Source organism: Siniperca chuatsi, linkage group LG7 (assembly GCF_020085105.1).
Source record: "Siniperca chuatsi isolate FFG_IHB_CAS linkage group LG7, ASM2008510v1, whole genome shotgun sequence".
In the NCBI taxonomy this organism is placed as follows: Eukaryota; Metazoa; Chordata; class Actinopteri; order Centrarchiformes; family Sinipercidae; genus Siniperca; species Siniperca chuatsi.
Genome location: NC_058048.1, coordinates 10,613,188 through 10,674,413, shown reverse-complemented (window position 1 = coordinate 10,674,413; position 61,226 = coordinate 10,613,188). Strand labels below are relative to the sequence as shown.

The window sequence follows — 61,226 nt, the reverse complement described above, 5'->3', positions numbered from 1 at the left end:
GGACAGACATTTAGAAGGACCAAGTACATTACAAAAGTACATTAGCAATGTGGTGTCCTGAAAAATAACAACAAACAGCAACAAAGCATTCAAGCTAAAGGTAACCACTGTTTTCCACACGACAGTTAGAATGAACTCTGCAATGTCAAAATATTCAGAGCAACTAAAAATGAAATCAGTTTAAGAAATCATCTCAGCCTCGGGAAAATCACTTTCATCGTTTAAATCACTTTTTGAAACATACTTTATATATAAAATATTTCTATCAGTTTTCAGAGGGGATTCGTTTGATCTGTTTTCCTCTTTCAACTGCATCCTTTCACCTGCACATCTGGGTTTTTTTAACCATCATTAGCCCATTTTCTCGTCATAATCTTTATCTTGCTGATCTTCTTGGTTTAAGCTTTGGTTTTTGTTGTAAATAATTGTAACCTCGTTTGCTAACGGACCCCCGAGGCAGCACCATTTGCTGATGAAGACTGTGAGGTATGGTTAAAATCTCCAGAAAATCTAGTGAGTGGGCCATTGAGTTGACATTATTTTGTTCCTAAGCTCAAGAATGAACCTCCATGCTCGAATGCTATAAAACAGGTATTATATGAACCTGGCAAACATTAATGTTGGTTCAGTACAGTTTTCTTTTTATTGGAAGTGCAAAAAGAACATCTGTAGAATCAGACTGAATTAAAATTACTTCAATATTTAAACTATAAAAGAAGCAAACAGTTTGGGGGCCTCCTTTTGGCCACAGGGCCCTAACAGCTGCTGTGTTTCCTTATGCCTTGAGCCTGGCAGCGCAAAAACTTTTAAAGTTTTCCAGCCCCTGCAACAAGATCTCCTCAAACTTTTGGTAGATGTCAGGATTTGCCTGGAGCAGGAGAGCAATAGGTATCATTACATTAGTCATAGAAAAGTCATAAAAGTTCACTGCATTTCAAATCCAGTGCTCAAATTGATTCTCCTGGTGGCTGAGTCCTCCTTCAGACCCAGCAGGCTTCACCTGAGAGCTGTAAATCAGCGAGGCCTTGTTACCCACACACAGATCTAATGCAGGTGCTGGCCCTTAGGCATGCTAGGGTTAATAGTGAGAGTAGTAACGTGGTGTGTAATGTAAGGTATGATACATAAAACGTAAAGATATTAGGACAACGGAATACTGTAGCAAGAAGGAAAGATTTTTATAAAAAGGGAATATAAGATGCTTTTGGACACAAAAATGACTTTCAGGGAGTATATTCTAATTATATGGCCTACAGCTAAGCAAAGGGGGATTTCAACACTGATTCAGAAATCGATGCCATTCAGCTCTCCAAAAATTGTAAAATACACAGACAAGCTTTCTATTGACTCACACAATCAAAATCCCATACACTTGACCACTAAATCTGTGAGCACCAAAGAGCAGAGGTTAGGTGCCAACTGTTAGAGAGAAGTAAGGCGAGACTAGCTGTTAAGCTATTAAGACAATTAACAAAGTGGTCAGGAGGGGCTGCGCGGCAGAGGGGAACAGCCTGAAATGGAGAGAGATGAGGGTGTGAAGTGACAGTCAGCACATCTGGTCTCATCAATAATGCAGTGGGCCTTTAAACGGCAGTTTGTCGCATATTGAGCGCTGCTGACTGAAATCAAGCCTGACACCTAAGACGCTGTCAGGGGAGAGTGAAAAGGGTGACAGCGGTTGGAGGAGGAGGCTGGTAAGGATACCCAAGAAAAAACAACTTTTCGCCGAGGCTGTCTCTGATGCATCTGAAGTAGCGTGCAATAGATGAGTGAGACTATATAGGTTAGAAGAATTGTAAACACACTACTGGTATAATATAATGCCCAAATATTCAGCAATGATTTAAAAAAATGTTTTAATGAATAAAGTAGAATTATCAATATTAATGTTAGAGATTTAACTCAATCAAACTAGCCTTAAATCATGTTTTCAAAAGGGAGAAGCTCAAAGCAAAAAATACCTTCACAACACCTGAATCTAGTCATCGCTTTTATTACTAAAATGAAAAATACAGAAGACTTCTGTTGACAATGCAAAACCAGGTATTCTTGTGCCTGAATGGCTCTCCAAAGAGTACAGACATTTTGTCACTATGTATCTTACCCAATAGTGACTGCAACAACAAAACAAATACACTTCCATTAATGGCAGTCCACTGCCACTGCCCTCAAATCATTCAACAAAAGAAAACAAAGATAAGAAACAGGCCCTGTGACTGGTTCAGCTGGGCGCCTATAAAGAGTTCATTTTCCTGTGATCAGAGGATTTCTCAGCACGATGATAACAGAGTCCCCCCTCAGGAACATTTTAGAAATGTAGCGGTCCTTATTCACGGGCTTAGACTTCTTCTTTCCCTTCCCGCTCTTGGGAACTTCTGTCCACATCTCCTTCACATTCTCCAAGACCATGTTGCAGTGCCTGAAATGACACAGAGGACGTAAAACACTGAAATGCAGTATTACTGATTTTGGAAGGAAAACAAATCCCTGAGAAGAAAATTGGCTTCATGCAAAAACACTCTTACAAACAGATTAATTCTTAAGTGGCACGTATGAGTAATTTAAGATCAATTGTGGCATTCACCAGTTTTCTAGCAATTTGAATTTTCTCTTAGGTACGAACAATAGTCATGAGTGGAGCAGACTTGTCGTACGAGCCGTGCCTTTCTCCACAGGGGAAAAACATTTGTTTGACTTTAGAATCATAATACCTTAATCTGAATGAATTCAAAGTTTAAATATGACACTGAAATAAAAATATAGAACTCAGACAACCTGAAAGCAAAAATCAATATGCTGTACACCATATTATCATCATCATCATGGCTTGCCAATTTACTGAGCGGTTATTTTTTAATATTCTGGGATTTTTATTGGCATATTCTGGCACTGCAGCTGATACAGTTCAGTAATTGTTGGGGCAATTCTCTCTTCAGACAGTTGTCTCAGGGTCTTTGTGCAGGTCTCTGTCCACTATCATCCTCTGTTCCAGTGTAACATTACCTACTGTTGGCTATAATATTATCTCATCTAATATTTCTGTGACTGTCACACCCCCATGGCCACCTCTCATTAGTCATGGACCGCTTTCCTTTAGAAAGATGTTTTAGGCCTCATTTCATGTCAGACCATTGCTACTGTCACAGTACAGCGCTGCTCTGGTGACCAATGTTGGCAGCTGTATTATTAATATTTTAATATTACTGTTTTGGGTCCTCTAACACCACAACTGACTATTACATTTTTCATGTTTTTGTCAGGCTGAAATGAGCAATTTATGACACGTAGGTCCAGTTAAGAGGTGAATCTGACACTCATTCGAGCAAACCTCCCAGAAAGCAGTAAGAGAGGTTTAGGATAAGAATACAAAACTGTTCTTGCACGAGACCCAATGATGTGTATCTTGGACTAAATTACACGTATGCAGCAATTGATTAGAAATGTGTTATTTTATCAGGCCCAACATCAAACTTATCCTGTGATACTGCACCTGAATTGATGCAAAGATGATACATTTGTTAACAAGGACATTATGATTCTTTTTCTTTACTTTAACCATAGCATGTTTTCATTGTGAGAATAATGCTGCTGTAGGAAGAATAGGCATCAAACATGCTGTGAAAAAAATACGTTTTATACTCTTCTAAAAATCTGATTTTAAGTAGCCTGCACTGTCTTTAAGACAGGAGAGTGAGCCCAGGAATGAGAACAGGTGTTTTTAGACTTTATCATTTATTACTATTATGGTTTATCATAGAGGGTTAAGCCCACTGGTGGAAAGTAAGCACACTGAAGTATTGTAACAACATCAAAATGACCATGAAAGTTTCATCAAGTATTCATCTCATTATACTCTCAAACCCGCTAAGTAATAAGTCAGTGACTGAGCTCAGTACCTGTCAAAAGCCTTGACTCTTCCGAGCAGCTTCTTGTTGTTGCGACAGTTAATGAGGACCTGAGTGTTGTTCTTGACTGACTGCGTGAGCACAGACAGAGGGCCAGTGTTGAACTCCTCTTCCTCTCGTTTCTGGAGCTCCTCTGGGGTCATCTCCGACTTGGGCTTTGTTAACAGACTCCTGAAAAACAACACAAAACACCACCAATCAAAATGATGATAATAAATAACTTAATATGTATGATCAGAATGGCATGCTGGCATTAGTATGGTAGGAATATTGTAAATGTTGCTGATATTCTGCCAAATAGGCTTAATGTTATAATAATGGTAGACTTAATACACTATAGCTTCAGCCTTCACCTTAAGGTCAGTAGAAAGTCTTCTGTTATGTTACTGGGTTGTACTGATTTTTGTTGTATATTTTTAATGTTTTTTACTGTGCCATTTTGTGGGAATTCATTGCCTAACTTCTTTTCTTTTTGCCTATTTTGTTGCATAACAGAACTAAAATAAAAAGGTTAAATTCAAATTTATATAACAAAGAATGTGTTGCCACAATATGCCAACTATCTAACAAATGTATAGACTTGGACCAAGAAAAATGGTTCACTATATTTGTAAAACTCAGTAATAAATTAATTTAATCACAATGTATATCAGAAAAAAACTGTTCAGTGTAACGTTGCAGTTCTGTTCAGCACACATCAGATCATTGGCAAACGCATGTCCGAAAACACACACACACACACACACACACACACACACACCAAGGAAACTTGTCCACTAACAGAGTTAAATGTGAATTGTTTGTTTCACCAAAAATTTTCAGGAGTTGGATGATGTTGATTATTGTGGTTAACAGACTGACAGTTTCTTCGAATACGGATATGGCTCTATCATTAAAAGCAAGACGATTAACTTCATCTTTTGGCAAAGACTGAAAGCTGTATTATCCCACCCGAATATGTATTAAAAGCCTTAATAACGTAACTCAGCACAAGCAACAAAACGCATGCTCAAAAACTGTTGTGCTTGGTGTTAGCATTTGGCTAACTAGCTTACGTCAACGCTATTGTGTGACTTCTGACTCGTAACTTTTCAATTTTGCACCAAAGCAGTTAAAAAAAAAAAGTATGAATCTGGATTTTTTATTTTTATATTGTAACAGTAACGTACTTGTAACATGACTGGGCCTGAAAATATATTGCAACGAAAAGACATACAAAGGGTTTCTCAACTGCAGCTAACCGGCCTTGGTTCCTATCGCTGGCATTGCAGACTCCCCTAAAAGGCTAACCAGGTTAGCATTATAACAGTTAGCTAGTGGCTGCTGCGATGCAGAGTTCAGGCTCTGGGACCGAAAATGACCGATCTCCCAAAGACTGATTGATCATCGTAGATACTTACATTGTTGCTGATTTATAAAAACGGTTCTCTCAGATCGTATTTCTGTCGTCTCCACCGGGTACCTTCGTATCTGGAACGATTCTGCCAGACTCGCGTGGATCGAGCTACTTCCGGGTCAACTAATTACGCGCTTCAACATTTTGTAATAACTACCGGGTTACCATGGTTACTACACTGTCGTGAAACTTTACATCAAACCAGCACCTCCTTATTTTTTTTCTTCACCAGTTTGTTATCACATTGTCGATGCGTTTGATTTACAGTTTGTATTGTAGACTGTTACTAAAGGCTGGCAGTGGTGGAAAGTAACTAAGTAGCCCTCATGTACTGAAGTACAGTGGTGGAAGACGCACTCAGATCTTTTACTTAAGCAAAAGTAGCAATATCACAAAATATAGGCTACTTATATTAATTACTTAATATACAAGGCTACCAAAAGTAAAAGTATGAATGGAGAACGGCACATTTCAGAGGAATAGCCTATTTATTATATTATTGGATTATGATTGTTGAAATGTAAGCATCACCAATGTTGCAGCTGGGGCTAATTTGAACTACTTTATATATTGCTGGGTAGCTTAATCTATAACAGTATTTCATAATTTAGTAAATTTATATTTTGTATTAATAATCGGAATCTGCAAAGTAACAAGAAGCTGTCAAATATATGTAGTCGAGCAAAAAAATACAATATTTCCCACTGAAATAAGGTGGAGTGGAAGTATAAAGTAGCATAAAATGGATATACAAAAACTGTACTTAAGTGTAGTAATTCAGTAAATGTATTTATCCACCACTGCTAAATTAGTATTTTTATGGTACAATTTTGAGGAACTTGTGCTTGTACTCATGTGATGCTATGTTATACTTCTACTCCACTACATTTCAAAGGCATATATTGTAGATATTTTCACTCCACTATAATTATTTGGCAAATATAGTTACAGTTTTTTTGCAGATAAAGATGCAAGCAATTTAAAGTGGGCACATACAATTCAATATATATAGCCATATTCCACCACTACAGGCTGGTGATAAGAGACCAAAGAGGAAGAGAAGAAGTTGATTTCCTCATTAAAAAAAAAAAACCTAGGCCCTGTCTGTTATAGAAATTGTCAAAGGAAAAGAGATGGCAGAGGGAGCAGACAAAGTGATACCGCAGACCCAAACAGATAAGTCTTTGTTTTGCTCTTTAACACAACAAGAACGAGGGGAAAGTGTGTGTGTGAGAGAGAGACGGGGATGTAGGCTACATTATCTACAGCAATGAGACATTGAGAGATTGGCTTTCTGGCAAGAGACAGACAGACGCCTGGGGGTGTACAACCCACCCACCTTATTTCAAAGGGTGGCAGATCTACCTGTGGAAGCCACTTGCTGCGGATAATAGCAGCCTGTGTGCTGTTGAGAGAGGCGAGTGTGTGGGATTGATTTCCAGAGCTGCACTATATCTTTATGAAGCACACCTAGCTCAGCCAAAAGACTTGCATCTTAAACTGTGGAGCAGTGGGCCTGTAAAATGAGCTCAGTGTGGCATTAGCCTACATGTGATGGGACTGCTGTGATCTGAAAACACTTTTGCAGTTGCCCAATTAAGAGAGCAGAGATTAACCTACAACCATTAAAGATAGGCAAGAAGAAAATACTTGCATTGCTCTGAAACAATAGAATAATGTGTAAGCTTACATTTTAAATGTGCTTTAGTCATATGATTATGACCCAAAGCATTGCTTTATTTAGGGACTGTATGGAAATTATTGGGTTGTGGAGGGGGACTGAATGTTATTTTTTTAAATATAAAAATAGAAATGCCCTCCACAGCTGGAAAGGAACATGTTGGAAACATGTGATGCTGAACTTAATATATTTCAGGTGCACTTTGACACACGGCAGGTGAAGGTGGCAGCTGCTGCAGTCATGCGCTCTGTGGAGAGGTAACGATCAATCACTAATAGCCTACCTTTGAGGATCCACGTCTATTCTGATTTGTAAAACTGTCATGTTGGTCCGATAATCTGATTTTGATGGGTAAAATAAATCTATACAGAGAAAGGACTGGTGTCCCCTGTACGTGGCATACAGGAAAGGCATCTTTTTTTGGAATATGTGACCTTTTTTATTTTTATTGTTTTTTTGTTTTGTTTTTTTACTATTAATCTTACAAGGAATGAAATAAAACATAAATCTATGATTAGCCTATAAAAATTAAAACCCCTCCCCTGCTTGCCTAAACATTTTACACTACCCTCCTTTCATCAACATCAAAACATACCCCCCCCTATAATTTTCGTACAGTCCCTTAAATAATTTAACTATTAACTCTTTCACTTTATATTGATTTTGGTGGCAAAAGTCTATCAGAAACCAGAAAACCAAATTATTATTTGTTACTTACACAACTTTCAGCACATGATGAGCATGGATGGTGAAACCAGGGGTGATTTACAGCTCCGTGGTTATTAGTAGAGCTATCAAAGGAAGGTGCTTTATCACACTAACAGCAAACAGTATCTTCTTACTCCTGCCTCAGGGTATAAAACTCTACTTCGCACCATGAACCTGATGATTCACAGCTCTGTAGCCATGCTCTCTATGCCGCGACCACAATTACTCATGCCAGTAATGAAAATATTATTATCTTCGTTTCTATCTAGACCGTGAGTTTGCCTGGTCCAGGCCCAGTCTGCTTTAACCACAGGCGACTGGGAACGTGACTGGGCTTGGGAAGGTGACGGGCTGGGGTCTTTTGGTACAAACAGTCTTTTGTCTAACGGAGGCAGCCGCCCAGAAAGCTGCTCTATTTTTTATTTTATTTTTTTTTTTATGAATTTCTATATCTCAGGGGGAGCGACAGGGAGAGGTGAGGGAAAGTTTAACAGGCAGTGATGTCAGCGCCGAGTGAAACACAAGACAGATCAATAAGATCAGCGGGGCTGGAAATGTCATGTCTACCTGTTGAAGTTACATCACAGTCAGCGCACTGTTTCAACATGATGTCTCCTCAAGAAAGCTTCAGGTGCACATTTGAACTGTGGATCTTATTGGGGATACAATCACAGCATGTCCATAAAGAGGCCCCTTCTCTGTGATTTCTCAAATTTCACTTTAAACAATTAAATCAGTCTATTCCTTGTTGTGTGGGCTCAAACCTCCCGAGTGAAACATGTAATAACACAGCCAAATAACAACAATCAACAACAGTTTTAATGAGGTGAAAAGAAAACACAATTAAAATGCATTATTGATCGTTTAATTACATGTAGGCTAATTAAAATAATAATGGAATATTTTTTAGTAGCAACACTGACGAAATCGAGCACAATAAATGCAGCGAACGAGCAGTTTAACTGTCACCTAACATTGTATTATTATTATTTTTTTTTTTACTTACATAGCACATTTTTCTATATTTTAAAACGACTTCACCTCCTTGGACTAAAAATAATTTCATTACGTTTTTTAAAAATTCTGTTAGCTGGATGTTCTCCTATACTCGCTCATATCAGAGCTAATCCACTTCAAACATTTGAAAAGAGTTATAAGGTTTTGGTCAACATGCCGGTAAACGAATAACTTCAGAGATAGTGATATTTTAATTTTAATTTTATTTCATTTTTAAATTGACATTTTTCAGTATTATGCAGATAATTCCAGGTGATGGCATCAGGCCTAAAACAGTGACATGCGCGCAAACGTCACTTCAGTTTCTATACTGACAAGCGCACACACATATGTGGAAAATAATTCATGAGAGAAGTTAACTAAGTGGAGAACATTGTTTCTAAAACAGTTTCGGTTAACAGATGCAGACCAAACGGCTAAAATTACATTTTATAAATGATAATTTGAACCTGTCTCTGTGTTTTAAAATAACTAATGCACAAATACATGTTTTTGCACATTTTTGGACATGGCGAGTGTTAGTTAGAAGAAGCCTTTGCTTAAATTTAAATGTGAGACCCTGCATGTTGTTAATGCGTCAGCTTAATTTGACACAAAGTGCACAACACGCGTTCTGATGAAATAATACAAGTCTAGTGCAAAACATTTCCCATTTCAATTTAGATATCCTTCACAGTAACACAAAGAAATGATTAGGGAAATATCGCGGGATATTTTTAACAGGCTTTTCATAAACTCAAGAAATTCCAGTTTGCAGGTTCTCGTTTAAGTAGGATGTACTGGCCTTTTACTCGCCACCTTTGTTAATCTTAATTCTACAGCAATATTTAAAATCTTAGATATTGGGTACTATGACTGTTACTCTATTTTTCTATATTCCAAGACGAAGGAGGGCTTGAACTGACTTGAGGACAGTAATTTGGAAAGTCAGTACAGCATCCCCCGAGGTCAGAGTGAGCGTTCTTGGATAAAAACTGTCCCGGAGACGTCTTGGACGTGGCGCACCCCTCTTGGCACGGACTAAACGTTGCGGCACATGGTATTTGGTGAGAGTAAAAGTAGCTGGCTTGTCCGGAGATCATGTTAAAAGAGCACGGATCCGACAGCGGCAGGGTGCATGCGGGGATGGATGTGGAGAAAGCGGTGCAGGCAGTGCCAATCTGATGGCGACGGGATTGCGCGCAACTGACTCCAATGTAAGACATCTCCTGGTGCGTCTGCACGAACTGTTCGGCGTCTGCAGGACTTGTTGCACTCAACCGGGACCGCTGTGAAACAAGCGATGTGGCGTGGTTGGGGAAGCGGGGGTGAGCACTCAGATAAGTCCCTGCGCCAAGGTGGGTGCGCACTGGCGTTTGGAGAGGCAGAAACGGCGGCACCGGCCAGTAAAATGGACCCGCTGCGGCCAAGGTCACGCTGGTTGCAGTGCTGGAGGACATCAGACGACCTCCTCCGCTTTTTAGTGCAAGCTTGGTCCTGGAGCCAGCTGTGGCCCTGCGCCGGAGTTTCCCCGATGTGCCACCTATGAACACGTCCTCACTGCAGGGATCCAGCATCCAGTAGTTGCCTTTACCCGGGTCATCATAGTGGCGCGGCACTTTAACGAAACACTTATTCAGACTCAAGTTGTGCCTGATTGAATTTTGCCATCCTTGTCTGTTCTGACGGTAGTATGGAAAGTTGCTCATGATAAACTCATATATGCCGTTGAGTGTGAGCCGTCGTTCCGGGCTCTGGCGGATCGCCATCATGATGAGCGCATTATAACTGAAAGGAGGTTTCTCAGGTTTAACGTTTTCTTCTGCTCCCCCGCATTTCTTTGAATCTCCCTTATTTCCTTCTCGTTTTCCGTTTGCATTCACCGGTTTGGTTTGTACTTTAGTGCACTGTTTTGGGTTTTCGCAGTTCTTTTCATTGTCAAAGTTTTCCTCTTGACTGGATTTCTCTGGATGTGCGGAGCGCAGCTTCTGGGACGGAGAAGGAGACTCCTGGTCACCCATCACTCCCTCTCGTCTCAACAACAGGCTGCTGATGCTGAATGAGGACTTGTGGAAAAATCCATCCATCTTAAAGGTTAAAGTTACAACTAAAATCCTCAAAGCTGTCCGGTGATCGGAGCAGAGCGCGTCACTGAACCCACAGAGCAAAGATGCACTGATTCAAAGTGGTGCGGAGCAAAAGACGCACTGGCCAAAGAGCGTGACAACAAACGCGCATGATCACAGCAGCTCAGGACTCGCCACCTACAAAAAGTAGTGCATTACTTTGTTACTGGATCTAAAAGTGAAACATTTGGGGGCGTAATTTGTGCATGCTCTAATACTCAGAGAGGACTGGATCCCCATTCTATAAAATCGAACCAGTAAGAAGAACACAATGACTCATTAAAATGCTTTATTGGGCCATTAGGCAAAAAAAATCCAAAGTAAACTCTTATAATCATTCGGATTAACGGGATATGTGTTATCAAACACACGTTTGCACCCAAACCGTGCCAAGAGACGTTTGAATCCGGGATAATATGAGTGTGCTGTCAATCTGTGTGACTGATCGGTGAACTCTTGGGTTCAATTATAACACTTCCGTGACTCATGAAACTCAATCCTCTCACACGCGCCTTGCCCTCTGGGTTGGCCTCGTCTCTCTTTTTCTCTCTGCGCACCTTTGTTCGCGCCATCATTTGGCAAAATTCCGATCAAAAGAAAGAAGTAGGCTAGGTGTAGCCTGAATGATCTTGTCGGTAAAAGGCCTACACAAGCACAGAGGAAAACGCAATGGACAGATGCGTTATGAAACATTTTAACAAATAGGGTAAGATGATTCCACTTATTTCTAAACCTGTAATTGCAAGATTTAAAACAGGTCTCAATATCGTGAAAAGAAAAAAAAACTCTACAAAGAATGGGAATGCACCTAATATCAGATCTTATTTGGAAATGAAAATGTATTAGGCCTACTGACCAGACAGAAAACAGACCTGGGCCCAACATTCCCTCATACTGCATATTACATTTGTTTTTTGAAATATCTCCATTTAAGCACAGCTGCTGCTGATATCATGCTCACATTACTAAATAAATTTGAGTTTAATCACAGCTGACAAAAGCTAACCAGTGTATTTCTCCTGCTAAGGTTGTAAGATTACTGACACAGCAGCCAAACAGCCTTTCCTGACTCTAAATATGTGACTTGAAATAAATACTGCTATTAACTGTGTTTCACTATTATTTAATCGGGCTATTCTACACCACAGAAGAATGTTGGCAAAGGGGATTCATAATTAAGGTGAGTATGTGTCTGTGTGGGAGAGGCACGTTTCCCACCCACCCCCCGTCACTTATGAAGGCAGTGATTCATCCCATCAGATGTGAATGTGAATGAGCCATGTTAAGACAGCAAGCTAGATAATGTTTTATTGTCTTCCTGAATGCACAGTAAAACAGTGTGTTTCCAAATCCCAAAGACAAAAAGGACAGGAAAGTCAGTGCAGTGATATGTGTTCTGATACTCAAATTGACAGAGAGAATAGTTCAAAACCGGCTTTGATTATTTTGACCATCAATGATTTGCTACCAGTACAGGCTTAGCCTTTCTGGTAAATAAAAAAAGGCATAAACAGGGTCTAGGGGCATGATAAACACAAGTTCCCTTTTATAGGAAAAAAATACAGTATAGATTGGCTGCATTTCTGACCACTCACAGAGGAGAGTAGTCCATTTAATCTAAGCTACAGAACAAATAAAATATAAAAAAAGATCACCCCACTACTGCAACCTGACCACTCATTTTTGTTTGGTAATATTATAACAAATGATTGGCCACTACAGTAGTGACGTGTACATAGGACACAGGACTCCACATACCTTCACTACTATCAAGCCAATAACTAATTAAAGACAATATTTAAGACAACGGTTGATTTAAATAAGAGAACATGTATGGGTGCACAGTTTTATTTGATACTTGTGAATGTGTCTGCAGTATATTATTAAGTTCTCCAGGCCTGTACCACCACAGGCTGAGGCTAACTTCTTGTTCATTTCCAGTCATTGTTATCATTCAAATCAACTGTTATGCTGGGTGTTTTACAGTTCATATGCCAGACTTCAGACATGACGACCGGAACTACACATATAATCTGTTACCATTATACCTTCTCTTAGTCAATTTGATAGGGGCCTCCCTCCATAATCCCTGCGCTGCACAAGTGAGCACTTGTTGGGAATGTTTCGTGCCCTGCAGAAAGCATGCATTGTTGTCTCAACACTTGTAATCCCCTTGGATCTTTTTCTCTGTTAAATATTTGATTTCATATCATGTTTTTTTTTCCACAATGATTGTGCAGTGGCACCCTGAAGATGTTAACATTAAAACACAGCTCTTGTTAAGACAATTTATAGGCCCATATATAGTATTTTTTTTTAATCATTATTTTAATTAATTCTGTTTGGTGTGGACTCCTGCTACTCTGGCAAACCCTGTCCTCTGTGGGAGGGCAAGCAAAAAGAGAATTCCTTCCATAGGTAAAAAATGTATGAAATAGTCATAATACTGCAGATAACTGGTATTTATTTCCAAACAACAGACCTGTTGCACAACATTATAATAGGTTACATTCATGTGAATGTTTATCTTACACCACTACTAACAATAATGAGCATTCATTGGTACAATGTATTGCCCACCATATTAATATTGCACTCAGTTAATTAAAAAGTAGCACGACAAATTGAAATGTAATCAAATCAAAAAGTAAGAGCTACCTGAACATATGAACTGAAGTGACTTTCAGTTTCTAAACTGAGCATTTTGCACTTCTGGACAGCTAGAGCCTATTGGTCTCATCCCATGTGCTGTTTCCCTCTGCTGAAAGAGAAACATCTGAGAGGCGGTGAGCCCTGCAGGACCTGTTACAACACATACCTTCCCTTAGTTAAGAAAAGACACCCATGATAAAAAAAAACATCAACAAAACAATGTGAAAATAAAAGAGCAATTGAAAGTAGGGGAAGAATTTTCTGTCAAAACAAATCATAATCTGCAGTGAGCCTTATGTGCCCCTCAGTTGTGGTAGTGCAGCATAAAGTTTTCCTCCTGGACATTCTGTGCTTCCCAGATCTCTGTGCCCTAACAGGACAAACTCTCGCTGTAAAAAGCCTTGAGAAACTCCAGACCGCAGCAGCTGTTTGACTGAGGATATTGCCTCTGTGCTTGGTGTGTCATCTGAAATCAAAAGAATTAGCATTATTATTATATGCAGTAAGCATATTAAGCACATAAAATGGTATCTGGACTTCATAACACCACCCTGAAGGCTTAAGGAAACTCTTTCCTAGACATATTATGCGCTCTTATCGCTGTCACAATGCAAACAGTAAATAAGTGAACTTACTGTTGAAATTGCCCATGAAGGCAATCCCCAGTGAGTCATGATTGTTGCCTTTGACATGTGCTCCTACCACACCCCAGCCACGGCCCTCATACACTGTACCATCTCCCCCGACGAGAAAACTGAAACATACAGGAAGCATGGCTTAGGATCTTATAACATTGAAAACTAGCAGAAGAAGAGAAAATACATAGCTGATTTTACTCTAATATGTCCACGTTGTACATACAATACAAGTATATAAACGTCACTCAAATGTTACATTTGCCTGGACTGTTTGAGCAGCGAAGGCAACAGAGCTACTCACTCACTTATATCCAATGTCATCAAAGCCTTTTTCGTTCATATGCCCTCTCTGAATGCTGACAAGGCGGTCCGTACATTCTTTCAGGCCATTGCAGCTTGGGAGGGCAGTGTGGTGTATGACAACTCTCTTGGCAGAGCCTTTCAAAGTCTCCTTTTGTCGAGGGGCAGCTGCTCCCCACTGTGACCTTGAAACAATGTTCACTGAAAAGCAGTTTGACGACAATCAAAAGCATATTCAAAACAAAAAAGCTGGCTTATGTAATTGAAAATGTAATTAGCAACAATAATTGCAACAAGATTTCAGAGCGTAATATCTGTAGCGTAAGGCTGTTTGTTGTCATACCTTTTTGGGCCATACCTTGATACACAGGTGCCTCTGGTTTTGATGACTGTACGGCAGCAGACTGTGCAGCTGCATTATCAAGGAGCCTGTTTCAGGAGGTGTGGTCATGGGAAGTTCACCTTCTTCGTTCCTTGCTCTTCCATGTGTATACATGTCTTTTTAATGAGCACACAAGTTAATTTCCCTCTGGTCATGCTGGCTGAGTAATAGTCTACAGTTGCCCAACAGGTTGTTTGGAATATACATGTTTCAAAAAGAAGGAAGTTGAATCGCTACTGTCAATATTCCACAGTGACAGAAAAATTGTGGCTGTGTACTGTGACTGCTTCAAAATGTTAAGTCATGTGAGTTTTAAGAGGAAATCAGTAGTATCTGTTTTGCAATAACAAGTAGCGTGTATGCTTTCACCTTAGGAGGAAACAAAAAGTGGTATAACTCTGATGTGAATAAGTAGTCTGAAAACTGAAGAGGCCAAGTGTCCATGCTGCCAAAAGTATGGGTGTGTCTGCTAATGTGAGTAATTACAGCATTTGTTACACGTTTACTTGTTTCATTAAATACGCAAGAGACATTTGAAACAACTGATTCTTTTAATCTAACAAAAACACATTTGAAAATGACAACTGTTAAAAAAAACTATTAATACATTAAATTCACAAGATGGTGTCTGACAAACTGAAAGTCGTCATACAAAAAGGTCAACAAACATCAGCAGTGCTGCTGTTGGACAACAAACTGAGCAGGAAGAATAAAAAATAAAAAAACTCTATTTGAGCTGCTGCTAGGATACTTTTTTGTGCACAGCAATACATGCAAATGTTAGGCCTCTTCATTATCACCAGCTTTACTCTGTCCATCTGTGCCCACAGTGAGGGGCTGTGCAGACGTAGTACAGTCTCATAGCATCCTGTCAGGAGAAACACAACATATGCTTAAAATAGAAGACCTTCCGTTTCATTAACGGGTGAAACATGGCATGGCTGACCACAAAAAGCTAGTAAACTTATTCGTAGACAAACAATATTAAGACTAAAGGTCATGCATAATGTGTTTCATTAACAAAGATCATTACCTCAGCCTTCATACTGTGAGACTGGAAGAACACTGCCTCCTTGTGACCACATCTAGGAAGAGACATAGCACAATGTTAGAAACTACTATTACGAACACAGCCGCTCGGTGTCACAACGTCTCATTTCACAATCAGTTAAAGTCCAAAAGGATGGAAGCTGGTGCTCTTGCAGAAAACCCCCAACAACCAACGGTTGAAATCTTAAAATGTACACAAAAATCACTTAATAAGCCAACCAAATTTGTAGTGGCAACAAATTGACCAGTCTTTTTGAGTTGAATCCCTCTTTGTAATGTGAAGGGGTTGTTGTTTAATGTACAAAAAATGTTGATCCCACTGAGATTTAACACCCAGTCTGCAGCTCTATGCAGCTTTAACCCATATGTGGTTTGTATGCTTGTATGGCGAGTCACTCCAGCCCCCCGTGCCTATATAAAACTTTGGATAGTCAGAAACTAGCTGTTCCCAGTTTAAGATGGCAAAGTGGTGAAGTAAATGTATGAGTAAATCATTCAGTAAGGTAAAGGTATAGTATTATTCTTAGAACTTAGCAGGTAAAAAAGGGCTAAATTCCCAGTAAATATTCAGCATATATTTGTCAGGTTGTGAGAATGAGGACGCCAATGAGAAACCAAGTTTGCTCTGTTTCTGGTGTGGGTGTAGTAGGCTTGTTGCTGTGAATTAGGAATTTAGGAGTCAACTTTCGGCCCTCATGTGGTCAAAAATCACTTAATGTAGATTGTAAGTCTGTCAAAGCTGTTTTTCTGTGCTGAATGTCAAAAATTCAACTACAGTGAATGTTGCACCAAACAAACAACACAAGAATTATTATCCTTTAAACAGTAGAAGAACAATTAGGGGTCTCCAGAGGGAACGAGTGAGGTCGACTTATTATGGTAAAACATACTTGGGACAGGGGTGGTCCTCCGTCCTTGGTAGAGTTGGATCCTGAGATACATCAGCGATGATTTGTGTCAACTCACTGGAGAAAAAAAGAAGCAGGATGCTGGATGACTTAGCAACAATCAGCCCTTACATGACTGACATTACATACGTAAAGTGTGCTATGTAATGTTTTAATATTGTGGGCATTGCAAACTATGCCCTATTACAAATGCTTTGCCTAATGTGCAGTCACTCAATATGTGTTTACACCATCATAAAAAACACAAGTTAATTTCTGCAGTCTGAATGTGCAAAATTAAAATCAAGGGATTATCTTTTACTGACTTTTGGAAGATTACATTAAATGTCAGGACTGCTGTACTCGAGTGAATCAGTGTGTGCCTGGAAGTGTCTGGACAATGCATTTAACTTGATTTGTCAGTGATCATTTTTGTGGCTATTAAAAGTCAAACAACTTAAAGAGTAACTTAACACCAGAAGGAAAATTTTCATTGTCAAATGTGCATTGTTGCACCTGTAACCACAGCCAACAGTGATGACACAGGGTCCTGTGTACAACTATACATCACTACAGCAAGGTGAGAAGTTAAAACAGCAAAAATTTGATTTTTAGGGGGTTTTAAGTAACTCTTTCAAGCAGAGATAAAACTGCAGTGAAAACAGTAGAGTGATATATTAGTCAGTTTCAAGCTAATCAAGATCTTGGTGATTTATGTGGCAAGGTGGTTTATTTTACTTACTCAACCTCGTGGGTGATCTTGTTGACATAGATGCAGCTGTTGTCTGCCTCTTGTTGGTAATCACAGTTCCTGCACTGTGCACAGGACATTCAGCAAATGTGTGCTTTATTGTGTTTTTCAATTTTATAAGAGAAAAAGACTTCAAGGATGAAGAGTAACTGTTCGCCTTGTTAACCGCCCCACCTCCGTTAAAGAGCAGCTTACAGGAGGTTCCCTGAGCTTTTCTATGGGACCTTCCGGGACCGCTTACCACGCAGTTGTTGAGACAGTCCCGATCGGGACTAGAGGTCACCGTGACAAAACGGGGCTGATTGAAGACATTTCAAAACTATGACAGTAGCCTTTGGTGGACTCATAACTATTATACAGTCGTTATAACTATATACTCTATATGCATTACCTTAAGTGGAACGATTGCACTACCAGTAAGTTTCAACCGGGCACTTACCGCATAAAGCAGGATACGGTTCTCCTTGTCTTCCTTAGGGTATAACATGTTGTTACTGAAAAACAAAGTTACCACGTTTAGTGGTTCCCCAGGTTTTCAATTATTTTACAAATCAAGACTTAGCGTTAGCTACTCATTAAGACAACGTTAGGCTAACGTACATGTAGCTTTCACACTTAAACGTTAGCTAGCTAGCTAGGTTAAATTATCTAACCACTCTATTCGGCCACAAACTCACCATTCTTGACAAAACCGTATCCCAACAAATCCTGGTTCGTATGTTCCAGTGTCTAAATCCATTGGGGAAACTATAGGTTGAAGCTAAACCTGACAAATAATAAAGGTGATGCTCCGACACTTCTCCTACCGCCGCTATCGTGTCCACTCATTTGAAAACAGACCATCTGCGCATGCGCATGCCGACAAATATGTGATGATTTCTGAGACAGCGCCCCCAGGTGTGGGAAGACAGAAAAAAACCGTGGGCATACTTATTTGTATTTGCATTAAAGCCATACAGTGTTATATTATTATTGGTATGTAGCAAATGAAAACCAAAGTTAATTTCAGTAAACAGCCAAGAACTTTATTGACATTTCATTGACAAGTCAATAAAACAAACGAACCCCAACAAAGACAGTGTCATTATCTTCAGTTGCAAAGATATCGTTTTTGCCAGGCCCCCAGTTATTCACCCAGACCTCGTCTTTTTTAGACAGTTTGATCACACTGCTGATGCTGGCCACTTGGCTGCATTTATCAGGCAGATTGGTGTGGTACAAAGACACTACTTTCTCTCCATTTTTGAATATAGCACACTGTCCACGCCCATACACAGATACATGCACAGTAAAGTGACAGAAGCCATCCACGGGGCAGGTGAAGATGCCTGTGCCAGGACTGTAGCCTCCTCCCTCGTTGACCAGCACAGTGGCAAACTTCAGCACTCCACTTTCTTTTGGGTAGCTGTCATTGACATTCAGCTTGGCTGTGAAGGCTACAACACCTAGAGTGGGTGACATCATGATAATTAAAGCAAGGACTTTACAATGTTGTAAAATGAAACCTTTTCTGTGTCTGTCACAACAAGCAACAAAACCCTAGAAATTTGCTTTCGTGATTGCACTGAATCAAGGCAAAATGTTGTTTACAGACAAAACGAATTAATTTAGGGACTGTATGAAAATGAATGGGGTGGGCAGGAAACTTGTTTTAAAACGCAGGTCCCTCTCCAGTATCATTAAAATATATTTTATGGACCCCTTGACTCAGAGAAAAACATTTCACACCCAAACACGCAAACAACCTCCAATATCTCAAAATAATATAGGGAGTTGATTAATAGGCTACAATTTACTTGCTTACTTGCTATTAATAAGTAATAGTGCACAAATAATTTAAACGTTAACATGTAATTTGACACATTATACTTTATTGTAGTTCTTATGTCTGTGAAGATGCAGAATAAAGAGAAGGCAAATGATGTGCTCTCTTGAGAGATGACATTCAATTATTAAAGACCCTCCCCCACTCTCCCCAAAAATTAGACTTCAGAAAAAAGGAAAAATACATAACCCTCCCCCTTTACTTAAGCCCCCCTCCTTAATAATTTTCATACAGTCACTTGACATACATTCCAGTATAACGCACACCAAAAGTACAGTCAAATAAAAATTTGCATTGAATTGGTGGTCACAACTGTGTTGAAAATATATCTCACCCTGTTGTATAATACTGCTGCATTAGTGTCACAGCACCCAGCAGGGGGTGGAACCGCCTTTCTAGGGACCTGCTGACTATTTTCATCATAGACAGTTTGTCGCCAAGTTAAAAAGTGGGTATGTGAAATGTTGGCAGACAATGGTGTTATGGAGGGACATAATGATGTTTAAAATGCTGTTTGTTTTTTTTACCTGATGGAGAAATGCTGTTTCCGCAGTGTGGAACACAATCCATGACTGAAACTTGTGATGATGTTGAAGTGTGTGTCTGTTAAAAACAATGAAGATAAAAGTGCAATATCTTAATGGTTTCAACATAATATCAGTAATTTAACTGTCTGCAAGCCACGATTTTGTAGACTTGTAAGATAAAAGTGAATGGTAGCTATACACAAGATTACATGGTGACATGTGACAGATGCAATTTACTACATTAATCACAGAGTATTAAAAATCCCCAAAAATATTGAGAAAGTAAAATTTCCTTCTCTCCCTCTGAATTTCACTGCATTTCTCTAATCAATGTAACACAAGTCTATAAGAAATATTTGCAAGTCCTTACAAATGTTTTTTTTTCAGGCATGAATACAAAATCTAACTTTGGAGCAAAGAGCTTTTTACCTCTTGCTGTCTTGCAGGCGAATGCAGCAAACGTAATGAAGAAGTTGCTGAAGTTGTTCATCTGGCTTCCTGATGCAACATGTTTGCACTTGGTTTTGTTAGAAAATGAGAAAACAAACTAAGTGACTCATTTAACTTGAACATAACTAAACAAAGAAGCAAATGTTAGCACAATGTCTCTGGTTTTATAGGGTGTTGCAAAGAGAGACAAGTTCAGTGTACCAGTTTATTAATCCATGCATGCTATTTTATTTAATTTCAGACAAGCAGTACTTGAAATTAGAAATAAGAAGATCATAAGGTATTATGACAATTATTAAGATACTGTATGAGGAAGAGCACAGCCATGAACATATCATCAACAATCATTTTTAATTATCCTCAGTTACAAAGCTGTCACGTTGACCCTGACCCCATAAATTAGTCCAGACCTCATCTTTCTTAGACAGTTTGACCACAGTGCTAATACTGGCCACGTGGCTACTGTTAACTGAGTTTATCTGGCAGATTGGTGTGATACAGCGAGACTACCTTCTCTCCATTCTTGAATATAGCACACTGTCCACGTCCATACACTGTCACATGCACCATGAAGTGGCAGGCGAAGACGCCTTTGTCTTCACTGGTTTCAGTGGTATTTTCTGAGTTCTATGTTACAGTTTATGATAACAAAAGACATAGATATGCTGTTTTGACCATTATTTATATACATATTTAAACTGGATTTTGAGCAATTTTTTGATTATGAATATTAATCATAATTAATTTTGACATTTTGAACTTTGATTTTGACAGCATTTCTCTTTTATAGATTGCATTAATCATTATCATCATCAGTAGCTATTTTTGATATGTTTTTATTTTTTATCACAGTTCTTTAAATTGAAATTAATCTTCTGTAACACTGCTACAACAAGTGGCCGGTTAAAAGAGTGAACCAGAGTAAACCAGAGTAAGCCAGAAGGGAGATTAAGGGCAGAATTGAGAAATAAACACAGCCATGCCCCCACAAACTTGTAATCACTTATAGTGTCTCTGCCTCTGGCTGTTACATGTAGATTCCATTTTAGAAATGTTTCAAAATGTTCTTGGTGAGTAAACCGGTTTTTAAAAACAGGTAAACAAGTTGTATGATCACTGATTTGTAGCATTGCACTCTGCAGTATTGTGGTGGAGGATATATTTAAAAATAATAGTTAAACCAACTCTTGAAGTTCCAATTTACTGAAATTAGAGCTGATCGGTGCTCAAGCTTGGTGAAAAATGCCTCAAGTGATGTTTGACAGGTTATGTATTGTGTATATATTGTAATTCTATTTTTTTTTTGCCAAGCAAACATACATGATGAGAAAACAATTCAGATATATGGTGACAAGTTTGCATGAAAGTTATATTAATCTTAACATTTCATCTGTCTGAAGCAAAGGAGGCTCCCATAATTTGTAGAGAACAGCACTTGTGCTTTTTTGGACAGCTTTAAGGTTGTACATAGTTGTGTTCAGGTGCAATATGCCACTGAACTCCATATATATATAATTATTTGTTTTATTGATTTATTTGATTTGATTCCATACAACTTGGTACCATAATGGTCATGTGTCTATATATTCTGTCCATCACACAATGAACTCTCTCTATTCAAATGGGCAGAAGATCAGCAATTTTTGCAAATGGCCACATATTTGCATAAACACTTGAGTTCTGAAGGAGAAGAACTGTCTAGATAAAAGAGAACAGGCTGAGTACAGACAGATGTTTTGAACTGTAAAAACGAAGAAATATTTTGAAGGTGCTCTCAGAATTTCTTTCACCCATTCTGCAGAAGCAGGACGTTCTTTACGTTGCACTGGTTATTTCACTACTTTGTTCCATATATAGCCTACTGACTTAGCCTACAGAGGGGATTACACACTGCTGTTAGCAGTGCCCTGTCTGTTTAGCAATAGTTGGAGCCTGTTGTATATATATATATATCTAACCCCTCCCCTCCCCTCCCCACTCCTGAGCCCTTGATCCCTGGGCTAATTCCATGAATCGTCCAAATCTAAATCCACTGATGGAGCAACGGCATACACTGGGAACAGGAAGAGAAAGAGGGATGGTGGACAAACAGACAGGACGGGGAAGATAGAAAGGAGCTCATATTAAAACGTACAAAACTTCTCTTTGTTCATTTTATGAACAGTTGTGCTCCTCCTGAGTCAATTTAGCTTCCATCATCAGTGGGGCCATGTGCCATCTGTGTGCCCTTTATATGTTTCTTTACAGATGCACCAGCGACCCAGTGTGCCAACTCATCACAGGGGACTGTCAAGCCTGGCTGACGTCACCCATCGAGCCTCTGTAATCGAAAGAGACGCTAATCCTGCTCCTCTCCAAAGCCTGGCAGTGGGGTGGGGTGGGACAGGGACGCAAATTGAGAGAGACACGAGGAAGGAAGTTGGATACGGGAGACAAAGGAGCGCATGTAGGCTTTGGGCTAGCAGACGGACTCAGCACGGACCTGGACAAGTGAGACAGGTGCCTTCCAAACTGACAAAGGCAACCAGGCACGCATCCACCTCCTGATCCTCTGCTAAACTCCTGGGACACCTGAGGGTTTGGGACCCCCACTTCCAGACTTCGCCCTGGAGGCCAAAAGCCTCGATGAGGGCTCTGCGGAGGGGGAATGCTGTGGGAGCTGCACACCTCCTCCTGCACCCCCTCTCGAGTCACCTGTACTCACTGTGGAGGAGCCGGGCCTCACCACTGTGAAACTGTGTCAAGATGGAGACGACATCTGCCTGACTACAAGTGAGGGGTAAGAGGCTGCTGAAGTTTTTGTGTGTGTGTGTATTTCAGGCCCACATATTATTCACACTGGCAAGAACTATGGGGTTTTCCTAGGCTGAATTCCCCTTTGTGTCCTCAACATGCCCCTAAACTGACTACGCCGAACGTTCACTCTTTATGTAGGTGGAGAGTAAAAAGTGTGAATTTTCTCTGGTGTGTGGAACTCACCAGTTAAGATTCGTTCAGTCAACGCCCACGAGACTCACCATCAAAGTAGAAAATATAGTTGACAAAACAATCTCCTCACATGGTCCATTTAATAGCTGCTTTGGAGATTTTATTTATATTATTACATTCTAGATATTACAGATATTATATATCTCTCTATTTACGCTATAGATTAAGAGGGAAAAGAATAAACCAAGTGTAATTTACATAGGGTTTTCTATCTATAATACTAACAAGATAATGAATGATTACTGGAATGTCCTACAAAAGGTTTAGACTTAAATCTTCATTTGAGCATTCAAGGTAAAGAGACTGCATCCATGACAGGAGGTAACAGGTTAAAATTATTTTGTTTTATGTTCTATTTGCACCACGATCAAGTGTAAGTGTGTGTGTGAGCCTGTGTTAAAGGGTGTGTGTGGGTGGCCATTATTTTGTATAGGGATGTGTGTAAGGCTTGGCGGAAGAGAGAGATCTGCTCAGTTACTGTGTTTGAGTGTTTGGAGGTTTGAACATTCTGATGGTTTTGAGAGGTCACCACAGGTCAGCAACTTTAGGACTGTTTGCTGTGTGGTTGTGGTGTAATGAACAGAGGATATTAGCCCAATAATAGTTATGTCAGTCTACTTGGTTCAAGGGTTCTTTAATCCTGGGCACATGTGAATCATGTAACAGCAGTAGTAGTACAGTCCCGCTGTAATTTCCTTAGCATTACATTATTCTTTGCATAAGAACAGCATGTTGCTAGAAACCTTTAAGTTTGCGGCCAGTTTGTGGCCTATTTATCTAACCACTTGTGTCTCAATGAACAAGAAAGTGACTACAGAAATACAAAAAGCCCAGAAGCTTCCAGTATTGAAATGGGACAGCAAATGGTTTCTCTGATGGAAACAGGAAAGTAAATGCTAACATCTGTTAGTTTGCTATCTTCAAATCTCTCACACCTGCCAAAGTTTCCTCTTTCTAATGACACAATTCTTGTTGTTGAAGTGTGAAATTGGTTTTACATGTAGAGGCATCTAAATCTAAATCTAAATAAATATCTTTCCTTCAATAATTATTTGCATTACATTCCTTATTTTACTCATAATGTATCTTTTATTGTAAGTATGATTTTCTTTCCCGAATAGTGTTACACTGTATGTTTGAACTTACAGTACGCTGCACAAACAAAGATTGGGGATTGTTGACTGAGCTGAAACATGCAGGTGTTTAGAGGGCATGTATATGAGAGGGATTACATGGAGGTTAAGCTTCTTCATCATAATAGCTGCTGAAAGTTTCCATCCCAGGTGGCACACAAACTGCTTAGCGTGACACAGTTGTCAGTAGCATAATATCAGAAATTGAATTGTAGGACTGCGCGCATTCACAAGTGGGTCAAAAATGATAGCATCCTCCCAAAGCTGATCCTGTTTAGACGAGAACAGGACGTCCTCGTTTTGACGGTTGTGCAAACTGGCTTAGTGTTTCTTCATTTGTCATATTACACAATGATGTTGCATGCATGTTGATAGGAACACTAAGCCTGAAATATGTCACATTAAGGCAGTCAAAAAGAAAAATTTGCTAAAATCAATTCAGATCAGTTCTATTCAGAGCAATTTAATTTGAGACAAAGCAAGAGAGAGAGCGATGATGGGGTGGGAGAGGGAGGGAGAGAGAGAGAGAGAGAGAAACACACTGATGCAATTTTAGAAATTCACAGTTGTTGAAACTATAAATTCTTACTGTGTCATACATTTAAAGGAACCAAAAACCCTTGTTGGTGTCAGTATAAGCTATTATGTATTTTAAACCATTTTTAGACACTTTTAGACTAGCTGGTGATCTGAACAGTTCATAGTTAGTGTGGGCCTGACCCGTGACCTTCGACGTACTGTACACTTACTGTACTGCGTGACCTAAAGCTTAGTGAATGCTTCTCAATCTGGCTACCTCAGAGCAGACATTTACATTGGCCTCTGTTGCGGCAGACACAAGTGTGTACTAACATATGACCAAAATAAAGAATGAACTATAAAAGGGTTCAAGTACTGTATATCTTAGAACAAGACTAAAAGTCTACAGCCACGCTAGCAGCTTTGTGAGGCTGCATTGTGGCACAGTAGTGCTTTGAGGTAAATGCTAATGTCAGCATGCTAGCATGCTCGTAATAAACAATGCTAACATTCTGATGTTTAGCAAGTGTAAAGTTCACCATCTTAGGTGATAACATGCTAACATCTGCTAATTAGAACTAAAGACTATGTCATTAGTTTTGCAGGTAGACAGATAGACAATATAATGGACCAGATACTTTTCCAAACCTCCATTTGTTATGAATTTTGTGTAATTGTCTTAAGAGCGAAATAATAAGACCTCCCTTCATGATATTGAGCAGCTGTGAGATTTGCTCAGTTGCTTAAATTCTTTAACAGCAAAAGCAAAATTGGATCTTATCTAGACTCAGAAATACTTTATTGATCCACAAGGGGAAACTCTTTCGTTACAGCTGCTCACTATCACGTCGATGCACACTTGAGAATAGAAGTACTACTAGAATAGAAATAATAATAAATAAGTCCGCAATGAGACAATTATTTCTAGTAAGTCTAAGTTCTAGTCAAAATATAATACAGTATAATACAGCTAAGATAAATTAAGTACAAAGTGGATATAAAGTATAAAAGCTAAAATAAGTGCTTAAATAAATGTAAAGTACAAAAAATAAGGGTAAAGTACAATCCTCTTGTTCTCTATGAAAATATCTCAGTTCATTTCCAAGAAGAATTCACAAGCACTTTCAAAATAGTTTGATTTACCTCATCAGTTGACGTAGCATGTGACGGGTGCTGCTGTTAGCAAATACCAAAAAGTACCCGACACAAGGTCTAGAAATAGAAGGACTGGAGATTAGATTTGTGTTTCAGCAAGTTTAATGTAAGAGTAAGCAAGATTGTGTCATCACATGAGGCCTCTGAATGACAGCACACCATGATTGGTACTTATGGAGAGAGGAAAGACACTGAGACACAGTGAGAAAAAGAGAACGGGAGCAGGAGACAGGGATAAAAAGAGGATTCGGACAGATCCTCAGTCCTTCTTAATCTTCCGTCGGCTTTTCTGGAGACTGTAAACAGATTGCCGTTGGATGTGGACACAGGCTCATGCATGTGAATATGGATACTGTGGACTGTGCACCCAACATACAGTCTGATAAAGGTCCCAGGATCAGGGCTTGGCTAAAAGGAAACAGAGGTGACTTTGGTGTTTTTCACACCAAATAGTGAAAATAGTGGCAAGTTGACAGAGGCAAAACATCGCATTTGTCCTGTCAGGCTTCCTGTCAGAGAATAAATTATGAGCGTCAGAGGACACAATCCATTTTGGCAACAAACCCTATTTGAGTTCTGCACTAATCTGGAGTATGAGTGTGTTACAGTGTGTGTGTTAGGAGAATCACACACAAATTCACATAATTCACATATTCAGACCAGCTTTGGCCAATCTGATGTAGGACAGAAAATCTCTGACCTATCAAAAGCCTGATACGTGGCAATGATGTTATTTCATGGAAAACCGGATGAAGTGATTTCATCCAGAGCTACTGAATGTCCAGCTGTGGATCTCAGAGCTTTGGCAGGCTTGTAGGCAAGTCACATACACATGTAAGCAGTCAGTAAGCTACATTTCCTTTGATCGTTTTCCATCTAGTTAGCTGTCAATCAGTGCAGATTTGTGGCAAACATCATTACATAAGATATATGTACAAATATTGTTTGGAGTAGATGTTAGTGGTTTTGTTGGAGAGGTAAGTGTTTGACAAGCAAATAATCATGTAGATAGGCATATGATCTGAGAGTGATAGAGTCACTGGAATGAGATATTTCACCCAAAACTATGGAGGACCTACTACATATTAACCAAAGACCCTCCTCTGCAGATAAACTATTTGCATAATGCTTTAAAGCCAATCTACTTGTCAAGTTTCTAAATGGTTTCTAAAGAAATTTCTTTGGAGTTTCTACTGTTGCAGTGAAATGTATTTCAAGGACTCTGAATAGGATTTTTATACGTTTCTGCAGAGATTGTACAGGGATACCCAAGGAGTTTCTGGGGGGATTTGAATTGACTTTAATGGGATTTTAAGGAGGGTTCTAAAGTCTTCTAAAGTCTGCAATTCTAAAGTAAAAGGGTTATGAAAACTTGGCTTTTCTGAGATTCTAAGAGAAATTCAAGGTCTAATGTAATGCCCAAACTTGCTCTATGAGAATTCTTGGGATTTTAGTGTTAAAAGGATTTTTAATTCTTAAGGGGTATTTACACATAGAAAGGAGGATTAAAATACTAAAAAGACATGTCTTACAGGGTTCAGATTTGCATAGGGGAGGGAAGGTTTCCATGCTGAGTATGGCACTTGCTCAATTATAGTGTATGTTTGTTTCTAATTTCTGTTCTAGTCTCATTATGACTTTATTTCCGCTGCAGAGAGATGGAGGAGATGAGTGGTCAAGATCCAAAATGTGAAGACATGGAAAGGAAGGACCAAAGACTGCCATTCCAGGTATGATCCGTCATCATCAAATATTGCAACCCAATCCGGTTGAATTTATCACACTAAGACAATATAATAGTTTCAGATAAGTTGTCATTTTCATGTTACATTTATTATTTTAAAAACAGATTTGTCACAAAATGCTAGACAGCAGTGACACAAATGCTGATTAAAAACAAGGATTAAAAACCACGAGACACAATAAATACACAAAAACCAAGGTCCAGACATTGTGTAGGTGTGTGTGCATGAGAGAGAAAGAGAAATCTGTAGGATTAGTCAGTATGAGAGTGGTCAAAACTGGACAATATACCAAAACTATTACTACTACAAATGCAGATTTACAGAATCTACTAGCACTGAAGTATTTTGCTGTAAATTGAACTTACTTTCAGTATGACTTTTCTGCTCAGTTCTCAGTCAGCTCTCCCCCCTTTTCCTCCAGATCTTTCCTGACCCTGTTGAGGTTGTCCTGGGCCCAAAGACCACCTTGAACAGCCTGGACCACGACCATGAGAAGGAGCGTCTACCCTCCATCGTTGTGGAACCCACGGAGGTAAGCGAGGTGGAGAGCGGAGAGCTGCGCTGGCCTCCAGAGAACATGGACATGGAGGAAGACGAGGAGGACCTGTTCTTGGAGCAGTGCATCCCCCCAGCCAACATCGCAGACTGGGGAGAAGAGGAAGAGGAAGAGGAAGAGGAGACGTCAGTTATACTGAACCAGCAGCCAGGCTTGACACTCATTGGTGAGTTGGACATGTTATCATACTCTCTGCTTTACACTCCCTCGTATGATTAAAATACTCTTTTTAAACACCCTAATGCTCAGATTGGATGCCTTTAGTTTGGTAGAACATGTTCATTTTCAAAGGCACATGTGTTTAGAAGAAATCATGACTACAGAAGACCCCAAATTAGCCGCTGTAACATAACAGTAATCAGCACTTATTTTTGGTTTTCCGGCCTGAAAATATATTGTCAGTGGAAAAAATAACCAGCGTCAGCTACATTGTATTATCACACAGTCAGCCTTTCTATGCCTCCTCACTTCTTAAATTTTTGGTGGACGCTGGGTGGGAAAATGTGTGTGAGTGAACTACTACCCAGTCTGGATGCAGCTGAGCTGAGAAACTCAAATTCGCTTTCCTTCCACAAACCAAAGAACTAGTGCAGTATTACAGTAGATTATCACAAGGTCAGCATTTCCATGGCACCTTGTTTCTCTAATTTTCGGTTGGAAAGTGTGTGTGTGATTATTTTATTTTATAATACTGTATTACTGTAAGTATCCACTGGGAAACACCCTATAGCAACAACCACCCAAAACACCTTAATCGCTTAGAAAACACTAGCGTTATTAACCAAAGTCTTTTAGTAACCACATATGAAATACTCCTGCTCCCACTTTAAAAATCTACGCAACAGCCTGGAAAATTGTTAGCAACACGCTAGTAATGTTTGCATAGTCAACAAGCACATCTAGATTTTCTTCAAACTGTTTTGATGTATTATATTCTTGGGTTGCTTGGGAAAGTTATGTTTAAAGCTAATGAACGAGAAAACTGGTAGCCACACCTCAAAGGAAGAATTATACAGAAGAAATACACTCATATTACGTTTACAAAAAAAGAGAAAAAAAAAGATTTCAAATTTTCAATGCTGAGAGCTCAAAAACCAGATTGGAGTGACTGTGGAGGGGAGTGGAACACTATTGTGCAATGTACATTAAGTGCCAACTGTTTGATGTTTGAAAAACATAACATAAAGACGGTGTACTTCTTTCTGCAGACCTTCAGTCGGATGCATTTAGAGACGACACCCCCACGCTTCCACTGAGCAGCGCTCCGGCCCTCAACTGACTCTGATGACTGAACATCCTGACACTAAGTATGGCAACAACTATGACAAAACATAGCAACCGGGAGTTTGACTGTAACATATGATGCAAAGTGTGAACTGAAGTCCATTGTTGAGGAAGAGGAGAAAACACAAGTATCAAAATATGTTTTAGGTGTCAAACACTGATAAACAGCTACGTGCCAACTGTGACATTTATATCAGCGCGTACAAGAAGAGCCATATACAGACATGTGTGCACACATGGGAACATGAACAAGGACACAAATACACAAACACACATTCTCAGACACGCACAAGTCAGCTTGCTGACATTGGCGCCAGATTTGAGCAACATGGTGTCTTTTTTAATTGTTAGGGACAATTTTGCTGACATTGTGACTTTTCATTTCCCTTGTTATTTCCAAATTTTTAAGGGCTGAGTAATGTCATAGGGCTAAAAGAGAACATCCTGCCATGGCAACAAATTTTCTTTAGTTCGTGCTTTGTTCATTTTCTATTCTTCATCTCTGTCTCTGATACAGGTAACTGTATCTCTCTGAATCGACTTGCTGAACTGATGAAAACTGATTACACCACCCACATCTAGTTTTTTAATTATCTAAATTTCTCAATGAGGCAGCCATATCACACATTAGATGTCTTATCTTGCATTATGTGAGTGACTAATGCTGACTAATGTTGTGATCTTAAAAAATCTGCATTTTCCACAAGGTTACAGAAATCACTGGTTAGAGGCTATTTTCTTTTTTGGACAGGCTTGGACATTCAGTTTGTATGTCATGCATGTTGAACCAAAAAAAGGGGGGCAGCTCTAGTTGCTAACAGTTGTAGGCGCCATTGAAAATGGTAGGTGTGTAATAAAACTCTAATTTGTGTGTAGGCTGATTTGTGAATATGAAAAAGTTGTTGCATTGTGAAATGATTATTATGAATTATACAATAAAGTATTTTGTCCCACTAATACAGAAAATTATTTTTGGGTGCTTCTTGAATCTAAACTCAAAATTATCTTGTGCAAAATGTGCAAATTGTATTGATAACCATCTACAAACTCTGACAGACTGAATTATCCTTAAGTAATGTTAACACATTTAAATTTACAGTACTTGCTAGGAAGCTTTAAGTTGACCAAAAAAGGGGCCAAACTGCCAATGTTTTATGTGGAAGTGAAAGTAAGACCTGGTTCTTACAACATCATGTTCAAGATGAGACGAGATCAACATTATTCATTTCATGCAAGGAAGTGTCACAGCAGCAGAAGCACAATAAGATATGCACTGTATAGAGAAATACCTAGAATACTATGTAGATACAAATGAAGCATGAAAAAAAATAAAAATAGGTACTTCATACAAAGTGTATGTTGAGACCAAAAATAGTCACAAAGTGAGGAGAGAAATAAGTTCAATACGAAAATTACACTTGAGGAAATGGCATTGGGTGATGATTAAAGCGTCTTGTGCCTGCGGATAATGTCACATTTATTGAGTCATACATATTGTGGAGTATCATAGTTTACAAGACTAAGTATTATCAAAAATGGGACAGCAAGTGGTACTTACCAAGTTCTCACACCCACTTTTCATGAAGATAAAACAATATAACTTTACATGTCAAAGTAAACAAGCAGAAACTGAGAAGAGAATTCTCTCTCTCATATCACCATTTCTCATATTTCTAACGGTGCTATTGACATGAAATGTTCACCAGATGTTGGTAACAACTCAGGAAATCCACACAGGTAAAGAAATCAGCCCCACACCATGATGTTTCCACCTCCAAACTTCACTGTTGGTGTGGTGTTTTGGGGGTGATGTGCAGTGCCATTTCTGTGTATTATGGCATCCAAAGAGTTCAATTTTGGTCTCATCTGACCAGACTATATTCTCCCAGTATGTCACAGGCTTGTCCAAATGTTGTGCAGCAAACTTTAAACGAGCTTCATCATGCTTTTTCTTCAGTAATGGCGTGGTGAGCGTGCATACAGGCCGTGTCGGTCGAGTACATTACTTATCGTTTTCTTTGCAACAATTGTACCTGCTAATTCCAGGTCCTTCTGAAAGTGGTCCTTGGCTCTTGAACAACTCTTCTGATAATTCTTTTCACTCCTCTGTCAGAAAACTTGCGAGGAGCACCTGGTCGTGGCCGGTTTATGGTGAAATCATGTTCACTTCGGATTATGGCCCCAACAGTGCTCACGGGAACATTCAGAAGTTTTGAAATCCTTCTGTAACCAATGCCATCAGTATGTTGTGCAACAATAAGGTTGCAAAGGTCTTGAGCGCACTCTTTGCTTTTACCCATAATGAAATGTTTCTTCTGTGACACCTTGGTAATGAGACACCTTTTTATAGGCCATCAGTTGGGACTGAACCAGCAGATATTAATTTGCACTGACAAGGGGCAGGATTGCTTTCTAATTACTGATTGTCTTGGCTTTCCATGCCTTTTTGCACCTCCCTTTCCTCATGTGTTCAATACTTTTTCCCTGTGTCATTTAACATTATAACACATGACTTTATGGACATCTATGGTTTGATTTCTTTGCATGTGTGGATTTCATGAGTTGTTACCAACATCTGGTGAAAATTTCATGTCAATAAGACCGTTAGAAATATATTTACTGAGAAAAATGGAGACGTGTTCAATACTTATTTTAACTGCTGTATATATATAATATATATTTAGAGGAGGGTCTCTAGTCAATAAAGCACATTAAATAAAAATAAACAAAAAACATAAAATGCACCTTTGTATTGGTAAATAAATCTGATATCATAAAAATGTCATGGCAACTGCATTATTTACTGTATTAGCCCTTTTAAGTTTCTGTGAAATTTCAAAAATATGAATCAGCAATACAGTAATATATATAATAACCATTCAGAATTTCAGATGAATCTAAGATCAGATTGGCAAAACAGTGCAGACCTGTAAAAATGTACTTTGACTTTATCTGGTGAATACTTAAAGTAGATTATTAAATGTTTTGTTTAAATTAAACTTGCTTTTTCCAAGGAAGACGCCAAGTCTTAATTCATGTTTAGTCTAGATAGGAATATTGTGCATGTGTGTATGTATGCTTATAGTGTGTGGCATGGGGGGTATAAAACACACTTAAAAGCAGAACAGCTCCATACTTCCTGCTAGCAGTCTGGGTGCAACATCAACAGGCCACTGAAACCGTAAGTTGAAATATCAGCAAAATCACATTTTAAGTGTTAAATGTTACTGTTTTTTTTACTTGATCTGACACATTTATAAGATAATTCAGCTTTAATCAGGGTAAATTTGATGTGTTATGACATAATAATTGTATAAGTTCATATTTGTTTTGTTTTTCTCACATCAAATGAATCTGTAATGCTGTTTATAATCTATTTATAATGTTAATTTACACATGATAAAAAGGTTATAATGCTCTATGTTTGACAACTTTTCCGTCTACAGCTTTAACCAACCATGGATTACGACTATGAATATAATTTCACTGGGGAATATAATTACACACTGCCTACGATTCCTAACAATATGACCCCTGAGATTCAACCGATCCAGATAGTGGCTCTGGTCTTCTACGGGCTTGTGGTCCTGCTGGGTGTGCCTGGAAACGCGCTGGTGGTGTGGGTGACGGGCTTCTGTATGTCCCGCTCTGTCACTTCCCTCTGGTTCCTCAACCTCGCTCTGGCTGATCTTCTGTGCTGCCTCTCCCTCCCTCTGCTCATGGTCCCTCTAGCCCATGATGACCACTGGCACTTTGGCCCGCTGGCCTGCACACTGGTCAGAAGCGTGTTTCACCTGGTGATGTACTGCAGCATCCTGCAGCTGGTTTTGATCAGTGTGGATCGCTGGATGCTGGTCAGCAGACCCGTGTGGTGTCAGAACAACAGGCGACCTAAGTGGGCTGCCTGCGGGTGTGTTGCTGTCTGGTGCCTGGCCCTGATAGGCAGCATCCCCCAGTTCGTCTACACCCAGGAGATCAAAGCAGGTGAAGACAAGAGAGAGTGCGTGACAGTGTACACTTCCCTCAGTGCCTGGCTCGTCGCCTCTTACCGCTTCCTGGTGGGATTCTTCCTCCCTTCCCTGGTGATTATAGTCTGTCACTGGGTGGTGTACAGGAGGGCAGAGAGAGGACTGTCACGTGGTCGGACCCGCTCCAAGCGAACACTGAGGGTCATCATTGCGGTGGTGCTGAGCTTCTTCCTGTGCTTTCTCCCACTACACATTATGGACTTCCTCACATTGCTTACCCCTCGAAATTCCCCTCACAGCCCAGCAGTTTACCTGGCGCACGTTTTGACGCTCTGCCTGGCATATTTCAACAGTTGCCTCAACCCACTGCTCTATGTGTGTCTGGGCCGGGGCTTCAAAGACAGCATGAACCGCTCCCTGCGCAACATGCTCCACTTCATCAGCGAGGATCCCACCAGCAGAGTGAGCATCACTAACAACGACACAAAGAGCACGAGCAATGGAAAGGAGATGACTAAAATCTGAGGCTGTATTGACTTTGATATACTTGCAGTTGTATGTGTGTTGTAATATGCTGTTCTTCTAAAAGTGTATGAGTGTCCATACCTATTGTAGAGTTTAACAGGAGTGAACTCTGCCTACTCACTGCACTGAACTTGGACATCCTAACCACTGGGTTTCATAAACTATCAGTGTTTAGAATGAATTGTTTGACACATACTGGCGAACATGAACTTTTTGGGCATGGGCATGTTATCAGGCTGAGTCAGGATTGCAACTCATCAGCAACTATTGGCCAATTTGCAATATTTCCTGTGGACATTCGCGTCTCATGCAACAAAACGCTTAACACTTCTGTGTTTTTGTTCCTACACAAGGATAATTTCAGACTGCGCTTCTATGTATTTCTGTTATTAATAGGAATGTAGAAATGGTCTTGTAATTCAAGTGTTTTGCTATTAGATACTGAGATTAAATGAATATTATTTTATATTATCGCCAATTAATAATTCGTTCTGGTAACACACATACACACAGATTTGATTACCTCACGTAACAGTGACTTTACCACAGTGATAACAGAGAGACACAGTCACGTCCTCTTGTGTAAAAGTACTACGCATACACCACAAGAGGGAGCTACACTCTAACTCTCTGATGCTCCATGGCCAAAGTGCATATAGATGGTGTACACCTACTCTGAGACCCATTGTTTTAGTGTGACAGACCCTAAAGACAATAGATAAGATTGGAGAAGAGATTGAACAGGTAATATGAGCTTTAGTGATGTTTGTAGGTTTGACAAATACATGCAATTCAGACAAATGTACCACTTAGCATGTCTACTGAAGTCCATGAAATGTAAATTCATAAAACCACTTGCCTAATGCACATTTATGTTAATTTATGGTGTTTTTGACTGATCTTGTTGTACCAGGGTCACAAAATGTAAGAATAAACAAAAAATGTGTTAAAGTACCAAACGTAAGAACAAAATTGCCTTTATTTACAAACTACATTCATTCCAAACAAGGCCTCATGATGGTATCTACAAAAACTTACATATTCACAAGAAGTCTGTGTCCCTGTGTTTCAATGAATCTATGTACTTACACATTCTGTATGTGCATGCATGCATGTACCCTTACTATGGCCTCTACTAAACCCATTCCTGACTCACAGACATCTGTTTATGCTCATTGGTCCCTAAAGCAGCTGGCAGAAGAAGAGAAGTAATGGACATTTCATTTCAGTTTACAAAGAGGCAGAGCTGAGTATAATAAATGATAAAGATAAGGGGATATTCCCTGCTCAGAGACTCACAATCAGCCCATAAATTTAGAGACTGTAGAAGAACCAAATGGAAACATAGATTTCTACTATTACACATTTGTTCAAGCCCACACAAAAGAGAAATTTTTCTATACGATTCTGGCTAAGTGCATTACAGATCCTTGCTCTAAGGCTTCAAGTCTTACCACAAACTGGAATTTTAGAAATGCTTTATTATATGGGTCTGTAATTTCCGAATAATATCCTAATCATTTCTAAGAAGTTTCCTGGAAAGAACTGTGTAATTTGGTACTGATTTGTGGGGGGAAAAAAAGTGTTCAAATGGTACACTCCAGTTAATTAATTGGTAGCGTAACCTTGCAAGGCTTTTAGTCAGTGCAGAGCAGGTCAGGTAACCATGCAAAATGTGAAATTTTGAGCATAAAGTTTCCAATAATAATGATGAATATTCAATGAATATTTACTTGGCTTTAAATGGAGCTGTTCCCTCTGATTAGTATCAAATTACATAGTTCTTTCCAGTAAACCTCCTGGGAAATGACCCATCAAATAGTACACATTTACCCAAAGTTCTTAGAAGAGTCAGCGCCATAAAACACTTTTATCTCATTTCTAGAGCTTTGGTGTTCAGCAATACTTGAAGCTTTTAACAATGTACCTATTAGTCGTGTAGACTTACACTCTACAGTGTAGCAATTAATTAACCATAAATCTATGATTAATTAACTTTAAAGCCAACAGACATCAAGAAAAACTGGCAGCATATTCAGTCACTTAGCTTCAATGCGGTCCATGTCGACACAGTGTAACTTTGCATCACATCAATTATCATCAATTAGAGCAGGATAATGGCTATTAGTCTACCATCTGATGGTTGGCAGCTACAAGATAAATTCAACCAGATACTACAGACAGATGATCTCTAGCAGATCATGCCCATTAGTGTAAATGTCTCTCACTACGAACATACTGTAATTAGAGGTAGGTAGAGTATAAAGACTGGATTGGTTAGTCAACATGATAACATGATGATTAGTGATCAAAAGTAGCAGCCACAATGTTGCTCTGACACTGGCTTTTCAACACAAGTAAACACACTGTTCAAAACAGCTTTGACCATTTCCTCATACAGTAGTCATGACTTTGAGGGACCCTGAGCGGAATCTGAGGATCTTCTTTTTGAGAGCATGGGAGGCTTTGATCTTGACGAAGGCTTTTGGTTGAGAGGGGGCGTTGGCAGTGGCCTGTGGTGAAGGCGAGGATGAGGAGGAGGTAGAAGCAAGGCGTGGTGGCAGCTGCTGGGGCCACACCAGCCCCCCACTCTCATCTGAGTCACTGGACAGTGAGCTGGAGGCCGGGGAATACACCTCACTCATGCTGGACTCGGACTCTGCGGGGGCGGCGCCAGTGTAGCCCTCCTCTCCCTGACAGAGAGGTGCTCTCTCCTGAAAGTCTGGGTGCCAGCGCTGGGTGTGCTGCTGCTGGTGGTAGTTCTGGGGTTGGGAATGGGGACAAGAATGACCATGGCGAGCTTTTCGAGGTGGTCGTCTATGTGCCTGCCCTGCTAGGGTCTCCCCTTCATCCTGGCTGAGCTCCAGGTTGGAGCACCAACGTCGGCTCCCGTTGTGGCTGTCGTTGCCCATCTGTGGTCCAGTGACTTGGCCTTGGTTCTGAGCAAGATCCCCTCTGCCTTGGTGCCTCTCGGTGGTGCTGTACCTGCGCTCAGGCAGTACTCGCTGGCCCAGGAGGCTGTTTTCAGACTGGGATCGACTGGTTTTACTGCTTGATTTCTTGGCTCTCTGTCGCTCGTTGTGGCTCTTCTTAGAGGTTCTGGACTTGGAGTTCAGGTGGTCAGGAGAGGTGACAGCTCGATTGGACTTTGGCTGCTCTGGGTTGTAGTGTCTGGGGGAGCGCACAGGAGCATGGCAGGCTTGTCCAGGGATATACTGAGCACTTACTAAATTGTGTTTGTGATGAATAGGGGGTTGCGGATGTAAGTAATGCTGGGGGGATGGGGGTTCACAACAAAGGTCAAGAGCCCGAACACCACAGTTGGGGTCCAGGGAGGGCAGGGGTGATGGTAACCTCTCAGCCAGGGAGTGTGGCCTGGGCTGGGGGTAGGGAAGAGCCAGATAACAGTCATCCTCCAAAGATGGGGCCTCTCCTCCACATGCCTCCCCCTCCAGCAGGTCATAACCCCAGCCATGGTTCTTAGGGTTTGCCGAAAGGTCATCTTGGGGCTGGAGGTGGGGGTCAGGAAGGCATTGCTCTGTGGTCAGAGAAGGAGTTCTCCTGTGTAGGGAGCTGTGTCCAGAGGCACTGCAGTATGCGGGGTCCGGGCTCAGAGTGGTGCGAGGCTGACATGGCCGCGGCGCGAGGGTATGACGCTGGATGAGACTTAGGATGTAACCCTCTACCCTCAAGGCCTGCTGGTAGTCCTCCTCTGTGACCTGATCGTCTGCAGGCTGCTGCTGCCATGCGTGGTTGGCTCCGCTTGGGTCCCACTGCCAGGAGTCCATTGCTGTGCCCTCCTCAGCGATGCCCTCCAGAGGTGGGTAAGGGGCAGAGAAAGAGCGGGGCAGGGTGGTGCGTAGGACCGGCACATCCAGTTCTCCATTCAGCATGAGGGGGTCTCCTAATAACAGAAAACAATACAGTTGCAGGCCAAGGTGCAGGGGCATAATTATAATACTGCAAAATTAAAAACAAATCTATAAGCAGGACATAAGCAATAATGCATGATGTAGTCTCCTGAAAAATACTGGACAAGGCAGAGGCATCATTTGAGTCTTAATGCTTAATTTAACTTCTAATGTATACCTTGGTGCCGATTTTAAACATATGTTTTCATTTAATGGAATACTAAAGCTTATAAAACACTATGTTCATATGTATCTCTCTTGGCTGTGGTGGTTGTAGCTTGTTCTTTTCACCTGATCTCCACAGCATTTCCTGATTTTTGGGCTTCGAACAACCGTTACATTAGCAATGAGAATAAATCCAAACTTTTTTAATGTCTATGGGTTAGTTGCGAGACAATAGATACCAGAGAAAAAGGAAAAGAAGAGATGAATACTCAGATAAAACAGATAGCTTATAATGCTAAAATTGTATGCTAAAATATGTACTATTGTACTGTTTTATGTGTATGTTGCTATTTCTGAGTTTAAGTGTTTCTCAATCTTTCCAGACCTGCTACTTGTTCTTACCCACGGACTTTGGCCTGTCGTTGGTGTAAGCCCAGGAGGAGACTGTCTCTGTGGGCTCAGTGGAACAAGATCTTCCTTTTGGAGACTGACCCCCACTCGACTCATAGAAACCTAGGAAATACAATTGGAAAGAGAGGGGATGACTATGTCATTTATTATAGCTCACTGATCATTCCAGTTCTCTAAAAATATGCTGCTTGATGCAAGCATCGCATTTCACAAATAGGCCACAAAATAAAATTACAAGCAACTGGAGCATGAACGAACAATAAGAGCAAAAATAAATTACAAGCATATTTCAAAATGCAAAGAGAGAACATGAGTTTTGTTCTATAGAGCCAATATTCAAGGGGAAAAAAATCTGTTAACTGGCTTTAGTGAACGTGAGTAAATCACAAAGTGCACATTTAGAAAACTTCACTACATGCGTGTCAGTGCTGCGATCAAAAAAAATGTTTAAAACTGTGGAAGAACCAGAACTCGGCCGACTGTCGCCTGTGTCTCCTTGAGCTCCATCATAGCAGCCATCGTCAGTGTCGATCCTCAGCTCTCCCACTTGCTGTTCCAGCGCTTGCATCAGGCCCCATGGGGAACTCTGAAGGGCACTCTGAAACACAAATACACAGACTCTGTTTTCATGCTGTCTGTATTTGATTGTGCTGTTGAGAAGTATCTCAACAGAAGCTCAACAAAAGTTTCTAAATAGACAGTAAGAGGCAACAATCAGTGATTTCAACAACAACAACGCAAAAAGTTCAAACAGTCCTCACAATCAAAGAGTGGTTTGCAGAAATGCTAATGACAGTAGCACAGCTGTGAATCCTTCATTGCTTGTTTCTCCAGCTGCAGCTCTCATTTAGTTTGGCACTCAGATAACTGTCGGTCACCTGTTGAAATTTGTATGCAAGTGTTTTAAATCACGGGTAGATGGGTTGTATTTGAATCAAGTTTAGCATTTGATAAAGTGTGTGTGAAATAGAAAAGAATCCAGCGAGTATATGTTGCATTACGTTATCTGCTGACTTAATTATAACCATTTGTAGAGTAGCAGTCTTTTTATTTCCAAAGATGGATATTTCAATCTGATGAAAGTTGTTATTATGGTGTATGTACAAGACGTAGTTTTTTCAACCTTTGGCTCAACAAACGGGGGTAAAAATGACCCAAATGAGTAAAAAAAACAAAATGTCAAAACCGATAAAGTCATAACTCAGATGTAGATTCTCCTTCACTAGTTACTAAAATATAAACGTGGCCATCACAGGTCACCACCATGCATCATTGAAGTGCATCCATGTACAGCATCCATATCTGTCACTGGGTTCTCTTGCGTAAGCAGACTTACAGGGGAATCAGTCAGTCAACATGAATAATTCAAGGGCCTGTAAAGGGGTAGGGGGATGTTCTTTCATGTGGGTGGGTGGGTGGGTGGGTACATACACACACACAAATGTGCTTGCTCATACAGCTGAGAGAAAAAAAAACAAACCCAATTTAAGAACAGATAAACACAACATACACACTCATCCTTCTACTTCTAGCTTTAACACGAGGACCCTCCGCTGATTGTATACATTCCAAATCTACAAAACCGACCACAAAGACTTGACTTTGCAAAAAGTGCCATCACTCTGAAGATCTAAAACTGAATCTTCAATCACACTCAGTTGTCCTTACTTGAATATATATGTTTATTTCAACACAAATCTGACGTCAGAGAAGATCTTGGTACGGCTTGTATACATGGACACAGTTCACACCAAAAACTTAAAGTAACATTACATTCGCTCAGCTTTATACAGTATGTCCCACATCATATAGAGTCACGTATAATCACGCCACCAGGAAGGAGGTAGACAATGTGGGTAACTCTCGGTCAATGTCGTTTCTCATTCAGTATTATCAGGAGTCTGAAACTTCTCCAAGGTCCCCGTCTTATCTTTGTCTCCGGACACACAGTGACTCCTCACATAAAGCATGCCAAGTGTGAAGGACAATGCACAAATTAAACATTTCTTTATATCTATAGATTTCTACCACACACACACACACACACACACACACACACACACACACACACTGGTTCAGCCAGCCAGACAATTTGCGTAGGTCTCATGTCAACATCATCTGACACACGTACTAACATCTGCAGACACTTGCACGCAAGCTTGTCCACATGGGTTAACACACACACACACACACACACACACACACACACACACACACACACACACGCACGCACGCACGCACACTCACACACACACACACACACACACACACACACACACACACACACACACACACACACACACACACACAGGCCCTTCATTTTGTTGGAGGTGATATTGTTGACACTCAGGGCTCATTAAGACACTAAGACACTTCATTACCAGAAGATTGAGCATGTCCTTGTCATGAGGTGACACTTTTTACATCACAACCCTGCTATGATGCAGCACCTGTCAGACAACTGCTACAATGTTCTGCACTTCCTGAGCACTGTCTTTGTACATTTGTGTGTCTGTGCCAATAAAACATTGCCGGTTGGTCGGTCCAACACTTTGGTCCATATTGAAATATCTCAACTACTATTTGATGGATTGCCATAATTTCTTTTTTTACAGACATTCATGGTGCCCAGAGGATAAAGTCTACTGACTTTGGTGACCCCCTGACTTTTCCTCTAGTGCCACCATGAGGTTGATATTTTTGGTTTTAAGTGGCGTGTCTCGACAACCATTGGATGGATTACCATGAAATCTGGTCCACACATTCATGTTCCCCTCAGGATGAATTGTAATCACTTTAGTGAACTTTTGACTTTTCCTATAGCGCCATCATCAGGTTAAAATTTCAGTTTGTCAAATACATTTATTTACGCTTTTACGTAAATATCCTCACAGACCTGCTAGCATGACTGTAGAGCTCTTGTTCCTTAAAGGTCACATTGTTAATTTTCCTTGACCAAGTAACATTTTCATAACTCTTCCTTCACAGCTCATGCTTGAAAAAATAGCATGTGTTTGTGTCTCAGTGGGTATCTCCTCAAAACTGTAATGTGTCGGGAGAAAATTCCTGGAAAACAAGGGGACTACCGCTCAGAGTGATGTTTTGGCCAATGTGCCAATCAGTGCTTGAGCTCTGACTCCTTTGTCCTGCAGACTAAATGCGGTCATAATGCGAATGTTGTTGAGGGGCAATTGACCCAAGCTAACCTATGCTTCCCACACAACCTCTTCAACCCAAACAGTCATTCCTTTTGTCTCAACAAGGGCGCTTATTGTCTTACTATAAACAAAGCATTAGCATCACTACATCAATATGGTTTTGTGCGGCAGAAACAGGGAGTGGGGAGCTTTGTTTTAGCTACTGGCGTGGGGTAAAGAAATAGCTGGGAGGAGGGGAGACTATTGGAAATCAATTAATCAGTGATGCAGATTCACACAATTGATTGCTTGCTGCCTCTTTGTGGCCATGCCCACAAATGCACACACGTATACACACTGTGGGAGCCATGGTGCTGGTTATTAAATTATAATGCTGCAAAAAATAACAAACAAACAAACCTTTGTGGACAATCAAACCAACCAAACACAATACAACATTTAGTAGTGTGGCTTTGGAGCAGGTTCAAAATGTAGCAGTGACCATTTTGCAGGCTGGTCTTTGATTGCACTCTATTATTAATGGTCTCATACTGGTTCCCTGACACTCTACACACTATATCATTACTGTTTTACTGCATCCTCTGCCCCAGGCTGGTGGGGGATGGGGGAGACAGAGGACACGGTGCAGCCATCCTCACCTAGCCATTAAGCTGTTACACACTGGGTGTACAACACATCAGGACCACCTGCCCTTTCAACGACTGACCAGCAGGTGAATCCAGGACAATACTATGACTGATCACTGACTGATTTCACATGTGACATCTTCCTCAGCTACCGAGAAGTGTAGATGAAAAGTGAGAGACAGTTTGATGAAAGAATTTCAAGCCAAGAAATGAATAAGCTTTTGACTGTGCGAGAGAGGGGTGGTATAGAGACATTCAAATTCCACCATCCAAGAAAAAGGCACAATATGGACCTTGGTTGTTGAAAAGAGGATTTTAATCAGTAGAATAGCCCTCTACCCAGTCTCCGGATGAAAGGTTATGAAACGATAACGCCAGGATATGGAAATCTATGGAACAGGGCACACAAGGCATGCAGCCGCACTGCTGGACCCTCTATAATTAAAGCAATGTTGTGACTGGCTCCACACAGAGATGGCTGTGGGAAACACACACACACACACACACACACACACACACACACACACACACACACACACTTGCATAAACCACTGATCCCTTTTTTCTATAAATATACACATTTTAAAAGTTTTATTTTAATAAGGTAAATTAAATTTTAATGATAAATTCTAATTTGACAGCAGTTGAATTTGCACACACACACAGGTTTGCACAGTGTTGACATAGCCATAGTAAACGGCATTCATAAGCATGCCCTGACTCCGTCCTATGTGCACAGAGGCTTGTTGAGTGTTTTGGCTGTGAATGGAGTCTCCAAAGAGAGATGTGCACCAGGTTGTGCGTCGGTGGACATCATGTTTGCAAATGTGTATTGGACAACCTGCTTGCAGAGGAAACCATCCAGTGATCTGAGTAGACTAACTGCTCTGTAGTCTCACTAATGATGTGCTGCTGTCTTAACATGAGGACACACACACAACCTAATCAATGACAAGCCAGCAGTTCAGCAAAGGCACAAAACAAAAGAAAAACCATACTGCAGACACATGCACACCATCCTGGAAGCACAGACCTTTTGCATGAGCCTATAATTAAACACTTGACTTGAATCCATAAGTCAATTTATAGTTTTCAGAGGAGATTAAATAGAACTTCAGAACACTCCTCCACACGGATGTGATGTACTGTATGTATGTCACACAGTCATACACAATTCATATATTCTTTCTATATTCTTTTCTATTCTCTATTTTCTCTCCAAACAGGCACAGTAGGTAGCTGAGAGGGAGGTCAGGGCTTCATGCTTTCCCAGCTGCTGTCTGGCGTCCCACAGCTGTCAACACCTTCAACAGCACACACTGTATCCAGGAGAGAAGGCCTCTCGGCTCGCACACACACTGGCAGTCTTATGGGTCAGTTGTTTCTGTGTCACACCGTGAACTATACATTTCAGAGACTTTAACCCACGTGGAAAATGAGATTGAGGGTTTGACCCGAACGCAGATGGCGCCCTGATATCATGAAGACTCAATTTGAGACTTCAATTAGAGTCCTGTCGGGGGCAAAAATATCCTCAGAGGAATTTCCCGTGTAATTACTCACAAGCTTGGATAGGCACAACAGTTAATAAACATCGATCCACAGACGCGTTGCGCAGAAAATGAAAACGGTAAAATATGCAGCCCTGTCACTCCTTCGCTGGTCTTGAAAATGGCTGTTTCCCGTCAGTGTGTGGATGAGGAGTCAGGCTGAAACGCGCTGACAGCTCCGCCAGCACCAGGGAATATGCATTTATTAGACTGGTGCGCGTGCACATTGGAAACACTTGACCCCCATGCACTCATGTTGTAGCTTAGTATACATGTTTAATATAAATCTGCAATTAGTTCTCTAATTAGCCTCTTCGTTTTCAAGCAAGCTCAGATGTGGACTCATTAAGGCAAAAAATAGCACAGTGCCCATATCATGCCAAACCCAACTGACGCCAGGCCACCTATGCGCCTTATCCTCTCACTGGGGCCTCGGTCGGCATCATTAGTATTCTGCTCCATATGCGCCTATTGTTAGGCCCCCGGCGGAGGAGAAGGAGGGAGGGAGGAGAGAAGGAGGTGTGAAGAGGAGGCGGCTGATTTAATTTCTTTTTCACCCTCTTTTAATAATGGCTTCTTATTGTAGCAATGTTGAGACAGCTTGCGGGCTGCGCGAGAGTAGCAGCCAAACAGAAACAAAACTCCAAGACAACAAAAATGAAACTTAATCAGCAATGAAATAAAATAAAACGCAGGCCATAAAAAGCATAATTTACAGTGACGGGCATGCTCAGTGGTGCGTTAAACGTCCCGTGGAAGCTGCTGTTGTAGTAGTGCTGCTACAGAAACTTTTATTTGTCCAGTTTTTAATTCTCATATTAATCCTGGTATCACGGCGGAAATATTTTTGTCGTAACTTCGCTCGAGCTCCACATAAGAAAAGCCATCTCATCAATTATGTGGAAGATTATTATGACATAAAATCTTAGCTGCAACAGCAACATACATGCTGAAGGAATAATTCATTCCTTTATGACCTGCAGAGAGCACAAATAAGAGCTTGTTAAGTAGTAAAACCTACAAAAGTCCACGATGAGGGAACAATGGGCCATTAAATAGTCGGTCTGTGCTACAAACGGCGGGTGCTCCACCCCCTGATTTCGTTACCCACAGGCATACATCTCAGCCCAAAGCACAGAAACGCATTACATCCTTTCAAACAGAGAACCTATTAATCAAGTTGAGTAACTTTTTTTGCAGATAGAGGTCACATCTACACAAAAGGTGCAGCCCAGACCAAGAGTCCATCCAACGGTCAAGCGGATTACAATGAGGATACGCTGTAAAGGCTATTAGATATTCCAAACTATGTAGGACTGTGGGGTAAAGTGGGGTTTCAGCACAGGGTGTGGTAATATGGTGTGAGTCAACATGGAAGAGCTGCTGGAATCCAAACATGCAGTAAAAGACACTCAAACTTCTTACCAGCTGTCGCCTCAGTGTCAAGTTTTCCTGCCCCCAGCTGCTGAAACACGCCTGCTCTCCCCTTGAGCTGTCCTGGGGCAGGGGGTCTCCCAGAGCCAGCGCTCCCAGCACCAGGCACTCCTGCCTCTGCTTGCGGAGATCCAGCTCACACAGCCCGGCCAGACTCGCCTCCAGGCGCTCCTTGGTCCGACTGCGCTCCACAGTCACGGGGAACGAGAACGCACGGTGCATTCCCCCCAAATCCCAGGCTTCTGTTATGCACGATAAAAACTAATTCTTTCCCTTATTTTGTATATCGTGTTCTCCAAGTGGTCCAGATTTACGAGGGCATTCGAAGGCTATAAAGAGCCATGCTGCATCCCATTCCTTGTGATAGCGTGGTTGCTTTGGAGCAGCATGGTTTCCCAGACCATCTATGCGCTATACATTTTCTATTTCGCAGCTGTCAAACGCAGGCGAGGAGCCCCGCACTGTGCGACCAGCCACGGCGAGAAAGTGGGAGTCATCGTACCCTTTGCAAATCCAGTCTCAGCCGTCATTGGACGTGAGAGTCTGGTGGGGTGCTGCGCGTAACTTTGTCCCACCCCCCTTGATTCATTACAGTGACGCGTCGACCTCACCCATTTTCCCATCTTGGCCCGGGACTAATGGACTACTTCAAGGGACGGTTATTTCTGGGCGTATAGTAAAACAGTGGGATTTTATTATCCTGAATCGATTTAAAGCCAACCATGTAGCAGTAGGGCCACGAATACAACTATAACAAGACTGAAATACTGGTGAGAGAAGCTGTAAAAATGGATGGCAAGTATACAGGACACCATAACCTCATACCGTGACATCAGGAGAGGCTGCATCGAACAAAAATACAGATGTTGTAATTGCCAGATATTTTGAAATACAGTTAATAGTTTAATGTGTTGTGGTCCCAGATCACTGAAATAAAGTAGTTAGGACAAGACATGACCGAACAGGGAAACTAGTTATCATATTTTGTCTTTAAATGTTATCAATGTGGCATCCAGCTGTAAAGATCTGTATCAGCTATTTGTTTTGTTTATAGAATATTATTATTGTTACCTCATTATTTAATCAGGGATCAAGGTTTTATCCTTCTACACCTCACTGCCTGCTGCGCCTAGTGCTGCATGGCTTCAGGATGTTGAGGGACACATTCATGTTTGGAAAAATCAGAAACAGGAAAACATCGTTCATTTGACTTATGAAGTTTTAAATCAGTGACACATAATATTTTAGATGTTGCCATGACATTTTGTGTGTCTTAAGCAGCTTCCCCTCAACATGACATTCAGAATATGAACCATTCTCTCCAAAACTAAGAACAAAGCTAAAGAAGCAGGTGACGACCTGTTAGCACTTTAAAGAAGGTGTACATATACCTGTAATGTATAAAATATTAGATAAAGGCACAGGCTAATTTAGGTATTTTCTACATTAACATATTTGCAAAAAAATGAGAAAATGCAACACTAACAATGGATGGAAGTTTTTTTTGTTAATTCTATAATAAAACAGTGACTATATTTTACAGTGTTAGTAAATGTCTTAATTCTGTTGCTCCGTATTTTGTAGATGTGAATCTCAGTTGTTTCAGGGCTAGTCTTGTCCTCTTTAGCCTCAATGACATGGACTGGTATCATAACCTGCATTCACTCGCTGAGTTTATATAACATAGAGACAGTGGTAATTAATAGGTCATTTATGCAACAGGAATTAAAATGAGACAACAGGGAGCCATAGGAATCCTGTGGGCAGACTGCTCTGAACATACAGCAGGTTATGCTGTAGTAAAGCTCCCAAAATAACAATGCTTTCAATAGCTGACATCTATATTTTAAAGTCTTTTGATTTGATTTTTTAAAGTGCAGAAACAGATGAATATTTCATCTTCGTGCTTCATGCAATCTTTTTCTGTTCTACTCCACTGTAAAGTCTCCTGGGATCAAACATACTGGGTCTTAACAGCAACAACTCTTTGTTTCCTGTCAGGAAAACATATATATATATACATACATGAGATTCAGTCACACATTTTATGGAAATTAGTGTGATTTGTCAAAATAAAGTATAAATAAAGTACTCCAAAAATAGCAACACTATTTGTATATTATATATTTTTTTATTCATACTTCCAATCTCTACTTCACATGAACCAGAAAGCCACTTCCATCTTCAGTCTCTATGAGGCAAAATCATCGGCAAGTCAAAACCTACGCGCAGCGCAGGTTGGATTCTTTTGTCAATGTGTGTGTGTGTGTGTGTGTGCACACTGCAGATATACACAACATATACGTACAGTATATTTATCTCATGTATAAATTTCACTAAAAGTCTCTCTAGAGATCAAAACATTTTCTAAAAAAAACATACAGTAGAATTCTTTTTGAACAGAACTACACCAGGACAAATTTTATCAAGACACACTCGAAGAAGAGCATTTGCTATGAGTTTGATCACTGGTTGATTTTAGAAGGTTGTGTGTGATTCCTAACGTGCGTGTTAACCAAGGCTGTTAGTGCTGTGTTGCATTGGTGGCACTAATGTCTCGCTGGCTCTGTGACAGCAAGGCAAAGGCCAATTAATACAGTCAATGAAGCACAATTTGTTAGTTGCCAGTGACAAAACGGTGGCATCCAGAACTCTCGGGGTCACCTTGGTTCCACAGCTGTGCAGCGACAGCAATCATACAATCATTTGTGTAACGCAGATAACTGTGAGTGCACACTAGAAAAGAAAGACTGAATACAAAAAAGAAAAAAACAACTAACAGGTGTTATCTGTGAGAAATCGCAGCTTAGATTTGTTTAAGTTAAATTTGTTTGTAGCAATGCGAAACAAGGAGTTTCGAAGGGAATGATGAAAAAATACTTAATTTGCATAATTGTGGAGATTGATGAAAATAAATGCAAGTCTGCTGTGACAGATTCTTGGAGGCCCGAGTGAATATTTAATATGGACTGAGGAGGATGTGTGTTTTACAGCTGTTCTTGTTCAAACTTGTCTGTCACTATAAATTATTTCACAGTAAATAAAATTTCAGTGTCCTGATTAAAATCAGGTGTCAATAAATCCAGAGTTGGGGAGTAAAACTACCAAGCATTTGCCGTGTCTCCTGCTAAACAATATTTGAATGTTTGTAATTTCTAAACAAAACAAAACATTTAATTCAAGCATCTGAAAAAGAAAAATCAATTTCGTCATACATTTTGAAAAACAAACACTTTAAAGCATTTCATTCACATTTTCACATATATGACATTTCTGTACCATCACATACATGAAGCATAACTTCACTATAATCTTTCAGTGTTCAGGATTGTGAAAGTGATTTCTATAAAACAGAAAACATTTTCAACCATTCACATTCAGGTCTTAAGGTTTCCATGTGTTATCATTACTCAGTGCCTTCTTCAAATGTAATATACACACACACAGCAGGGGTCAGGTCCTGAAACTTTTCTGCTGTTTCAGATAAAGTCAGTCAGTAACACGCCATGCAGGCACACAGTAAAGATACCTTTTCCCTCATACAAATCATTCATCCTTGCCTTGCCCTGAAATAGACAAGTGTCAGTCGTAGATTGCGCTTTGGGATGTGAAATTGAAAGAGATTCACATGTAATCACATTAAATAGAATAATGCACAACACTATTTTTGAGCAGAAACAAATTAGCAGGATTAAAATCCAGCTTTTTCTAATGAGTTTGGAAGTTGTAAAATCACCCGTGTGATTGTCAAATTAACTGAAACACAAATTAGAAAGAATTTCCTCAGCCCTCCATTCCCCTCCAAACTAAACCGCTGCCATTTCTTTCTTTCATACTTAACCTGAAAAGGCCTTAAAGTGCTTCACTTTTCCTTTTTTCTTTAAACACAAGGAAGTTTTTCTTATTTTTGGAAGTGCTTTCATCGCTGAAGTCTGTCAGCTGTCAGGGGTCTCTGTTGACAAACTCTTAAGAGATGTTCTTTACCGCACCTGATCAAGTATATAGATAATACATGACATACATGATAAATACTTAATATAAATCAACATGATAACTCGTGAAGGTACATTTCTACTTCTTTCTTTTGGTTCAATTTAGTTACGTAAAGTTAATTCTCATGCTTTCTTTGCATCCAAGACAGACACTTCAAATGGGGGAAGGGAGAGTATAATATGGGTTGAAGTAGCAGCATTTTGGGAAATATGCTTATTTGCTTTCTTTCTGCAGGGTAATTATGAAGCTAGAGCCAGGAGATAGTTAGCTTAGCATAAAGAATGGGAAAAAGGGGGAAACATACAGACGGGCTCATTCTTATGTTCCCAGCATGTGTGTCTCTTGATATAAACTAACATTGTAAGAGATCGCTAAGGGCTATCTTTGCAGTGCAATTTGCAAAAGAACAATGGGAGATGGATGTTTCAAATGCAGTTTGAATGGTAAAAAGCTGTTCAGCCACTGGGTGGAGATGTCAATGTCTAAAGTCAAGAAAACTTGCTCGCAAATTTGAGTATAAAATCAGTAGGCTATAAGCTGTAGGTGGGTGATTTCAACATATTGATCCAGGGAAACATACATTAAACATTTGACCTATGGAAAAAAACATTGCTGAGAACACAAAACCCTTTGAAAGGTCTCGTTATTGTGTCATATTAAGAGGTAAGCTAAGCTAACTGGCGGCTGGCCAGTAGAGCCAGGAGATGGTTATCTTAGCATGAACACAGGAAACGGGGAAATGGCTTGCTAAGCTAGCTAACCGGCTGCTAGCTGTAGCTTCATATTTAACGTACAAACATGAGAGTAGTAGCAATCTTCTCATCTAACTCTTGGCAAGAAAGGGAATTTCTCAAAATGTCAAACTATTCCTTTTAGCAAAGAGTCGTCAAGCCACTAATGTGGTGACATGGACAAAGAGTTGCTCACAGAGGGCAGATGAAGGGTTCATCTCCAAAATGTTATATATCCATTTACAAGAGAAAGATCATCATTCAATATTAAAACTTTAGATGCTCAAGTCTGTCTTCTTCCCTTTGTCAACCATGGAATTAAGCTACTTAGTATGTGGCATTAATTCATAGTTTAAGCAATCAATTATTTTGTAAAAGTAGGTATAACTTTGTTTTCAAATGTTGGATATGTCATTTTGGAACAAAACTCTTCGATTGTAAACTGTACCCTGGTTATGGCTAATGCAAGGCGACATCCAAATGCATTAGCATTAAAAAAGGCAGTCTGGCTGCAGGAGCCAGAAAAGAAAAATTAAGAAACATACAAGTGTGGAATGGTAAAAATGTCACACTTTACAGCACACACTTGTGCGCACACGCACGCACGCATGCACGCACTCACACACACTCTCACACACATGCGCGAAGATAATCGCGCGAATGCAGAATCATACTTGCACACTGGACATGTCACAGACATATCTGGCATGCATTTTTAGAAGAAAACACTTTTTGTTAGAAATTCTTTAACTGGTCTAGAGCTCTGATAATTTCTTTATGTACATAAATTAACAATAAATATAGGTAATGTTTATATATTTTGAAATATATATATATTAAATAATGAAATATTCTTATATATTTCAAATATATTCATAGAATTCTTTCTAATTTGAAACATTTTTAAAGAGATATAGTCACAGTTTAGTAATAAAACATGTAAGAACAAAGGTCTCCCTATTAGTCTGGCAGCAGCATCCCTTTTTCAAAGATTAATAAGTTGTGATCAAAGTCTGGCCTTTTTGTCCAGGCTAATACATTCTACTTTATTAGAAGGATGAGGTATAATGCAATGTAAGGTAGCTAACACTGTGGCAGGGGCAACTGATGATGTGAATTGTGTATAAGGTTAAAAATACTGGCTTAGGTCTCATCAATCTTAAGATTCTACTAATAAATATTTCAACACAACTGTCTGACAGGGAACCAGCCCTGACAGAGACCATACAGGCCAGGTTCAAACAAGGCAATAGGGACTGAGCACCGAAGCTGAGCTCCCAGCTGCAACACTTCTTTTCCTTTTTGGTTGGGGGACGATACTGTACTCTGATCACATGGAGGTTTACTAAAGGGACGCTGCAGCAAAGACCTCTAGGGGACGATTGGTTTGGAACAGTCTAGAGAGTGTAGAAAGCCATTAAGACTCGAAAGGACCCCCCTTTCTTTGACTCGATCTCTCCTTTTCTCCTGTTCTTCTTTTTTTGGACACACATAGACTGGAACTGGACCACATTAACACTGACTGAGGGGAGCTAGGTTGTCTAAATGCATGCATTAGTTTTCCTTCTTTCTCTCTGCCACTGTCTGGTCAACATGGCTTATGGTAGGATGCACTTGGAAAGAAAGAGAGTAGAAGGAAACGGTTATCCCACAGGTTAGAGAAGGAGCAAGTCTCGCACCTTCCCACAATGCCTCAGTGACGTTGGGGACACCTCAGTTCCTGTGTGTGGTAGGGGCACTTTCTGTCTATGATTTCCTCCTCCTGGGGGTTTTAACCTCTGTGCGCTGGAGACGACTGTTCCTCTTTTTGTGTCTATTGGACCAGCTCACTGTTGGTCCCGCCTTCCCCTCTGTCCTCCCTCTCTCTGTCTTGCTGCTGCCTGCATACTGGTTCGAAAACAAAACAGGTCCTATATTGCACAGCATGCCCTCATGGCCTTGTGGTGGTGTGTCAGTGATAGCGACTTCGCTTCTCTTCAGCCTCGGAGCTGTAGTCCCTTAAACCAATGCCTCGCTGAAGGTTCAATAAAGAATCTTTCATCTAAAGGAGAGAAACAAGAGGAAAAAACAATGTGTTATAATGTTTAGTAAAGACAGTAAAATGACACTGACCTACATTAACGCATGGAACAAGTAACAACTCCCTCACCTCCTTTAAGATAATTAAATTAAATCATTTTTCCCCTGGTGCTGCAGACCGGCCATTGGGCAACTATTGCAAGTGGTGGTCATTCAATTGTGGATGCAAGGAGAGATGTGCTTTGACTGGGAAGGATTCCTGGAATTTGCAGTTGTGGAATCAAAATCCTCTCATGCTCACCTTCAGGGTAGAGTGGTTTATTTAGCAATTCTGTTGTGATTTCCCGAGATATTGTTTTATATTGTTAGCTGTTGTTGATATACCTCCCACATTTGAAAGCACTGGCACCCTGAAGGAAAAACTTCAAGGAGTTGAGCAATAAATACAAAAATGAGCCTATCATTTATGGCACCATTTTGTTGTTTGGCATGAATTTGTATGATTCTTGAGGATAATGGGGGACATATGTAAATTATGTTACATCATAGTGAGATATTTCAAGGGCAGCTACAATGGACTTTGATGGCAGAGAAAAAAATTCAGCAATCTTAAATATGAACAGTAAATGTCTGTTTTTGCAGTCTCAGTACCAATAGGCATTCGCTTCTTTCTAGAGTCACTGTGTTTTGCATAGAAATTCCAAAATCATATTGTGAGACATTAACTGTACAGCATGCAAAGTTACCAGGTTTTCCACTGACTGTAGTGGCAATGGTCCATTAGGTTAATATAACGAGAAAACACTGCAGAAGATGTGTGATTCTTTTTTCGACCTCTGCTGTTACTATGTGTGACAGGCGCGCCCTCTCTCAGTAGTGGATGTAGTGCCTTTCACAGTGCTAAAGTGGTCATATATATTGTGAAATAGTGCTTTTGGCAAACAAGCTAGCTACCTGGTCTAGCAGCACTACTGACGACTTGATAATCTCCCTCCACTTCTGCAGCTCGGCGTCATGGTAACGCTGCTGCGCCTCCAGGAGCTGGGCCCACTCCATCTGCGTCTGAGGCAATTTACTGGGAAATACACACACAGACACACACATACACACACACACACATTAGCAACAAAGACTGACTTCCATTTTGAGAGACTGCCAGTAAACAGTTTGGTAAATTGCTTCAGTAAGCCCAGAGCTATTCAGGGGTAATTTCAAGAGCTCAATGTTTTCCTGTCACACATGTCAACGGCCATATGGATATAGTTTAGTGTGTATGTTTAACAGTGTGTGTGTGTATATATCTGTAACTGTATGTGTATATTTGTGTGTGGTCGCCTTTTGGGCAAACAGCCAAACAAGAATAGCAGAACTCCAGTCAGTCTCAACTCTGCAGAGAACGTTGGATCTCTGTAATAAATGAGTTCTGTATACAGTAAATGATGGGTGCTGAAAATTTAAAAGGTGTGTGTTCACTTGTTTGTGTGTTTGTGTGTGTACCTTTCATGAAGCCGTAGACCTTGCCAGGTTGTTAAGGACTGTGCAGAGTACTCCAGCATCCACAGCTTGTAGAAGAGCATCATGTTGAGGAACACCAGCAGGACCAGGCTGAAGGAGAGCAAGAAGGAAAGGAGGAGAGTAAACAAATTAGTCTTCACCTTTGCATTTTATTCATTCATAATATTCTTATGCAGCTAATCTGTACATGGCAATGACAAACTATGCCGGGGATACTTTTTAATATATGCATCTGGCTATGCTGGCTAATCAGATCATGTACCTTAGACAGATCCTACGGATGGCAATGAAAGGAGAGGAGAGAGAGGTTACACTCAAGAAATCGACAATGAGATATAAAAACAAACAAACAAACAAAAAACATTTATTCTAAATTAGACAAAAACTCCACACTGGCGTCTACTGGAAAAAATTATGAAATATGAAACAAGTAATTCAGAGAAGTTTTAATATATGTGAGATGAGCATGTGATGAGCATGTGTATATACACGTGTGTCCTGTATTATTGTATATTTGCGTACACAAAGCTGATGATGAGCAGCAGTTTGGAGACGCTGTACAGAGCGAAGCCTCCGGGCAGGTGGTGGTGTTCTGGACTCTGGTGTCTGGTTTGTGTGGAGCCTGCCACTTGTTTGATCCTCTGAATCACTTCCTCATCCGTCGGCGTGGTAACGGGGCTGAGCGCCTCGTCCAGATGCTGGCTGCGCATGTGGGGGAGTGGCCTCTTCTTCCGCCTCACCGTGGAGTTTTTCACCACCTTGGCCTTCGGAGACAGCTGGTGGGACTCGGTCAGGAGCTCCTCCAGCTTGGACAGCTCCAACTCTGAGAGGGCAGAAGACAACTGTCACACATTCATATCACATCTCATCCAGAATCACTTGAAGATTGCTAACATTTGCAAACATACTGCAGTCTTTCAGTATCAGTATCAGTTTACTTAATTTTCTTCATTCCCATCTCCTTTCTTTTTAATAGTAGCCAAAAAATACTGTACCTGATTCAAATTTTCAAAAAGTGCTGTGCTACGACTACAAAGACAATGTCATTTTGTAATCCTCCTTGAAAATACCATAGAGAATCCCCACTGATATATCTATTCATTTACATTTAGGAATAATAAAATATTGTTATATTTTTGTAAAAATATATGAATATATTTTCACAAAGGGAATTATAAACATATTATAACAGTCAAAACAGACAAACAAACAATACTCAAGTATACCTAGATGGCGGAAGTTCTCTGCTAACCCGCTCCAGAAGTTTTTCTCTATGAAGCCTTTCACCAGCCCCCACGGCTGTTTCCTGTAGCGCAGCTCTGTCGATACCCTGAGAGACAGACAGAGTTGCATTTATACATATAAAATATATTATAAGATATAAAACTGGAAACATACATAGGTAAAATATTACAGTGAGAGCAAATTCAAAAGTAAAGTTGTTGAAAACTAAAACAAACCAATCCAAAATAAAATCAGACACATGATTGAAAGAAAGAATTGCAAGAACATAATACAACATCTAATTGGCTGAGTGTGAGCTGTGAGCATCCGACCATCTCTTACTCACCGTAACCGACACTTGTTCTTGGCCACCCTGGTGAGCATGTAGCGATTGAGAGTGTAGAAGTAATCGTGGTAGGGCACGTCATGTGTGATGACCTCAGCGTCGATGATGTAACACTCACTCTCCTGACTGGCTTTGTACAGAGTCTGATAAAAGAAGGAATGTTTGGTTTAATTGACTGTTATTTTGAAAGCCATCTCAAACTCAGTAGGTATAAATAATAAGAAATGTTTCTGATATACTAGAGCTGACTGTACCTGTGTCTCAGTGACTGTGGCTGTTTTGGGGGCCAGGGGGTTGGACAGCGAGATGGTGTACAGGATCTCTCTGGTCTGGTTCCCAGCCTCCTCCTTCTTCCACGGGTGGTACACCACATCTGAACAGCAAAATGATGAGCGAGAGGCATGAATGAATTAATGAAGCCTGCAAGGGGGCACATTCTTGGGTCAGAGGTCAACTGTACAAGCAACAGAAATACTGACCTGAGAATCGTCTCTGTTCCATGAAGTCACTCATGAATTGCGACTCTGTGAAGAGGATGTCATAAAGTTTGTCCACACTGAACTTGTAGACCTCATTGATGTACTGCCTGCCATTCAGATCCTCATGGAAGGCCTGTACTTCACCTACACGTCCGAGAGACACACAGATAAGATGACAAATGAATTCAGAGGCGTTGTCACAAGTTTGTTTTTAAATCTTGTTACTAGTATCATCTGCCGTCATCCTCTTATGAGTGGTGAAATCAATAAAAGAGCAGACTTTCCACTACATTATGTATTTATGTTCATTCTGTTCCATGGAGTTACCCTCGTCGTGTGTTTCGGAGGAGTCACTGAGCTCAGTGGGGATGTCTTCGTTGTCGTTGAAGTCCAGAGAGGGTGAGGGGACAGGGCCACCAGGCCCGCTGGTATCATTGTTCCTCTCTTCCACCACCAGTGGCACAGCAAGCAGCTCGCCGTCTGGTAGGCAGTCTGCATACTCTTCTGCTGGGAGGTCAAACTGGGGAAAAGACAAAACAGTAAGAATCAATAACGTTTCCCTGTTTATCGAGGAAATAGTATGTAGTTTTTCTGACCCAAAGAGGTGTTGCACTTGATTCGACCTGTATAAACGTGTGCATTGTGCAAACAGAGTATACAACACGTGCAACTTACTGTGATGGGTGTGTCATGGTTGCCTGGGCTGGGGATGGTGCTGTTTGGGACGACCTTCTTTTGTAGCAGAGGAGGGCTCCCCTCAGGCTTGGCCTCAGCGCTGCTCTTAGACAAGTTGTCATTGTTGATCTCATTCTCTTCATTGGGAATCTCTTCACTGAACCTGAAGGCACCAGAGAACAGCAACAGGCAAGAGCTTTACTCAGCTCTACTTACCTCACATCATGAACGAGGCTCTTGTAAAGCCTGTGTCAAGTTGTGTTTGCAGAATTTTTAGGTTGTGATTTGGCTTAGGTGCTAGATGGGCAGTATTTGACATGTGGTAAAACACAAGTGATATCTGGATGTTTGGACAATCACAGCAAAACCCACAAAGTAGGTGTTTTTTGATTTCATTAAAAGTGTGTGTGAAACAAGTGAAAATTATCCACTTCACTTTACTAATAGGGATGTAGACTATTATCTCTCATTATCAAAGCCATAATCACTTCATGACCATTATGGAGCATCTGATTTGACCTCAGTTCAGCCTTTGAAGTAAATCTTTCCTCTCAAATTGTCAGTTTGAGTTCACCCAGAGAGGTGTACAGACTGCTGGATATAGGCAAAATATTATGCCATATACGTAGCCCACGTTTCCTCAAAGGTGAGTTGACAGAAAGCTTCAGACATTGTGAGTGCACCAAACAGAGACCATAGAGGTTAAAACCATGACTCTATTGCTTTCACTTTGTAAATCCACTTCAGACATGAAGGGAAAATGTAAATGAAGGAAGAGACAGAGCGGAGAGTGATCTGTTAAGCCTTCTGATGAATGCAGTATTTGCTGTGTTGCATCTTTGTAGCCTTAAAGTTCTCCCTAGTTGCTGAGCAGTATCCATCACCGCTGATAAAGCAAGGAGTTCAGAACAAATGCTACAAGTTGCAGTGTAAATTAGCAGAGAGCTGAGAGGGATGTTAAAGTGTGTAATTGTGTATCTAAATGGATTAGTAGAGCGAGCTGGAGAGAGTGTGTATGCTTGTATGTGACTGAGCATGTGATTATTGTTTGTTACAACTCATAATGGGCTCTCTAATTATTTTGTAATTTGGGTAATTAGGCCATTTACTGAAAAATGTTTATAGTGGTGACCATAGTAATTGATGCTGCAGCATAAACAGACTCACCCCATGGTGTTGAAGTCGTCATCAGGGGGAACATAGTCCTCATCGTCACTGGTTAGGCCGAGCTCGTTGCCATAGCACTGATGAACGAAGTGCCACAGTTCTTTGGGGCACAAGGGCTGCAAGAGGCATCAACCAATCAAAGTAAGAAATGAGAAAACTCGAAAATACTGCAGAGTAAAAATTGTGGGAAAAAAAGCGACTTGAAATATTTATTTTCTGTATCTTTCATTAGCAAAATCACAAACTAGACTAGAAACTAGTCAGATTTGCTTACCTTGTCCAGCAGTGCATTCTGCCACAGTCTGAACATCATCATGTAAGTCCTGTCCCTGGCTCCAAATGAGGTGAAAAAGTGCTGTGAAAAATACATGGTAATAATGAGTCTGGTTAGCAATGGAATGAAACCTTCATTATTAAAGTAAATTAAACCCTTCATATCTGGGATTATTTTAATTTGTAGTGACATATTTTGGCAGCGATGGTGGGCATTAATATCTTGCCAATCATTCTCCAGTCACCAATTTGTGACAGGAACATGTCCCCCTTGTTGGTGGGAAAGATGAAATCACTAACCAGACTTTGTACCTCAAAGTTTCCCTACTGTCTCTTCAGGCAAAGATGATTAGAAAACACATTTACTGTTCAGTCTTGTAGGTATGCCTACATTAGTTACCACCCAGTGTAAGTTACTACTAATATAAACACCAGTATTTAGTCTGTATCCTTTACCTTCTCAGTGTCTGTGCAGACCTGGATGGCATTGGGAATGAGGCGGGCAGTCTTCTCTTTTGTCATTGAGCAGATGTCCTTTAGCCGCACTGTCAGCTACCCACACACACACACACACACATTACACATACACATTATAGTTTCAAATATGACCCAATACTGTCAATATGTAAAAAAACAAAAAAAAAACCCCAAAAAACATGGGTATGCACAGAAGTCCTGAGCGTTAACAAGCATACCAGTGTTTCCCAGCGGAAGATGTTGCTATAGAAACAGATCCAGTTCTCAGAGAGGTAGAGTCGTCCCTGCAGGAGGATGTCCCGTTGAAGAGCACAGGAGTAGTCTGGAACATAAAGACGTCACAAAATCAGAGAAAAAATTGACCACCACACACGTTAAGTATGACGCTAAATTACAAATGACGTCACAGAGAAACTACATCGTTAAGATACAAGATCGCTAAATAATCAGCAAAAGTATATTCATCAATAGACCAGACATTGGAACATGCTAATATCCAAGAAACCTCACTGCAGTGCATTTCAGTACTCCCATTGTGTGTTTATCTTGTTTATTAGCTGTGAACTCATCATTAACAAACCATAATAAAGTCAAAGTCAAACTCTGTGCTCAGATATACCCTAGAGCTTTATTTTTCAAAGAATTTCATACAATGACAGTATTCATTGGAGAGTTAGGAAAATCATGCAACAACAAATAAACTAAACTTGTGACATTACGTGTTCATGGCACAGTGTAGTATGTAGCTTACACTGCTGGAAGAGTTCATTATCAGGTTATAAGTTATTCTAAAATAAGCAGAGGAAGGTGTGTGGAAACTGTAAAACAGTATTTGTTACATTATCAGTAATCTAGACATATTTAAATCAACACGATCACGATCAACACTTTGAATGTCCAATATTTGTTCGTGTGTCTCCTCTTTGTTCTGTAAGGATTAATCATTTTCTAATTACTAACAACTCTGCTGCACCCTGCCAGTCCTCAGATGGCCCCTGTTTGTCCATGGCGTCCACTCACCCACAATGAGTCTCTCTGTGTCAGGGAGCTGCTTGAAGAGTTTCCTAAAGTCCTCATTGCGCTGCTTGTACGTCGGGCTCAGCACCTGCAGTGACAGGCAGAGTCAGAAACACCACCACCACATACACACACACACACACACACACCCCACACGTATGCTTCCAAAGCTCACACCCTTCACGCTCTCTGACTCAAGTGTTGTCTCCGTTGAACAGCCCGAGTAATTTGTTTCCACGAGCATGTGAGATAACCTCGTTAAAACCACCCACAGGTTTGATCAGGATGTCTGTTTCACTCTAATTATACCATGACTTTCATTCTGTGGGTGATTTTGACAGGCACTGGAAATGGATGTATAGTGAATCGCAAGCAGAGGTATGTGGCCTGAATTATCTTTAAGACTACATCTTTAATGATATTCAATAACAAAGTGATTTAAAGCGCAATTCAAAAACATCAGCCCGCTGCAGATCATTCAGTACGCATGCTGCCGTGACTATGAGCATTTATAATAGGATTCATCATCTCAGTTTTGCATTACAGAGCAACATGTGTCTGACAATGAGGCTTTTGTTTAGTGACAAGGGGTAGGACAACTGATGCAAACAAAACAGTAAGTAGTGGTTTGATTAACCTGGTCAAACAAAAGCTTTTCAGCACTGTAAGGAATATCCTATTCAACATGATCACACTCTCCTTTACTTGCCTTCAGCAGACTTGATTATTTACAGAGAGAGCCTGTGATGTACAAAATCTCCAAACGTGTGCCAGAGTGAGGGCTCTCACTGTCTGTGCCAGATGCTTTCCTTCAACAGGAAAGCTTCAGGAAACAATAGCTGCCAATACAGTAACAAGAGGTATATACTGAGACAAAAGGAAAATATGTTCCTTTGGATCAGGGCTGGTGGGAAAAGAACAGCTTGTTCTTATTAAAAATCACTACTTGTGCCTGGCTTGTAAAACAAAGACGTTGAAATACTGAAACACAGTTTGGGAGTATCTGTTTATGCTTCTACTCGCCTTTGAGAGAAGTGTGGTGATGAGAAAAACCGCTCTGAAAACATGCAAGTGACATCTCTGAAAACCCCTACTGATTGCCTGGAATTGAATTTAACTGCCATCATGATGCTTCTTTTTAAAACCTTCATCCATGACCAGAAACAACCAGACACACCTACACTGTTCATACATCAAGTAAGTCACCCAGTAACACGATGAACACTCCAAACAACAGGCCTCTATGAGCTCTGGGAAAATTCAAATAGCTATGACTCATACCCAAACCAGTTGTTTTCTTTAGTAGTGGGGAATTACCACAGAATGCTTACAGCAGCATACAGTAAAGCTTGCTACAAAGCCTTTTTGCTGACCCCTCTCTTGTGACTTTACTTTGCCCAAAAAGAGCTCAGTAGATCTTTCTAAACCCCAACACTTTTTTACTTCTCTGCATCATTTTATTCACTCCTCGCCTTGTGGTTTTCAGTTTACAAGTGGAGGTCAACTTACAGCAGGGATCTCCTCAGTGTCCCACTCAGGGTCCTGAAGGTCTGTGGCAGTCCAGCCCCACTCCCAACCCCACTCCCCTCTAGCTGGACCCTGCAGAAGCCACCCTGCCAACGCCTCATCCAGCTCCAGCACGGCCTCCCAGTCCGACATCGTACAATCCTCATACAACTCCATAATTACCGCGCCAGATACTTTTTGGCGCCTGGATGGAAGCAAATTTTCCAAAACGGGCCCCAGTGGGCTCTTCTGACGTTGGAGGACTTGTCAGTTACAGTAGGTTTGGAAAATAAGAGTAGACAGAGCTTGTGAGCCCAGTGGTTTGGAAGCTGCGGTAATCCGCCCCCTGTTTTGGTGCTGCTCCCTTTCAGCGTTGAGCGGTGGACACGGCACACTCCAGCC

At 40.5% G+C, this 61,226-nt stretch overlaps 9 protein-coding genes across 33 annotated transcripts in view; 2 read left to right on the top strand and 7 right to left on the bottom strand.

Annotated features, from left to right (window-relative positions):
- Window positions 1-1,977: 1,977 nt before the first annotated feature.
- snrpd2 (small nuclear ribonucleoprotein D2 polypeptide) lies at window positions 1,978-5,461 on the bottom strand. Its single transcript, XM_044201605.1, has 3 exons — window positions 5,306-5,461; window positions 3,897-4,076; window positions 1,978-2,419 (listed from the first exon to the last, which is right to left on the bottom strand). Coding segments are annotated over exons 1-3 (357 nt in total). The 5' UTR covers window positions 5,308-5,461; the 3' UTR covers window positions 1,978-2,244.
- Window positions 5,462-8,890: 3,429 nt separating this feature from the next.
- Window positions 8,891-11,256, bottom strand: foxg1c (forkhead box G1c). The gene has a single exon (XM_044201604.1). The coding sequence runs from the start codon at window positions 10,771-10,773 to the stop codon at window positions 9,571-9,573; it is 1,203 nt and encodes a 400-aa protein (XP_044057539.1). The 5' UTR covers window positions 10,774-11,256; the 3' UTR covers window positions 8,891-9,570.
- Window positions 11,257-13,259: 2,003 nt separating this feature from the next.
- Window positions 13,260-15,173, bottom strand: pglyrp5 (peptidoglycan recognition protein 5). Its single transcript, XM_044201598.1, has 4 exons — window positions 14,746-15,173; window positions 14,408-14,603; window positions 14,100-14,218; window positions 13,260-13,930 (listed from the first exon to the last, which is right to left on the bottom strand). Exons 1-4 carry the CDS (start codon window positions 14,756-14,758, stop codon window positions 13,758-13,760), a joined length of 501 nt encoding a protein of 166 aa, XP_044057533.1. The 5' UTR covers window positions 14,759-15,173; the 3' UTR covers window positions 13,260-13,757.
- Window positions 15,174-15,316: 143 nt separating this feature from the next.
- On the bottom strand, window positions 15,317-18,322 carry polr2i (RNA polymerase II subunit I). The gene is made up of 6 exons (XM_044201603.1): window positions 18,150-18,322; window positions 17,912-17,966; window positions 17,464-17,537; window positions 16,725-16,799; window positions 15,818-15,869; window positions 15,317-15,652 (listed from the first exon to the last, which is right to left on the bottom strand). The coding sequence occupies exons 1-6, from the start codon at window positions 18,209-18,211 to the stop codon at window positions 15,590-15,592; spliced, it is 381 nt and encodes a 126-aa protein (XP_044057538.1). The 5' UTR covers window positions 18,212-18,322; the 3' UTR covers window positions 15,317-15,589.
- A 153-nt stretch (window positions 18,323-18,475) lies between these two features.
- On the bottom strand, window positions 18,476-28,317 carry LOC122878619 (complement C1q and tumor necrosis factor-related protein 9-like). Its single transcript, XM_044201601.1, has 3 exons — window positions 28,180-28,317; window positions 19,825-19,900; window positions 18,476-18,917 (listed from the first exon to the last, which is right to left on the bottom strand). The coding sequence occupies exons 2-3, from the start codon at window positions 19,865-19,867 to the stop codon at window positions 18,520-18,522; spliced, it is 441 nt and encodes a 146-aa protein (XP_044057536.1). The 5' UTR covers window positions 19,868-19,900; window positions 28,180-28,317; the 3' UTR covers window positions 18,476-18,519.
- lbhl (LBH regulator of WNT signaling pathway, like) lies at window positions 22,261-30,611 on the top strand. Of its 2 annotated transcripts, none has more exons than XM_044201599.1 (4): window positions 22,261-23,053; window positions 27,724-27,799; window positions 28,236-28,536; window positions 29,579-30,611. In XM_044201599.1, exons 2-4 carry the CDS (start codon window positions 27,728-27,730, stop codon window positions 29,647-29,649), a joined length of 444 nt encoding a protein of 147 aa, XP_044057534.1. In that variant the 5' UTR covers window positions 22,261-23,053; window positions 27,724-27,727; the 3' UTR covers window positions 29,650-30,611. The 2 variants fall into 2 exon arrangements, with proteins under 2 accessions (XP_044057534.1, XP_044057535.1); XM_044201600.1 differs by lacking the exon at window positions 22,261-23,053 and adding an exon at window positions 26,151-26,493.
- A 1,692-nt stretch (window positions 30,612-32,303) lies between these two features.
- LOC122878616 (C5a anaphylatoxin chemotactic receptor 1) lies at window positions 32,304-35,106 on the top strand. Its single transcript, XM_044201597.1, has 2 exons — window positions 32,304-32,835; window positions 33,101-35,106. The coding sequence occupies exon 2, from the start codon at window positions 33,113-33,115 to the stop codon at window positions 34,145-34,147; it is 1,035 nt and encodes a 344-aa protein (XP_044057532.1). The 5' UTR covers window positions 32,304-32,835; window positions 33,101-33,112; the 3' UTR covers window positions 34,148-35,106.
- Window positions 35,107-35,108: 2 nt separating this feature from the next.
- Window positions 35,109-45,969, bottom strand: LOC122878615 (dapper homolog 3-like). 3 transcript variants are annotated; one of them, XM_044201596.1, is made up of 4 exons: window positions 45,394-45,969; window positions 39,115-39,232; window positions 38,626-38,736; window positions 35,109-38,051 (listed from the first exon to the last, which is right to left on the bottom strand). In XM_044201596.1, exons 1-4 carry the CDS (start codon window positions 45,622-45,624, stop codon window positions 36,541-36,543), a joined length of 1,971 nt encoding a protein of 656 aa, XP_044057531.1. In that variant the 5' UTR covers window positions 45,625-45,969; the 3' UTR covers window positions 35,109-36,540. The 3 variants fall into 3 exon arrangements, with proteins under 3 accessions (XP_044057531.1, XP_044057530.1, XP_044057529.1); XM_044201595.1 differs by having other exon boundaries at window positions 39,106-39,232; window positions 45,394-45,968; XM_044201594.1 differs by having other exon boundaries at window positions 39,100-39,232; window positions 45,394-45,966.
- Window positions 45,970-47,513: 1,544 nt separating this feature from the next.
- The window catches only part of gramd1bb (GRAM domain containing 1Bb), a 124,721-nt gene continuing 111,008 nt past the window's right edge, over window positions 47,514-61,226 (bottom strand). For 19 of the 22 annotated variants that reach the window (XM_044201582.1, XM_044201570.1, XM_044201575.1 and 16 more), the window contains 16 exons: window positions 59,322-59,406; window positions 58,520-58,623; window positions 58,281-58,376; window positions 57,826-57,906; window positions 57,552-57,667; window positions 56,385-56,547; window positions 56,037-56,229; window positions 55,710-55,853; window positions 55,485-55,603; window positions 55,231-55,373; window positions 54,887-54,990; window positions 54,183-54,483; window positions 53,923-53,934; window positions 53,643-53,750; window positions 53,100-53,220; window positions 47,514-52,167 (listed from right to left, as the gene is read on the bottom strand). In XM_044201582.1, the coding sequence (XP_044057517.1) occupies window positions 52,078-52,167; window positions 53,100-53,220; window positions 53,643-53,750; window positions 53,923-53,934; window positions 54,183-54,483; window positions 54,887-54,990; window positions 55,231-55,373; window positions 55,485-55,603; window positions 55,710-55,853; window positions 56,037-56,229; window positions 56,385-56,547; window positions 57,552-57,667; window positions 57,826-57,906; window positions 58,281-58,376; window positions 58,520-58,623; window positions 59,322-59,406 (1,980 nt within the window). In that variant the 3' untranslated portion in view covers window positions 47,514-52,077. The remainder of the gene's footprint in view (window positions 52,168-53,099; window positions 53,221-53,642; window positions 53,751-53,922; window positions 53,935-54,182; window positions 54,484-54,886; window positions 54,991-55,230; window positions 55,374-55,484; window positions 55,604-55,709; window positions 55,854-56,036; window positions 56,230-56,384; window positions 56,548-57,551; window positions 57,668-57,825; window positions 57,907-58,280; window positions 58,377-58,519; window positions 58,624-59,321; window positions 59,407-61,226) is intronic. The other 3 variants (XM_044201572.1, XM_044201581.1, XM_044201590.1) reach the window with 1 other exon arrangement.

Excerpts from the sequence above, each read along its gene's own strand:
- lbhl (XM_044201599.1), top strand. The coding sequence starts at position 27,728 with ATGGAGGAGATGAGTGGTCAAGATCCAAAATGTGAAGACATGGAAAGG. Across the intron at positions 27,800-28,235 it reads ACCAAAGACTGCCATTCCAG|ATCTTTCCTGACCCTGTTGA; the intron begins GTATGATCCGTC and ends CTTTTCCTCCAG. Across the intron at positions 28,537-29,578 it reads GCCAGGCTTGACACTCATTG|ACCTTCAGTCGGATGCATTT; the intron begins GTGAGTTGGACA and ends TTCTTTCTGCAG.
- snrpd2 (XM_044201605.1), bottom strand. Across the intron at positions 2,420-3,896 it reads AGAGTCAAGGCTTTTGACAG|GCACTGCAACATGGTCTTGG; the intron begins GTACTGAGCTCA and ends GTGTCATTTCAG.
- LOC122878615 (XM_044201594.1), bottom strand. The coding sequence starts at position 45,624 with ATGCACCGTGCGTTCTCGTTCCCCGTGACTGTGGAGCGCAGTCGGACC. Across the intron at positions 39,233-45,393 it reads TGACACTGAGGCGACAGCTG|AGTGCCCTTCAGAGTTCCCC; the intron begins GTAAGAAGTTTG and ends TTTGTGTTTCAG. Across the intron at positions 38,052-38,625 it reads CGACAGGCCAAAGTCCGTGG|GAGACCCCCTCATGCTGAAT; the intron begins GTAAGAACAAGT and ends TTCTGTTATTAG.
- foxg1c (XM_044201604.1), bottom strand. The coding sequence starts at position 10,773 with ATGGATGGATTTTTCCACAAGTCCTCATTCAGCATCAGCAGCCTGTTG.
- pglyrp5 (XM_044201598.1), bottom strand. Across the intron at positions 14,219-14,407 it reads TTTGATGACATTGGATATAA|TTTTCTCGTCGGGGGAGATG; the intron begins GTGAGTGAGTAG and ends TGTATGTTTCAG. Across the intron at positions 13,931-14,099 it reads CTTCATGGGCAATTTCAACA|ATGACACACCAAGCACAGAG; the intron begins GTAAGTTCACTT and ends TTTTGATTTCAG.
- polr2i (XM_044201603.1), bottom strand. The coding sequence starts at position 18,211 with ATGGATTTAGACACTGGAACATACGAACCAGGATTTGTTGGGATACGG. Across the intron at positions 17,967-18,149 it reads ATACGGTTTTGTCAAGAATG|TAACAACATGTTATACCCTA; the intron begins GTGAGTTTGTGG and ends TTTGTTTTTCAG. Across the intron at positions 16,800-17,463 it reads AAGATCACCCACGAGGTTGA|TGAGTTGACACAAATCATCG; the intron begins GTAAGTAAAATA and ends TTTTTTCTCCAG.
- LOC122878616 (XM_044201597.1), top strand. The coding sequence starts at position 33,113 with ATGGATTACGACTATGAATATAATTTCACTGGGGAATATAATTACACA.
- LOC122878619 (XM_044201601.1), bottom strand. The coding sequence starts at position 19,867 with ATGGATTGTGTTCCACACTGCGGAAACAGCATTTCTCCATCAG. Across the intron at positions 18,918-19,824 it reads AAACAGCATTTCTCCATCAG|GTGTTGTAGCCTTCACAGCC; the intron begins GTAAAAAAAACA and ends CACCCACTCTAG.